Source organism: Microcebus murinus, chromosome 18 (genome assembly GCF_040939455.1).
Source record: "Microcebus murinus isolate Inina chromosome 18, M.murinus_Inina_mat1.0, whole genome shotgun sequence".
NCBI lineage: Eukaryota > Metazoa > Chordata > Mammalia > Primates > Cheirogaleidae > Microcebus > Microcebus murinus.
The window spans coordinates 6,757,912-6,826,279 of record NC_134121.1 but is presented as its reverse complement, the minus strand read 5'-3'; the positions used below and the strand labels follow the sequence as shown (position 1 = coordinate 6,826,279).

General features: G+C 46.0%; 1 protein-coding gene across 3 annotated transcripts; it reads left to right on the top strand.

The window, feature by feature from the left end:
* Positions 1 to 12,014: 12,014 nt before the first annotated feature.
* Positions 12,015 to 40,471, top strand: PMP22 (peripheral myelin protein 22). 3 transcript variants are annotated; one of them, XM_075994040.1, is made up of 5 exons: positions 12,015 to 12,188; positions 16,359 to 16,467; positions 17,643 to 17,742; positions 32,231 to 32,371; positions 39,204 to 40,471. In XM_075994040.1, exons 2-5 carry the CDS (start codon positions 16,390 to 16,392, stop codon positions 39,365 to 39,367), a joined length of 483 nt encoding a protein of 160 aa, XP_075850155.1. In that variant the 5' UTR covers positions 12,015 to 12,188; positions 16,359 to 16,389; the 3' UTR covers positions 39,368 to 40,471. The 3 variants fall into 3 exon arrangements, with proteins under 3 accessions (XP_075850155.1, XP_012603416.1, XP_012603417.1); XM_012747962.2 differs by lacking the exon at positions 12,015 to 12,188 and adding an exon at positions 14,585 to 14,757; XM_012747963.3 differs by lacking the exon at positions 12,015 to 12,188 and adding an exon at positions 15,264 to 15,391.
* Positions 40,472 to 68,368: the final 27,897 nt, after the last annotated feature.

The window sequence follows — 68,368 nt, the reverse complement described above, 5'->3', positions numbered from 1 at the left end:
AGGCATAAACGCAACAATTATGTGAAACAGTGGTGTGGAAAGAAATGTCTCAGCCACTTCAAGCTAATGTGTTCCGAGGCCATAAGCAACAAAGGGTCATCCAAGGTGAAAGTATTTCTCCTTTTCTGTCTTCTTTCTCTGCTCCCCTCCTTGTTCCCTTCCTTTCCCACCACCTTCAAGAAAAGACTAGCCCAGGTGGCCCCAGAACAGACAGTGAGACGAGGATTTCTGAGTGAGTGATTTATGGAGCAGGTGCTCCCAGTGCAGACTGGCAAGGCGGGGAGGAGGAGAGGGTCCAACAAGGCAGGATCCAGGCAAAGCCCTGCAGCGTGGCTGTAGCCTGATCCTGCAGGGAACCCTGGAGGGTAAGTTACGCCTCACAATTGCCCCAACCCACAGCAAGTGCTCTGAAAGTTCATTATCCTCAATCTGACCACCTGGTCAATGCCCAGGAGGGGGCGGGAGGCGACACGAGGGCTCCCAGGCACTTCCAGTTCTTCCCACCTGCGAGGGGAGTGGTCCAGACACCAAGGCAGCCTCCAAAGAAGAGCGGCAGGTGCTGGCCATGGGAAGCCCCGCGATGGGGACAGGCCAGGGAGACGGTACACAGGAAAGATCAGGTGGGATTTGACAGGATGTGGACGGAGCGCCAACATTGTCCACGTTAGGCATTAGGGAAAAAAAAAGATCTAAAGGAAACAAGTTCTCTGCAATTGCATCGCTAGTGAGTATGGTTTTATAGACATATGGTAAATGTGTGACTTTGGGCATCTCGTTGAATTTCTGTGTACTTTAAATCCTCACACAATCACTGAAAATACCTGATACAATGAAATGCTACTTAAATAGTTCTTACACTGTATTTTAAAAATTAGTCTTTTTTACTATTGCATTGGGTTTATTTATTTATCTATTTCAGAATATCTTCGATCCGCAGTTGGCTGCACCTGAGGGTGTGGAGCCCGTAGGCGAGGAGCCGCCCACACGGAGCGCCGCTGCGTGCGGACACCGTGCGGACACCGTGCGGACACCGTGCGGACACCGTGCGGACGGTGAGAATAATGCTGCGCGCGGAGGGCCAGCACGTTTTGGTTCCCACTGAGTGTCCCTAGTGTCTTCCTTCTCCATGTTCCCAGTGTCCCGTAGCCAAGCCCAGCTGCCTCCTGCTCGCCCCGACCTGCCAGAACACACCGGGTAGGAGCCCGCGCTGCCGGGCAATCCCTTCCTGCCTTCTCCGGCACACCGCGTCCCGTCCCAGACCCCGCATGGAACCGAAGCGCGCCTGCTTTAACAGTCCCGACCTAAAAGAATGACTCTCCAGCAATGACATGTGGAAGTGCTAAACGTCCCAGGTGTGCTGGTGAGGCATTTGGGTGTGCAAATAGAGACAGAGGAAGAGAAAGGAGGGCGTTGTAAGAACACGTGAAGTCCAACTGGAATCGCGAAGCCGACTGAGATCCCAGCGCTCCCTCTTGCTCACTTCCAGGCCTCTGGGTCCGCTGTGGCGTGGCCAACAGCCAGCCCGGGCGCCCTCCCCATGCGGTCAGTGACCCCCTCGGGGTGAAGAACAGCCTGGCACAGGCTCTTGGACACAAATCCTTGCTGTGTCAGGTGACACGACTGTGACGTTTGCAGTTTTGTGGGACAAGAACACGTGCAACAAAACGTCATTCAAGGCCTCGTGTTGGTGACACACTGGGCCACTTACTTTCTCTCAGAACTTTAGGGTTAAAATTTACTTTTATGGCTTTACAACCATCCACAGAGCACCTGCTATGCATCAGAAATGGCGCTTTGCCCAAATTAGAGACCAGAGCAGAAGACAGACGCAGAAAAAGGCTATGCCGATTTTGGCAGGGTGAAGGCTCTTTGTGGAGATGTGCAGGGCACTGCAGGGCCACAGGAGATGGGTCACTAATCAGGGAAAGTGGGAACTTTCTGAAAAATAATAAACTGAGACCTGGAGGACGAATGTGCGTCTAAGAGGCTAAGAGCAGACAGAGGCCACAGAGAATTCCCGGGGTCGGAAGAGCCAGTGCGGAGGTCTGATGGATTGAACCCGCGTGGCAGGGAGACCACAGGTAGTGAGCCGCCTGTTACCTGGAAGGGAAAATGTAGGGGGTTCAAAGCACCGTCGTGCTACAGTTTGGGTTACAGGAGAAAAGGATTTTAACTGGCCAGTAAACAGGCCGTAATAGTTTTTTATTTTGTTCTGCTTTGTTTCAATTGCAGGACTTCTCAGATCCTTTAGAATACTTTTATATGTCCATCAGGAAATCCCCAGTGGGCCTTTTCCCCCTGACAAATATCAATACTTTGTGTGTTCCGTGGAGCCCTTGGAGGGCAGTGCGCATTGGTGACTGCTCGGCTGCGGCTCGGGCAGGAGGAGGACTCCGGCCAGCGCGAGGGCCGCGCCCTGGCTCCTTGAGAGACCTCGCCAGCACCCCAGACGCGGCACGCGATCGATGTTGCCATCAAGACTGTGGCTCACAGATGGTGGTGGATCAATGCCTCCTAGTCCAACTTCCTTTTATAGCCGATGAGGAGCTGGATGTGGAGAGCGTTATTATTCAGTACACTTCCTAAGCAAGGGCTCCGTTCTCCATGAAAGTTTTCCTGCTATTTGACTTCCCAGAGGCCTTGCACTGGGGACTGAAGAAATGCCGTTTGATTCAGCGCTCAAAGGACAACGTCAGCAGTCCAGATGAGCGTTGCCGGCTGTGGCCCGGCTGTGGCCCGGCTGTGTGCTGGCAGGGCCGCCTCGGCTCTCCCTGCAGCAGAGCTGTGAAAGCGTGTCCACACATGGACGCGTGCTGCGTCACAAACTGGCACAGGTCGCCCCGAGGTAAGTACAGACAGTGAGAGTAAGAATTTAGAAGCTTTAGTAGCAATTTGATGTTGTCATGACAACCAAGTTCATGGTCAGCGGGCATATGTGTTTCCCATGTCCTGTAGATCATGTTACTGACCGTGGTAATAGAAATATGATCAAACAAACATGTGCCTCCCCACAGTTAGTCTGAGAAGTCCTGCTCCGCGCTGGACCTCGGAGAGCTCCTCAAAGCCACAGGACTCTTTACAGAGCCCGGGGTCTCTGCAGCACCACAGCACTCAGAAGGATGCCCGAGAGCTAACACAGAGTCAAGTGATTCCCACAGAACTCCAGGAATCTTCTCGATCTCTCTGCCTTACCACTGCGCTTCCTCAGACATGTAGCTGAGCCGACTGTTAAAGTCGATTTTCCAGGCCCCGGGAGCAAGCGGAAGTCAATTCGCTACTGCGACGGACAGCCACCTCTGCCCCACTGGCAGAGAGTCCTGTTCTAAATCCAGCATGTTTGGTATCTACTCCAGCTCTAGGATTGTCAATGCATCGGTTAGCTGTTGCTGTGTAACAAATCACCCCAAAACTTAGTATCTTAAAACAGCAAATTATTGCTTTTCACAGTTCTGTGGGATGGCTGGGCTTTTTTAGCATCCCTTCTGGTCCGGGCCCGGTGCAGCTTTCTCTCCTAGGGGGCTTATGTGTCTAGAGCAGGCGTGGCGGGGGCGGTCAGGATCTCTCCTGCTGCCTGTCGGTAGCAGCAGCTTGCCTGGGCTTGTCCAGACACGGTGGAGGGTCCCAGCAGCAACAGAGCAAGCCCCGGGGAGCAAGTCAAGCCCTGTTTGTGTAGCGGTGTTAATGCCACATCAGCGAAAGCAGGTCACATGGCCAGGTGCAAAGAGCGGAGGACTAGACCCGCCTCTGGATGGAGGGAACAGAAAAGCCACTTTGCAGGGAGCAGAGCGTGAGGGGATGGGAAGCAGCTGGGGCTACGTTTGCGTTCTACCGGGCGGAGTGGTGTGGTTACGCCCGGCCTCTCGCTGCCGCTCAGTAAGTAGCCACTGAGCGAACATGGTTTTAAGAGGCCTTCAGTTTTCCTTCTCCTCACACAGTCGAGGTTACAATGCTCAAAACATTCTTCTCCCAGACTCTGGTTCTGCCTGTGGACGACTTTGGATGCCAGAAACGCTTAGTCATCTTCTGTTTACTCCCTCATCCTGGAAGAAGTTGCAAAGGCCAGTGACCTTAGCAAAGGGAACTGTATGGCTTTTGTTTCCTTTACAGAAGAAACCGCGGTGTACACAGGGAACTCATCCTTCAGCGCGCAGTTGTTAAGAAGAGCCCGGGATCTGGGCTGTCCCCAGGCGTTTGCACACACCATTGCGTGCACGGAGCAGGGCTGGTAATCAGATGTTGGAACACTGGATGAAAGATGGCTCCCTCAGTGCCCTGGGTGGGAGCACACCTTGGGGTGCTGTCAGAGGTTGGGGCTTCTGTGGACTGCCACCGGCACAGCGCACAGGTGTATGCACCAGGTTACGATTTGACACCACGCCCTCGTTGAGTAGCCCGTGCATGCAGACCCAGGCCCGGTCTTCTCCCTCAGCGTGGTGTGTGAAGGTTTCTTTCACGAGGCTCCCCCACCCACCCAGAGGGACTGTCCTTGGCCATCCATGCCAACTGCTTTCCCCTGGGTTCTTGGGAAGGAACTCTTCTCGGGGTTATTGGAGGAAGCTGGGATGGCCTGTGTGACGGTCCCACCAGGATGCTCCTGTTTCTCCGGAGGGTTTCCAGCCCTCCTCGTGCCTGAATCTCAGGGGCTATGCCGGGCTGCTGTGCCCGGCTCCCGTGACCCTCCCCACTTCACTGCTCCCCACCCACGTGCAGGGCCTTTGGGAGCTGACCGAGGACAAGAGGCAGCAAGCCACAACAAGCTTTATTAGTGGGGCTGGGCAGGGTTGCGGGGCAGCAGGAGATTTTCCAGAGGCTGCGGTGCAGGGCTCACTGTGCAGAAAGGGAGAGACAGGAGGGAATTCCTGGCAAGGGGATAGGGCTACTAGTCTAGGTGATGCCACTGTCACTCACAGCATGGCGGGGCGTCTCTGGGTCAGAGAACTTGGACGGGCCATAGCAGCTTGGAGTCTTATAACCACAAGGCTCTGTGGTCCCCATGGCCAGCAGATGCGGGCTGAGGTTTCATGAAGTATGCAAAGCAGGCAGGTTCCAAATTGCTAAAATATCTGCTTGTTTGAGTTACTTTAAAAATAACTAGATGTATAAAAATTAGAATTTGAGGCCAGTGGGCTCTTGAGTTAATGGTTCTCAGCCTGCTGAGAAGAAATAAACCACCTTCGGGGGCAATACACAGAAGCCCTCTTGGGCTCATTTTTATAACACCTTATCTCTGGGAGGCCAAGGTGGGAGGATCGCTTGAGCTCAGGAATTTGACACCAGCCTGAGCAAGAGCAAGACCCTGTCTCTACTAAAAAAAAAAAAAAAAAAAAATAGAAAAATTATCCTGGTTCAGTGGGGCGCACCTGTAGTCCCAGCTGCTCGGGAGGCTGAGGCAGGAGGATCACTTGAGCCCAGGAGTTGGAGGTTACAGTGAGCTACAATGACACCACTGCACTCTCCCTGGGGCAACAGAGTAAGATTCTGTCTCAAAAACAAAAAAAATAAAAGGTTATATAACATTTAGCTTGAGTTCTGGAGAGTTCTTCCAAAGACCATGACAGGACAAGGCCACCCCTGAGTTGAAACACTGTGTTCCCTCCCAAAAGGAGAATAAACACGTGACAAGGGAGAGCCCGCATGGCCATTGGGAGCGATGTGGCACTCTGTCCCAGCACAGCGTGACCTCAGACCACATCCACCCAATTACTTGGAACCACAGCAGCAAATCACTTTTGGACTTCTCCGCTATGTTGGCCTCTATGGATGCTTTCTGTTCCCTGCCTGGGACAGGGAGCTGGGCTGGAGTCCTTAGCCTGTGCGTCCTGCCTTCCTGAAACGACTGTAGGCAGTGCCTCCACCGATGGAGGCGCGAGTAGTGCCGCCCCGTGTCTCCAGCAGTGGAATCCAGGGAACCTAAGTCTTGGAGGTGATCTGGGAACAAAAATTCCCTGGTCCAACAAACTTAGACAATGCTTTGTAATCTGGTCCCCTCCTGGGAATTCAAAAGACACGTGTAAAACAATCCAGGGTCACATAAGAGTGATGCACAAGAGCCTGCCACGCAGAACGTGCCCAGGGAAGACTTGTGGGGGTATCTTGCTGGGAGGGGAAATTCAGAAAAGCTCTGAGGTCTCCCAGTCACTGACGAGCTCACCAGGTGGTAGAATTCAGACGTTCATGTTATTTTGGTTTCATTATGGTTGCATGCCGTGAGGCTGGCACATGGGAGAGAGATAGAGAGAGACAGAGGCAGAGAGAAGGGGGGGAAGAGGGAGGCAGGGAGAGAGGGAGAGGGAGGAGAGGATTCTGAGAAGCAGACAGGGTAGTCAGGGACAGACCACTGGCAAACCTGCAGGGCTCCCCCCTCCATCAAACTGACCACAATTTTCTGTGTGCTTCTACTCCTCAGAATCACCTGTCCGGTCCTGCACGTGCTGTGGGGCGCAGGGACTCTCCTATTCAAAGTCACATACCTGAACCACGGTCTGTTGGCGCATTCAGGATCCCTCAAAATCAGGAAGGGTCCAGGCCACTTCCTTTTCTTGTTGTTGTTTTAATTCTCCTGATATATTTAAATAAATATAAAGGCTATCAAACTCATGATCTATATAAATGCCAACATTTTACCATCAGTGTTGTAAGATGCATGACTTATTCCAATACAGTTGTACCACTTCCGTGCCTAGACACAAGGCTCCTTTTGGAAACAGTGCAAAAGATGAAGCAAGTCCTGGCCTGGGGCCCTCCCAGCTCCTCCCTGGGGTGGGTCAGTGCACATTTCCCTCACATAAGTCAGAAAGTCACAGGTTCTTTACGATGGAGGCACAAGACTGAGATGTGGGATTATTCGTCACAATTAGCTCTGTTGTACGTTCAGCTCCATGCAGTCATTCGTCCCGTTTGATGTTAGAACCTGGAAACAGTGCTGAAAGAATTCTGTTGCATTGCATTCTCCAAGCTTTGTAGTCTTGTGGGGCTTTTGCTTTCGTTTTTGCTGCAGTGGAACTCTAAGACTGTACATTTGATGGGAGTTTAGTGGTTAAGAACATGGGGTCTTGACTTCAGATGGTCTAAGTTTACACCTTGGCTCCACCATTTGATGGCTGTGGATCAGAGCAGTTCTCCCCTTGTGGGGCTGTTGTAGGTATTAAATGAGAGGGTTAGCACAGTGCTCTGCACATACTAAGTGCTCAATTGTAGGTAGAGTATTTTGCATACATTATGAGTATCTCCTCATTTCATTAAATATTCTTCCTCTACATTACTTTTAATACTTATATAATATTTCATCTTATGACTGTACCAAAATTTACCCAATCATTCCCCTACTGTTTGAGACTTAGGATGTTCACATTTTTCTTCCTTATAAAAAGCATCACAATATTTCCTGGATAGAGCTTGAGCCCATTCTCCGAAGTGAGGTATCACAAGAATGGAAGAATGGGCTCCACGTGTCCTCGCCACCATCACATTGGCACTGACTGACCAACAATAGGGTGCTCACACGGTAGTAATATTCCTTGGAGGTTGGGGGTTTGGGGGTGAGCGTCGTAGGGGGAAAAGGCACACCTCAAATCATGGTTTGGGTGTGGCAAGGTCATAACATGTAACCAAAATGTTTGTATCCCCATAATATCCTGAAATAAAAAGAAAAAAAAGTATCACAATGAATACCATTATAGCCAAATGTCTGTATGCCCATGGCTATTTTAAGATGCGTTTCTAGAATTTTAATTTCTGAGCCCCAATTTTAAAGTAACTGTCACATGAGACCCAGGCTTACTGCTGAAGTTCTCTTGATTAGATATTTCCTAGTCGTTAAAAATGAAGAGTAAACATTCTTGAAGCTTTACCGCTTTTCCCTTGAGCCTCTCAAAGGGATTTGACCTTTGTCTGTGAACTTCCCTGGTTTAGCTGAGGTTTCACACTTGATAAGTGGTTCAGGAACTTGGACATGACGAAAACCTCTGCCCTCAAGTTCACTGTAAGTGCAACCGCTGCTCCTTAAGCTCAGAGGAGGACACGGCACGGCGCACCGTGGGGCAGCGATGCTCCGAGGAGCTTGCCCTCGCAGGTTGCCATCCAGGGCTGCTTCTGTTCGCCTTGCTCTTCTTGCTGGAGATGAATGCCCCATTTCTTGGTGCGGTCTCGTCTGCCTGATTCAAGCATTTCCTTGGGTCATGGTGGCCTTTCCTGTTCACCTCCCTCAATAAGGACAGCCTCTCACACCAGGCCTGGGCTGCCTTTCTCTGCGTTGCTAAGCCTGGTCTGCAGCCGCCTAGAAAATTAGAAAATCCACTCGTCCCTCCCCTATCCCAGCCCTTCCTAGGCAAGATGGCCTGGCTTCCTCTGCGGGTGAGCCTGTGACCTGCTGGAGCAGAGTCACGTCACTTAGGAGAAAGTCTTAGAACAGTTCCCGAGTGAGTTTGCAATCCCAAGCACACATCTGTTTCTGACCCTGTCTTGCTTAAATTGCCGCTGGGTCCTTGCTGTGCTAGCTCGTGAGATGTCGAGAACAGACTGCCTTCTCCCCCTCCACTTGCATCCGTGGAATCCGGCTTTCCTAAGCAACAATGCAACTGGAAACAGAGAATCCTTTGTACTTTGTATTGTTCCATGGCCACAGCATAATTATTTTGTGCTTTCTCTCTCCCACAGGTGAAGGAACTAAAGATGCAATTTGTCCCAAGATAAATTTGTGAATTTTAAAGATCTTGTTTAGGGAATGGCCCTAGGCCAACTTGCATTTTTTGTGCATCTTTAGGCTGCTTTCTGCCTGCCTCTGTGCTGTCCACAGACAACATCCTCCAGGGACCTGGACATGATATCATGTCAGACTTGTGTATTTATAGAGAGGTCTGTCATGGAAATAAAACTGGCTTTTTCCATTTCTTCCTTTCTCTGTTCTCTTCCCCTTCCCTCTCCTCTGTTTACCCCTCCCTCCCTCCCTCCCTCCCTTCCTTCCTTCCTTCCTACCTTCCTTCCTTCCTTCCTTCCTTCTTCTCTCCCTCCCTTCCCTTCTGCCTTATTTCCCCCCTCTGCTTCCTTTTTTAATAAGTTGCTCTCACCCAAGGTCAGAACAGTCTAGATGAGTCTAGATGAGGCAGTAACCTGAGTTTTCAGGACCCTTTAGGGCCGGCTGTGTCCAGGCCTGGCCAAGGACTCCCACGCAGGCTGCTGGCCACTGGGACACAGGGCAGGCTTTGTTCTAGCGTAAGCCCTGTCCAGATTTTGGCCGAGCACCTGGTGGGACGGACGCTCCAAAGACAGCTCCATCACCTGGACAAGTGCTGGGTTCAGACTCGCCTCTCCTTTTCTCTCCAGGGAGTGTGAACAATGGAAACATGGGAATCGGAGGAGCCGGTTTTAAATTCCAGCCCTGGCGTTCACTAGCTGGCCCCTGGAGGAAACATTGTAAACTCTCCAAGCTTTAATTTCTTCACATAGAAAATGTTTATAATGATTTCTCTTAAATGAGATACTCTATGTGACAACATTTTGTTGGCCATAAAAATGCAAAAAGGGTTTCCTTCCTCTTGCAGAGTCTATGGGGATTCCACTGTCAGGGACAACAGTGATGGTCTTATGAAGTCCAACTGTCACCTGCTGGCAGGATTCTGCCCTAGTACTGGGGCCAAACAGATGTGTGTCTTGCTGTGCCTCAGTTTCCCTCTCTTCTAAAAGAGAACGATAGTGTTGCACATTTCATAGCATTGCTGTCAGGATTTCATGATTTGATTCATATAAAATGTCGAGGATGATGCCTGGCATGTGGTAAGCACCAAGCACATATGAGCTGTTATAATTATTATGAACATCAACGACAGGGAGGATTTATAGCGCTGAGCTGCTGGAACATGATGCAGCAGAGAAGCTCAGGTGTTGGAAACAGCCAGTCCGACGTGACTCAACTGTGTTTCCTCAGTAAAGTGTCCCAGTTTTCATCTTTCCTATCTATACAAGGGCGTGGTGGTTAATAATAATGCAAGACGTTGTTTTGACAGTTTTGTGTGACTCTCATGGCAAGGAGCCCAGTGGGGTATTCTCCAGGGCTCTGCAGATATTCTCCGTCTCTCCACACAGGCGCTGGGGGGCTGAGGACAGGGCTACTCGAGGTGGGGCAGAGGGGACCAGGAAGGCATTTCCTCAGCTGGCTCCATGGGGAGGCAGAGAGCTGAGCGCAGATGGGTGGAGACAAGTGCGTTGGAACCTGGTAGACGGGGCCAGCGGGATGCAGCAGTGACCAGCTCTGGGTCCACAGCCAGCAGGGCTTCCCAGGCTTGTTTGCTGGCGATGGGAGCAGGGGGCAAAAGAGACAGAGGCCAGGAGAGCAGGCCCAGGAACGTGGAGCTCATGGAGGGGATCTGAGCAGATGGGCCCTTTCTAGCTAGAAGAAAATCCACCTCCCCACGCCAATCCCCCCCTTCCTCTGAATCTTTAGCTGTTGGATCAGAAACAATCTTCTCTGACGTCTCCAGGCTGAGTCCTGGCCCGAGAGGCAGCAGCCAGTGTCATGCAGCCTTCAGAGTCTGACGGTGGCAGCCTTCAGAGTCTGACGGTGGCAGCGCCCGGATTGGGGGGGCGTCTGGAGAGGTCGGGAGCCACGCTGTGTGGTCCCGGCCCCTGCACAGACGCGTCAGAAGAGGATGCAGGGAGGCTCCTCTCTCTCACACACACCCCTGTTTTGTCTGGTAAGACTGAGCCACGCTTGCACAGCACTGCAGCCGCCCTGTGTCTCACCCCAGTTTGGTCCCACAGGCCCCGTCTAACCCCAGGGGACAATCCGGCTGGACAGCAAAACATCCAGGGAAGGGCAGCATTGGAAAGCGCCTGTACCTGAGCCCATCGCAGACCACGGCCCGCTGGGCCGTTCGCAGAGCTCTCCGGTGACTCTGGAGAACGGCCGGGAATGAGAGCCGCTGCTGGGCAGACAAAAGTGACCTAAGCAAAGGGAGAGAGGCGGAACTGCTGTCTTCGGACCTGAAAGGCACTGGCGTGAGCAGAACAGGAGAGAGCGCCTTCGAGGCCCCCTGAGACTGGGGAGTCCAGTGAAACACACAGTGTCTGAGGCAGTGGGGGGGACTTCCCCAGACCCTACAGGTCGTGACCCCTGACATAAGAGACGGGGAAATTGCCAGAATTCCAGGACACTCATTCAGTGAAGCCTAGTCCCTTCGTCTGGGAGCGCCCACCAGCAGCAGTCCCAGGGGCAGACGGAGGACTCCGGGGACCGAGGGTGGGCGTGTGCTGGGGACGCCCGATGAGCCCCTGCCTTCCCCGCTCCCTCTCCAAGCCTTTCCAATCGCTCTCCCAGCGCTCCTGCCCAACGGGTTAGCATGTTTGCAACAGAGGTTTGTTTACTCGAATTGAATTATCTCATGAAGGTCGACATTCAGTAAGGACTAATTAAGGGCACATTAAAGACAGAGCCGGAAGAACTCATTTCCCTAAATTTCATTCTAATGTGAGGCCAGCGTGGTAAGTTGGGTGGAGTCTGGGCAAACAGGTCAGTAGCAGAGTCCTTTCCAACCAGGGGTTAGAGCGAGGGGATCTGATTTGGCAATTCTGAACATGAGCTTCTCTGGGGCGACGCTGTGAGAGATTACCATGAGATATTTGAGCTCCTTAAAATGATGGTGATTTGCGATGAAACCTATCGCATTCATGTATGGCTACGCACACAGACCCTTCACACAGTATATTTCGTCTCTGCAGAATTCACTGGAAGGGCAGAGCAGGCACTGAGAGCCTGTGGGACCCCTTTGCTATGACACAGCCTGGCACTTCCAGGAAGAACAGCCTAGGCACAACAGGTTTGAGGATACCCAAAGCACTTCTGCCGATTCCAAGTTCCCCACGCCCTGCAGGGCCTCCTGGGATTACTCTCTCCGCGAAAGTACACAGAGCTGGACACTGTCTCTTTAAATAGTAGAGGCTGAGAACCTCTCAGGCCACCATGACATATCCTAGCATTGGACCAGCCCCTGAATAAACTGCAAAGACGCCTGGTCTGCCTTCAGTCACAGGAGCACCACCAGGGAGCATCTCGGGGAGCCCAGTTGGAAGCAGCAGGCTGAGAGTCTGTCGGCTGCGGGCCTCCTGCTGCCTGTGGGGAGGGCATTGCCGTAGCAGCCCTTGCATCTGACTGCAAAGAAATCTACTTGGAGGAAGGGGTTACGCTGTTTGGCCTGGTGAGTTTTCTTGGCAAACTACACCTCTGGGTGGTGTGGGCTCGTGCTTTACAGAGAGCTGCCTAAGTCCCCACTCCCTGCAAACCGCAAATGGAAAGGATTGCAGTGGAGACAGTGCATTTGTGTTGGAACTGACTGGAGAGTTAGAGGATTTTTTAAATCCTTGCTTAAGAGCTGGATATATACTCTGGCTGCGGAGGAGGGGGGCTGCCTGAGAGCATCCAGAAACCCTAACCCGTCCAGACTGGAAGGAGAAAGGGGGCTAGACGCTTTCCCCTGGTGGGCAATAGCTGTGTGCACACAGCCGGCAAGTGGTCTTGGTGAGCAGGGTAGGGAGAAGCTTCCACCTGTGGCAGAGCCCTGGGTGTGGCCGGGCCCGGTCAGCATGCGCATGCGCTGAGTAGCATTTTGGCTTCCACCGCTGGGTGCCAGGCAGGGAGCCAGAGGCAGTGAGGGATGGATGGGTCCACCTGTCTGGCAGCTTATGGTGCGGCTGTGACCTGGGTGGTTATTGATTAAAAAATTGGGTTCAAAAGAAAGGAGGAAGGGAACTGTGTCTTACAATATGTGCACTTTTTTGGATATATATTTCATTAAAAAGTTTATTTAAAAATGGAAAGGGAAGCAAGTCCTGAGTTAAATATGCTAATATGTAAAGTGCTTACTTAGAACAGTACTGAGTATGTACTGACCACATAAATTTTGGTTAAATACATTTAAGTCCAAAAGGCATAAAACAAGGCAATAATTTCTAGAGCAAATCTGACCTATAAAATGACCCGTGGAGGAGAGAAAACACTTGCATTTCTTTAATCTTTTCTTTCTACCTGCATATGCACTTCCATATAAACACACACGTATACTAGGAGAGTTATAAGCTATTTTGGTGCAGAAGTGGTCAGGGCTTCCTTGAAGGGCTGACGAGCGTGTTAAATGTGATATAATAATAGTAGTGACATTTTAGGCACTGGCCTGCATTATGTCCCAAACACTGTGTTGACTGCTTTGCACACGTTGTTGTTTCCTTTAATCATCAGCAGCAGGCCTTATTAGTGCCTCTTGCATCTGAGAAAGCCAAAGCTTATTGAACTTCAGCAATTGCTCAAATTCACAACAGGAGTAAGATCAGGTTTGTCTGAGCCCAGAGCCAGCGTGCCTAACCATTGCACCATCCTGCCTCTTACAAATCATGTGTATAAAGTCCCCGTTGAGTGCCTGTCATATAATGCACATCGAATTCAATTTTTACAAGTGTGCTTCCTTTTAATCTGATAATAGAGTCTTAAAAGGATCATTGAGGAATTTTCAAATTTATTTTTTAAAGAGTAAGAATATACAATTAGCTAATATAGCTAGTAGACCGCTTTTCAAACAGTAAAATAATATGGAATTATCCAAATCTTTTAGGGTTATGAGGTTTTACGACACAGAGCAGGCAGGGAGGTGTGTGTGTGTGTGTGTGTGTGTGTGTGTGTGTGTGAACTGCTGCGTTTGTAGCCAAAGACACATTCGCGCTCCCTGTCCCATGTCTCAAGGCTGGCCTGCCGAGCGTCTTAGCTGGCGCACCTTCGCCAAGGGTAGAAGCCCTGGCCTTTCTCTCTACAGCGCTGGGCGGACCACATCTAGCCCGCTATGAATCAGCTGATTTCCTTGGCTGCTCCAACCCCACCTCAAATGGCCACCTCTCCCTCACCCCCCTCTGGTCAGGATGCCAGCCAAAGCTGAGGGCCGAGCCAGACGGATGCAGGCAAACTGCCCCTGGAGCCTAGTCCGTAGTGGTCTGGTTTTGCCCAGGCTAGGAGGAGCCAGATCCTAGGGCCTGCTGTCGGGCGACCTCTCCTCCCACTAATTCTTATCCCAGCGGGACCACCTAGATCAATCCCCTTGGCTCCTAGGAAGCCGGCGCCCTTCCTTGGTGCAGACACGTGTGCTGCAGGTGTGTCCAGCTAGGAGACCAGGGCAGGCCAGGTGCGCAGGACCTTAGCGGAGAGGGACGACTGACCCTCAGCGCTTCCTGCTCCCCCAGCCAGCGGGAGAAGCATCCAGCCCCGCGTGGGCGCAGCTGGCGTCGGGGCGCCTCGCAGCCCAGCGCTGGGCACCCGCGGGGCGACCTCTGGCAGCTTGTCCCTTGCGGGCTGAGGGGGCGGAGGGGCCGGTTTATCGGTCAACACCGAGTTTCCACTAGCTCAGTGGAGCCAGGGGAGGTGGGAGGCGAGAAAGCTCAGCCGCCTGTAGTTTCGAGTGAAAGTCGCTGCGGTTTTGCAGAGATCAACTTTTTCCTGAGGCGCATTTAAGGCCAAGTAACTGTCTCCGGCCCTCCCTTTGTCCTGCCCCTCTCCTCTCCGGTCCCGCCCTCCCGCGCACGCTGACCCGGGACACACCCTACTGCAGCGACGCAAACAGGGCGTTGTTCCCGTTAAAGGGAACGCCGGAGCCTCCCACTGCCCCCTTGCTTCCCGCGCGCGCAGCCCGCAGCGCAGCGGTCTTTGCGGACGCCAGCAGCGGAGCCAACGCACCCGGGTTTGTGCCCGAGGCCACTCTGTGCGTCGGGACAGCTATTCCTTGGGCTGTAAGTGATCTGGAGGGGAAAGTGGAGGAGATGGAGGAGATCTGTGGGCATCTTTCATCGATGGGGCCAGAAAGCGCGGAGCAGGCGCGGGCTCTGCCGGCTCCCCGAGGCTTCTGTCAGGAGCGCAGGGTGCCCTGTCTGTCGTTTTGGTTCCTAGCTGGCTAGTAGTGCCTTTACGGTCTGTAGACCTTCACAAGGCGAGGGTGGTGGTGACAGTTTCTGGATAGAGGATACGAGCGGCCCGCCTTTTGCCTTGCTGGAGATGCGTGGATTTGGGGCGCATTGGCAACGCAGTCCCTGCGGTGCACGTCCTCGGAGTCCTGGGGCCCTGTGGCCCCCAATTCCTAGTCGCATGCCAGAGCATCCTCCTTTTGCCGCTCCCGGGCACTAGGAGCCTTCGGATTTAATTTAAACCCTCTGGGAGACATCAGAAAACCTTGTTTATTTCTTCCAGTGCATTCCACAGTTTCTTTGAATCTGTTGCTTGTGGAGAGAAACGGAAGGGCCTGGGATTGGCTACTTTAAAAATTGAGTTGTTGAAACGTTGTCTCCCTGGCTCAAGACTGTCCTGAAGTGGTCCCCAAAGACTCAGCCTTACTTATCTTCTAACAGGCCACCCCAGCCTTTAGTTCCCGTAAGTCTGTAAAAGGAGGGGGTAGGATCGTACTACTGATGGATGTCCCGCGGGCTGGGACCGCCTGGAATTCGGACCCTACCCTTTACTCTCTGTCTCCCTCCCGCCGTACATCTCGCCTCCGTCCAGCTCCTGGGCTCGCGTCCTGCCGCACCCAGACCAGAGCGCAGGCTCCACCGGGTCGCGTCTGGGCTCCGCGTGCCGGAGGCGCAGACGGAGCCCCAGGCGCACGAGCGGGACTAGCCGGGGCAGAATGCCCGCGGCCCCGGGGCTGCCCGGGAAGCGCACGGTGGGCGGGAAGCTCAGGGTCCCGCAACCCTCCCAAGCCGAGCTTTCCTTTCCGCACTTCCCCGGCGCCGCAGCGCCTCTTCGCAGCCGCGGCGAACACGCCGCGCCGAGCGGGGCCAGGCCGGCTCCCCCGCGCTGGCCGAGCTGGGTGGAAACTTGGGGACTAACGGAATGCGGAGCGCACCGGGGCCTGCGAAACCAGCCTCCCGGGCGCGGTCTCCCCGCGGCACGCCGCTGGTGTCCCCAGGCTTCCGAGAGAAATCTGGGCGCCCGCCTCCCTCACCCTGCCTCCACCCCCTAGGGGAATTCGCCATCTGAACCGGGGTCGGAGAACGTGGCCTCCCCCCTCCCCCCTCGGACGGTCCCGGGAGGCGCCGGGGAGGGTGGAAGCGTGCGCGGTCTCTGCTCGTCTTCCTGGAAACCCGTCCTGGGACGATTCAGATGGGCGCCCAGCTTGTTTTGTTCCAAAAGCAAAAGCCGTTCCCCAGCCGGGCGGGCGGCCGCGGGGCGGGATCCTGCGGTCGGCTGCTGCCCCCTCTCGGCGGGCGGCGGGCGCTGGCGCGGGCGAGGGCGGCGGGCGGGGGCGGCGGGCGCGGGGCCAGGCCGGAGTCCCGCCCGCGCGGACCCTCCCCCTGCGCGCTCGCCCCCCGCGCGGCCTCTCACGCAGCGCTCTCCGCAGGCAGAGACTCCGCCGAGCAGAACTCGCCAGAATGCTCCTGCTGTTGCTGGGCATCATCGTCCTCCACGTCGCAGTGCTGGTGCTGCTGTTCGTCGCCACGATCGTCAGCGTGAGTGCCGGGCGCCACCCCTCTCCGTCCCGGGCGCGCCCCCTCTGGTCCCGACTGTGCGTTATTTGCGGGCAGCGAGAAGTCTCAGATGTCCCGGGGGGCAGTTGCTGGCAGTCCCCCCCCTCCCCCCGTCAGTTGTTTTGAGGAAAGCAGAGCAGCTTCAGGCTAGGAAGGGAGCCAGCACCGGACGAGGTTGGTGCGCAGGGCCTGTGTTTAAGCCAAATAATGTGAGCGCAGATCCAGGGCCCCGGACTGTCATTTATTTGTGAGACTGTTCAGCATTTCTTTTTTCTTGATGCAGCTTCGTTGAGGAAGTAAGTGGAGTATCTATGAACTTTGTTTTTCTGCAACCCGTAGGTCAGGTGGGTAGCTGAATGTACAGAACACTCTTTTAGGACTTGGAATTGCAACGTTAAAATTATTTTCTCTGGAAAGAGTTGGCAAGTCCCAGGGCTGTTCTAGGGTGTGACCAGGGCGCCTTGTGAGTCAAGCCTCCGCTGGCACAAGCTGGCCATCAGAGTAACTTCTGTGAACAAAGTATCGGACGCATTAGATTCTAAACTTATTTTCTTGGCTATGAAGACGAACACAAATTCAGGCAGTTATGTGATGGTGGCTCTGACTTAATTTGAAGCAAGTTGTAAGCATGATTTTCTAGTCTCTGTGAGAAGTAATTATGTTGGGGATTTGTGAGTTGGATTTGTGAGTTGGTTTGTCATTTAGTAGCATCTTCACAACATTTTCATTGTGCCTTGTCAAATTGATAGGAATTAGAAGTAAGGAAGTAGGCTCAGAGAGGTGGTGGCTCGGGGCCTGATACCCAGAGGTCGGGGAGGAGAGGAGGCCTGAATACAGGTGTCCTGGGTTGTGTCTATGGTGCCTTCTGCTGTAGCACACATAGCTGTGTGTGAGTGTGTGTGTGTGACACTTTTCCATTACAAAGTGCTTTTAATTCACAAGACATTGACTCTCACCTTGACGTGCTGCCTGTGCCAGCAGACCGCCATCTCTCTTGTTCTTGGGACAGGACTGTGGACTACCCTGGGAGGGCCTCTGGCCTTGCAGCACCAGGCGGGTGAATGGCAGGCTGGGTGGCCAGGTGGATGAGGCCTTCTCCCTCCCCCGCTCCTTGGCCCTCACCAACCCCCTGACTCAGGATGTTTGATTCTTTCTAGCAATGGATCGTGGGCAACGGACACGCGACGGATCTCTGGCAGAACTGTAGCACCTCCTCCTCGGGGAACGTCCACCACTGTTTCTCGTCATCCGCAAACGGTGAGACTGGCTTTGTGCTCCACAAGCTCGTCCTGCAATGGTATAGCACATTTCTCAGTCCAGACCTGGAAACATTTATTCTTGGAAGACACAAGCTGGAATGTCGTTGCTGGGGTGGGATGGAATGTGACGGGGACCACGGATCCCAGATGAGGGGGAGGGCAGGGGCTCACTGTGTAAGCTAAGTTCCTGGGTATCACCGCGATGCCCTTCGCCTAGAGACGTGCCCTTAACCACCTCCGGATCACGCACCGTAAGGCTTTTTGTGAGTAAAAACATGTGGACACAGGTAAACAATCCAAGTGGCGTGATAGCCAAGCTTTGGGGAGACCCCATTGAGACACTGATCCAATGGGCATCTTAGGTTTGGCGGCTGTCTCTCCAGAGATGTCCTGCCTCTTCCTGTTGCAGTGACGGTGGGGCTGTGTCACGGACGGCTGGGCTAGCTTTGGGTTCCCCAGTTACGACACTGCCTTTTCAGATCTTGAGCCTCGGTGGTGCCAGGTAGCATCAAAACCTTCGAGTGTCTCCTTGTTGCAAAATGGAAGCTTGAAGCTATTTGCAAAATCCCTAAGCTTAGACTGGGGGCCCTTCATCCAGAAGACTGTATTCCTCCTCTGTCCTCAGCACCTTTGCTTATGAGATATTGGAAACCAGGCTTTATTAGGGTCAATTTAAGGCATAGTTGGCAGTGGAAACACACACTGGATACCCCAAGCACTCAGAGGGGAGGAGGGCCCAGCAGGAACACTGAGTCTTTGGATGCAGATAGTGGAGGTAAACAGTATGTGTTGTTTTGGTGGCTGGGTAGGCCTGGCTCAGCACGGTCGTGCGTTCCAAAGGATGTGTCCTCAGCCTGGACAGGAAAATAGCTAAAGATATGGCAGAGCTTAAAAGGCCAATAAAGTACACCTTTAAATGTTGCTGCAGCTATTCATAGATCCAATATTTATGTTTGAGATGCTACCCCTGGTAAGGGAGGCCAATTTAGATCCAGCTCAATAAAGCAGGCAGGGCAGCGGCCCTTGGTTCTGGCTTTGCACAGTCAGGTTTTTGTGGACGTTCCCTCCTAGAGGCTCTGCACCCAGCAGTACGCAAGTGTGCCGCTGAAGCATCGCAACCAAACACCTGAGCCACAGTGTAAATAGAAACTGCTAAAGTACGCATTTGGTAATTTTTATGGGGAGGATTGGCAAGGAATAGGAAACCCTGCTTTATGTTTTCACCTTCCCAGGGGGACGGGGAAAGATGACAATCCTGTTGAAGTGAGCAGTGCTTAATCTTTCTCTGAGCGTGTGAAAGACATTGAATTAAAGCCATCTGAGAGGCTACATGGTTAATTTGCATGGTCAGTTGGCAACCAAGTAAATGAAATACTCATGAGTGCCTGACAACGTGACCATAACGCTGCCTGTCCCCAAAGCCACAGCATCCGGTTTCTCCCCCTTCGGTCTGGCTGAAGTTCCGTGAAGCCTTGGGATGGGAGTCTCCCCGCTCGCTACTGACACCTGGTGGCCACAAGTGGTGACTCAGCCCGAAAAGGGAAGGCTTTTGGTGTCCACGGGCGCTGTCGCCAAGTGGCATCGGGCCACGCGGGTTGGCACGGTGTCCCAGCTCTTAGGCCCAGGAGGGGGCAGTTTTGGCAGGCATGTTAAAACCCGGCTGAGTTTCAGCAGAAACGAGGCGGCGGAGGAAATGCTAAATTGTGCTCAAACTGCAGGAAGGAAAGCGATACTGCCTGTAGTCTTGCTCTGACCTGTATTTTGCGCCTCTGAGGCTGGGAATAGCTGTTGCCGGTGCTGTACGCAGATCTCGGAGAGGCACCAGTGTTATTTTAGCCGGGAAGCTTCTTGTCTCTCAACTCGTTCCTGTGTGCCAGGCTCGTCTTCGTGGGTGCATTCGCGAGTGACCGCAGGGTCTGCAGCGTGGGCTCCGCATCGCCCGCTGCTTGGTGTGGGGAGCCCTCCGAGTCCCTCCTCCACGTCTCTCAGCCCTCACAGAGGGCGTCTGGAGGCAATCTGGACACACCACTTAGCAAGCCGGGTTGGTTTCCACCCGGGCTTATTCTGAATCAGAAGTTCCCGCGTGCCCTTGCCCAGTGACAGCTGTCCCCACTGACATCCGCCTGACGCAGTGGCGAATCCTCAGGGGCCTCTCTTGTCTCTTCCATTGACCTGAACAGTTGCTGCAGTGAGCAATAAGGTGAAAAAATGTAGAATTCTTACAAACGTTAGACTGCCTTTACAGGTGACCTGTGTTAGTTGCAAACCATTTATTTACCTCATCTGTATTTGATCTTCGATAATGTTTGAAAAAAAACTTGTTCAGTAACCAGAAGTCACTCGTTATGGATACCGATTTGTGAACAATTTGTTGCAAGCGTGTTGGTTCATGTGACTTGCTGTCTGTTTCCAGAGGAACTTGATTTTCTGTGTGCAGGACGGCGGCACTGCACTCATGTCGTTTTCTGTGTGAGTGGCCCTCCTGCGAGACAGTCTAGCATCCGAGTTATATAGTGTGGAGGAAGCGTGTCAGATATTTTCCCCAAGCTACTTCTTGATATTGGAAGTAGATTTAGATTTCTTACTAGCTGACCTCAACTCCGCCTGCCTACTCATTTTTCTAAATTTGTTTACATACTTTCTGGCCTCCCCCCGATCCTGGCTGCAGGCAGAGGTAGGAGAGGCTCGGTGCAGGCATGTTCATTCTGACCTCGTATCAGATGCCTCTCTGGCCCGGAGAGTAGAAGGACCTGGAAAGCCTGGGCCTTGCCCTTGGTGACCTTGAGCCCCACAGAGGGGCCAGAGGACAAGTATGGAAAGGTGAATCACTCTCTGCGAAGGCAGCAGCGGCCAGATGCCCGAGGAATGGGGGCAGGCAGACAGCGCCAGAGTTCAGGGGAGGAAGTGGAAGGGAATCTCGGGTGGGAGGCGGAATTTGATCCATCCTCCAAAGGATGGGCAGGATTTAAGTAAATACAGGCAAGGGGGAGGATAGTCCCTGTCAGGGCAATGCCCTGACCTAAGACAAGGGGAAAGCAATGAATGGGACATGGTAGACCAGTTGGCTAGTGTTCTGGTTAGGATTAGAATTGACTGTGTATAACAGAATATCTTCAAATGGTGGTGGCTTAAATAAGATTATTCCTCTCTTTTAAAAGAAGTTTAGAAGTAAGCAGGCTGAGAGAGGTGTGGAGGTTCCATGAAATTGTCAGAGACTCTGGCATTTTCTGTCTCATGTCTTTGCCGTCTGTTGGATTTGGCTCTCATCCTCAGGGACCAAATGGCTGCTAGAGTTCCAGCCATTTCATCCATGCTTCAAGCAGTATGGTGGAGAAAGGAGGAGGGGAAGAATTCATCCGTTTCCCTTGTAATGAAATGTCACATGGCCATACCTACACCTGTTTACATAGGAGGCTGAGAAATGTAGTCATTTCACCTCGTGGGAAGCATGGCTTCCCAATTCATAGACATTTGATAGCAAGTGCCTCCCTGTAAGCCTCGCTTGAAATGCTTCTCTCTGAGGCTTTGGCTACACAGAAGGGCCACCAAGTGCAGGATTGCGGGTGGGAAGGAGCTTGGCATAGTTGGGGACACAGGCAGGCCAGAGTGGGGAGGGGGAGTGAGGGTGGGTGAATAACGGGCCATCCTGAAGGTCCTCTGGACACGAGGGAGGGGTTGGTGCATATGGATGTTACTAGCCTTTATGATTTCGTTCAAATCTACCGTGTCTTACATGTGTTGCTCAGCTGTCTGTTTGATTGCAACTTGGAATAACAGTCCAGAAGCGTGTGGGTGGCAGAGTACATAAAGCCTGTGAAGGAGAAACACACAGTGTATTTCCAGCAGTTGTCCTGGCTGATGGGAGGATCATCACTCTTGTTGTTCTCTTTTCCTTTGTTGCCTTCTCTGTGATCTTCATTGAGATCTTTTAGTTTCACAATCACAAAATAACTACTAACACGATTTTATGTTAGAAAACTAGTGCTGAGTGACAAACAGGTTCTCCCTGCCTTAGGTAAGAAAGTGGAGCCCCAGGGCACGGCAGAGAGGGGCAGGGGAGGGTCCACACAGGCAGGCTTGGGGCGGGGTGAGTGAGGCCAGTTCCTGGAGCCTGGTAAGATCTGGGCAGCTCTGGGTCAGGGCGGGGGTGTGCCCCGCCTCCTCCCCAATCCCCATGGGGGACTTTAAAATCTCCTGACCCAGAGGGTCCAGGAAAAACGTTTGCCTTGCTATTGAGTGAACTTGTGCTTTTTGTTTCGAAGTCTCCAAATTATCCAGATATTAAGCCCAGTACTCATAAGCATCCCCCGCTCTTTATTTCATCTCTGTGGGCCTGGGGTGTAGCCGATGGGTCAGGTTACTAGAACCAGCCTTCGCAGCCACTTGGGGGCTGGAAGGGCACGGTCGGGGCCTGGCCTGGCCCCGCCCCTTGGCCTGGCCATCATCGCTGTCAAAGAATCAAACTGGGGCTCGGCCCACGTGGAGCTTGTCTTCAGTAGCACCTGTTTCCCACGCCCTATCCCTCTTACAACGCCGTCTCTTGTCTCAGAAGGAAAAGGAGTTGATACACTTTTTATGCTGAGCTGTGAGGCACATAAAATGTGCACGTTCTTGAATCACTGTCATTTTTAAAAAGGCCTGTGCTCAATGCCAAAGCATAAAGGACATCATTGGGCCCTCCTCCAGTGTGTCCCCAAAGCATCCGTGGCTACCTCCAGAGTCTAAGGCAGTCCCGGCAGCCCCTCATTTCCCGGAGACAGCAGGGGGTCTGCTCTGCCCTGCCGCAGAGTGAGGGCTGGGCCAGGCCCCCACGCTGGGAGGACAACCACTGCACGTCCTTCTCTTCCTTTCCCGGCAGCGGCGGCGGCAGCAAACGCGTGACAATCGATAGGTTGTGGGTAGTGTTAGATCAATGCTTTGGATTGAAAATTGGAAAAAATAAGTCTTGCCCATCTCAGCAGCCCCCAGTTTGAGCCCTTCGTGGTCTCCTATCCTGTCTGTCTTCAAGACGATCCGAGACGTACTTGTCTATCCATGTGTTGACGTTGTCGTCCTGGCAAGGACACCAGGCCGTTTCCTCGTCTGTGGCTCAGCATTTGCTCAGCCTTTAGAAAACACAAGAGGCCCTCTGCATTTATGGGTTCATGTGTTACAATTTGAAGTCTTTGCGGCTCCCTGGGCCAACCCACAATCTCTACCCAAGTAAAGGCTCTGATTTACAGGCCCTTGTGGGATGCCTAGGCCCTGGAGGGGCGAGGGAGGGAGGGGGATGGGATGTGGTGTCAAATGCTGATGCTTCAGTCTTCAAACTTTCTCAGCAGATGCCAGTGCAAGAACTAATATGGAATGCTCATTTGAGCCTGTGTCCGAACCATATAATCCTTGAAGCATTCGCTTTTTAAAAGCTTCAGTTGCATCTCTGGGATTTCACCAGCTTGGAGAAAATATTCCTTATATTTCATAGAGCGTGCACGGCCTGAGATTGTGGCTGTTGATTTCGGTGCCTGCGAGGTCTGGGGTGAAGCCTCTGAGTGTGCAGTCACCGCACACGTGGCCGCCGGCACTGGCAGGGGCCTGGAGTCACCCACGCCATTCCTCCTCCCACCCCGTCTAGCTGCAGATGCCACACGCGTTCATCCTACTAGGTGGGGAACTCACTACCTTTCAAGAGGGCCCTTTCACCTCTGAAGAGAGAACACCGAGATCCATTCACTTGGTCCTGCAGTCTGCGCAGCTCATCCTATGTCCTGGGCACGGTTCCAGGAGCTTGGCACACAGAGAGGAGCAAGAAAGCCCAGGGTCCCCCTCGTGAGGCCGCCAGTTAGCGGGGTACATGGATCATCGCGGATGGTGGAAAGTGCCTGCGGGAAACAAACAGGGCGATGAAACAGACAGCCGCCACTTGGAGGAAGGGGCTGGTCAGGGAAGGCCGCTTCCTTCCCAGTCATGTGGATTGAGCCCTAGAGCCTGGGCGGGGCTAGTCATGGCGGGGCTAGTCATATGAGGGCCACAGGAAGACAATTCCAGGAGACAAGGCTGTGCCAAGGCCCAGAGGCAGGCCGAGGTGGCTGGAGGAAGGCGGATGGGGGCAGGGCGCTGGATGGCTGGGGCCTCGCGAGCTGTAGCCCCGAGAAGGTGATTGGGACACTGCTGAAGGGTGATAAGGGGAAGTGTGGCACGATTGGATTTGTGCTTTCGGAGCTCGTCGTGGCTGTGATGTTGAGAGTGAATTTTGGGGAGAGGCAGGGTGGAAACTGGAGACCAGGGAAGAGGCCGTGGCCACGTCCACACTGGGCAGCAGGGTGCCGTGCAGAGGTGACAGGGGCACAGCCAGCTCTGCAGGGCTCGCGAGGGGTAGGCGGTGGCTTGGCTGGGGAGGGGAGCGGAGGAGGAGCCAGGGCTGACGACAGGATTTGCTGATGGTGGAGGGGTGGGGAAGAATGATTCAAGGTGACCTGGAGGTTCTGGGTGTACAACGGGGCCTTGAGCCGGGCCTGGGAAGACTGGGGAGGAACAGAGGATGCGGGGCGGGAGTGGAGACCGGGATTATGTTTTGGCCAGGAGAGGTGTCAGCCAACACCTGGATTAAGAAGTGTGTAGCTCAGGGGAGAGGTCTGGGCTGGAAATGCAGCCTGGGAGACGACATCTATACGGAGGAGTATTCAGTGTCATGGTGCGGAATAAAGGTACTTGGGGAGAGCTGAGAACTTTGCCCTACCACTCACCCTCCTCCCGCTCCAGCTTCCGTGGGTTCTGAATATGAAGAGTGGCGGTAGGGTCATTTAATTCATCAGATTTCAAACATGTCATTGACCTCCTCAGCACCCCAGTGTGTCGTAGTGAAAAAAACAGTAGATGGGGCGCCAGGAGTCCTCGTTCTCCTGCACTGGGTTTGCCTGTAACAAACTGGGAAGCCCGGGCCAGTCCCTGGTGCCCCAGTAGCAGAGCTGGCTTGGAGGTGTAGGACCTGGATCCGTGCCCGCGCCTCGCTCAGGTCCCGGGGACTCTGCTCACATTGGGGATGTGATTGTGGCATTGGAGGATCCTGAAAGGAACCAGCCTTTGGGCTGGGCCTTGGAGATGGGTGGGATTGCAGCAGGCTCCGGGAGCAGAGTGGGGCTTTATGCTCTGGGAAGGGCATGAGGTTACTGCCACTAGTGGGGGTGGCGGCTGTGTCATTTTATCTCCTAATTCCCTTGATACTTGGCCTTTTTGGATACTGTGGGGGGGGGGGAATGGGACTCTGAATATTCCTGTATGGAGAATCCTTCTAAACCCAAAGATCTTGAAGGGAACCCAATTATGCCTTGCTCATTCTCTGTCGATGCAGCTCATGGCTGTGCAGTGGGAACTGTCTTTCTCCTTTCTAGCCACTTTCTGTGGCCAAACTCAGGATTTTCAAGTGTGCTGTTCTTAAAAAAATAAAAAAAGTTTTCCTGATAAATCAGTTAAAAACAACCCAGTAAACTTTAAAAATTAAGCAGGCTTCTTTTAAAAAAAATGGCAGGACTTCTCATAGCCTTTGATAATTCGTTGTAAGCTGCGAATGTTCCGGGAGGGAGGTTGATATTAACGTCCTTGATCATGCTACCCATGAGCCCCCTCCCCTCTTTTTTCTTTAATATCAGCTGGTGGAGTAAGTCTTCCAAAGACAATTCTTTGAGACACACGTCCTACCCGATCCTCCTGTTTCTAGAGATTTCCAACAAGTGTATAAAAAGCCTCAAACAGCTTACTATTTTCAGGTGACATCAGGTGCCTCAGTGGCTGCATGATGTCCCCTGCTCAGGTCTGAGCACTGGTTAGCAGAGCAAGAATATGGGCATCAAACCACAAAACGAGATTCTGAACTAGTTCCTGTGCCTGCCCAGCGCCTGGTAATCAGGAGTGCAGTGATTGGATGACTGTGTCAGGTGCAGCAGGGACGCCTCGACATGCTTTCCACCTGCTGGGCAGCCTGCTCACTAGCGGCCACCCACAGGGTTTGCTCCAGTTAAAATGCCCCCCACAATGACCTGTTGAAAGTACCTTCCACGTGACCGTCATCGTCTCCGTGAGCCACTGGCCCGCAGGTGGCTTTCCGTCTTCTTTGCCTTCTCCATGGGTCCCTGGCAAAATGAGCCTGCGCCCCTTTCCAAGCTGCCACCTGGGCTGTATGGGGAAGAAGTTGAATTTCTGGGGCTGAACCCACGTGGGCTCCGGACTGGCTCCAGCGGGTGGGCGAAGTGCAGCGGCAAAGGCTGCATTGTTTAGGGTGGGGGCCTCTTGGGAGCTCAGCTATTCCTGGAATGGCATTCACTCTGAGAAACTAGGAAAATGGCGATCTGTGTGATGGGAGTGGGTTGGAGGTGAGGGGTCCTGGTCTTGGGGGTCACGTGCTTTGAAAACAGCCTAGCACTATGCCCATGGGAGGTGTGAACTCTTGCCTCTGTGATTCACCCCTCCGATGGCCTCCTCCTCATGGCTTTCCCTCCTCGGGCTTCCCCAGGGTCTCTTCTGACTCTCCTGCAACTGTCCTTCCTTTTGCTCCCAACACAACCTTTTCTCTTGAGTCAGGAAGCTTTTATGAATTGAGTGCCCAGAGTGAGACCCCAGGTGGGGAAGGGGTGGAGAGGGGTGGGGTGGCTCCGGGCTGGTAATGAGAGATGCAGATGAACCGTTATATTTCAGAGTGCTTTATCCTTTCTGAGCTCTTAACTCACTGGACTGTGGGCCCCAGGCTAAGAATACAGCTGAGGGGGCAGATGCATTTCCTTCATTGCTCAGCTGCTCCTGCAGCTGGAATCTGACCTTCAAGTGAGCTTTGATCCTTTTGCAACCCAAACTTCCCGTTGTCTGCTGGGGGAGCCAGGGCTGTGGGCAGCTGCAGCCCATGTCAGAAGGCTGTCAGCAGCTCTTGTTCCTGACACTTGCAGTAGAACAGTGGGTCTTAAAAGAGCTTTAGAGTTTTTAATTCCAGTACTCAGCATAAAGGTTGGAGATTGGCTTAAAACTCTGCCACTGGGAACTCCACAAATATTTACCAGCCGTCCACTTTGCACCAGGCACTGCGTGAGGCCTGGAGAGTGACAGCAGGGACTGGACATGGGCTCTAATTACTGCAGACTGAAACTCGGGGGAGGGGCAGAGGATCGGTGCACTGGGGCTAGTGTAGAAGTCCACAGGTTTGCCACTGGGATGTTGGCCTTGCATTAGGTTCAACCTACAGAAAACAGGTTTGCACCTTGCAGCCTCTTCCCTTTGCATTGTATTTCTCTCACCTCTAATAATTATTTTCTGTGCACCTGACTTGTTTGCTGGGCAGAGGTTAGCAAAGTATAGCCAGCAAGCCAAATCCAGCCTAATTTGGTAAATAAGATTTTATGAGATAAATAGCCATGCCCATTCACTGACACACTGGCCTTGGCTTTGCCTGATTTTGTGCTACAGAGGAAGAGTTGGGTAGTTGGATACCTGCTGTCTGTCACTGCCCTGGCCATCTGTCTGTTCCAGTTCTGGTGAACAATTTTGGCTGGGAAGCAATGTCATACGAGCTTAGGAATCTCTGCAGGGCACCACAGGCTCACTTTGAACAACAAGTGCTAGCGAGTGCTCTTGAATCTTCATTTGGGGCTGGCATGGAGGCCGCGTCCTCCTGGGCTGGGCCGTTTCTCCCTTGCTGCCCCATGTAGTTTCTGATCCATGGCGTCTGGGGAAAGGAAAAGTCCCCGTTCTCTTTCCTTCCATATGGAAACCCCGTCTTGCCTAGGATTCCAGCAGCTCTCTGAGCTTTGAAATCCTAATTCTTAACTTACCAATATTATTGACTGCTGTGTCTTCTTAACCTTGTAATTTTTTTAATTGGTTTTAATCATTCAAGTAGTACATGGATTACATGAAAATATTCTCCTTATTAAAAATAAATCAAATGATAAAGATGGAGTGAAAGGCCTTCTTAACCAAATATTCCTTCATTCCAACTCCAGTTCCTGGGGGTCCCCATTGATGTCAGCTTGACACATCTTTGGCCCTTTTTTCTATGAACACGTAAATGTGCTTGCATGAGGATGTCTCTGTACACATCACATACATAGTTTTTTGGGGTGTGTTTACAGAATGATGACCTGTTGTGTATGCACCTTACTCTTTTCATTGTCTTGGAGATCTTTCAAAGGCTATTCATTTTCTAACCCATGAGTTCTTTCACTGATGCAAAATATCCCATTGTAGGAATATGCCCCTAATTTATTTTCCCTCATGGGAATGATGCTACAATGAATGTCCATATTCATTTCTCTTTGAGAATATGCTGAAGTATTTATCCAGGATACAGTGATTAAATTGTTGAGTCATTGTGTTACAGGCGTTGAAAAATTTAAATATATTCTGCCAAATTGCTGGTCATAAACGGATTCTATTATTATAATTCCTACGAACAGTGTATATAGTTACCTATCACACATTTAGTCTGCTGATATTATGAATTATTTTTTATTTTTGCCAATTTGATGGATAAAAATAGATACCACGTTCCTCTTGGATTTCATGCAAGGACTAGCGAGGTTGAGCACCTTTGAATATGTTCTTTGGCCATTCATATTCCCCTAGCTAATCACATGGCTTTTTAATTTTATATTTAGCTTTTGGATCACTCTGGAATTTAATTTTGTGAGTGATGTGAGCTAGAGATCTGATTTTATGTTTTACCAAATGAACAGCCAACACCACTTATTGTCTGTTGTATTCTTACCCTCTGATTCATACGCTGTGTTTATCATACACTAAATTTACATGCATACCTCCAAAGTCTTGTTTCTGCCCCATTCTTCTATTTTTCTTTCATGACTAATACTGTAGTGTTAGAATTAGTAAAACTTTATAATATAAATATAAGCTTTGTATGTCTACAAGATATTTTATTAATTAATTATATAATTGTGAAAATGTATAATTATTATGTTTTTAATATATAGCATATCATAATGATCATAGAATAGATATATGTTTGCTATCTGGCAGGTGATATCCTGACTCATTGGTTTTACTTGTTTTTCTGGTTTGCATTTGTTTATTTTTCAGTGGCTGTTGTGTTTGGTTCAAAATTTTTCCTGACTATTACTGTTCATTGTCTTTTAGATGAATTTTTGATTCATTTGTGATATTGATTAGGATAGCATTGAATTGGTAGATTATTTTGGATGCAGTTGGCGTCTTTATAACTGAGTGTTTCCCTCCAGGAGCATAGTATGTTTCTGTTTCTTTAGTGCTTCTTTTATGTACTTGAATAAACTTTTTCTGCCTTATTGATGTTTCCCCTTAAAGAACCAGATATTTTTACTAAATTTATTTTCTATACTTTTGCTGTTTCATTAACCTCTGCTTTTTATCAGTATTAAGTCAATTAATTTTGGATTTATTTCATTCTTTTTTTCCTAGCTTCTTGAGTTGAAAGTTTAGTTGACTCGTTTTCAGTATTTTTCTAGTAAATGCACATAAGGGTATACACTTTCCTCTGAGGACGGCTTTGGCCACAGCCCACAAGTTTGACATGTAGTGCTTTCAATACCATTCCTTGCTGAAGAAATATTTACTTTTCATCTTTACTTCTTTATCCAAGAGATTATCTGGAACACTTTTTGAATTTTCAAATTTATTTTGGCTAGTTTGTTTTTAATTTCTAATTTCTGTTTGTCTTTAGTTGTATGTTGTACCTACATCGTTTCTGCTTTCTTTAAGATTTATGGAGATTTTCTTTGTTGCCTAATGTATAGCCAGTCTGTAAGACCATCCCATGTGTCTCTGAAAATAATATATAGTCTTTGTCATTTGGACACAAATTTTTGTATGTCTGTTAGCTTGAATTTGTTAATCTTGTTATGTATAAATAATCTATATCCTTCCTTATCTTTGATCTATCTGATTTATCTATTCTGAGAGAGGAAGCTAAAGCCTTCCACTGTGATCCCAGCTTTATCAATGTCTTCTCTTATTTTGGGTGATTTTGCTTTATACTTTCCCAGGCCATGTTATTATTTGCAAAAAGGTTTGCAACTGTGACTTCTTCACTCGCATGGATCAGGTAACCTGGGGGTAGAGGTCAAGTGAGCTGAATTTTTCCTTTATGGAACAACCCTCTTTAGACACGTTCATCCTTTTAACATAAATTCTGTTTTGTCTGATGGTATTATTACTTTACCTGGTTTCTTTTTGTTAATATTGACCTGGAGCTTCTTTTCAGAATCTTTTTGTTTTCAACTGTTGTTTGTTTTGGTATATCTGTTGTATCAGAATATAGCTAGGATGATTTAATCTAAGATAAAACTCCACATCTTATGAGTGCCTGGAACCCCTTCACGTATATGGCGGTTGGTGTTATTAGGTGGACTTGCTAATTATAGCAAGTGGACTTGCTTGTTATAAGGTGGACTTGCTGCCTTAATGTATGTGTTCTATCTATCATGGGTATGGTGAAAACCACCTTTCTTCTTTGTGTCGCCAGAACCAACCAGAGGGCTTGGCCCGAAACAGTAGGTATTCAACAACTCTTCACTGAATAAAAATGCCCTTGATCCCCTAATTCTGATCTGATTTGAGAATCAACTTGTGACAAAATGACTCAGCTTTTTTGTAATGCACTTGGAACTAAAACTCAGTAATGGGGTTGGAACTAAAATTCAATTTATTGGTGAAAGAAGTTTCAAGAAGTATTTAGTTCCATTATTAAATCTTAGGGGCATTTCCTACTCATGTAGATTAAACATATAAAGATTTAAAATTTTCTCTGTGTGTGCTGTCTGGTTGTAGTTCCTGCTCACAATGACAGTGGAGGTAAAGCCAGAGGCGAATTCTCAGAACTGGAGCAAGAGGTTTAGGGTGTCATCCTCAACAACCATGTTCCTCATGAGAGTGCACAGCGAAGAACGTTTCCCAGCCCAAGTGAATCCCTTTGTTTTTGCTTCAGATTTAGGCCTCAGATTTCTTTGTGTTTCCAGCTGCATCTAGCAGAGTGCTAGATAATTCGTTTACTTAAAAAAAAAATAATATGATGGCAACAGTATCTTTATTGCAAAGTGCTCCTCCGAAAGAACCTCTTTGCTGGATAAAGACAAACAGATTGAATTAAGGTTATGTCGCAATGGAGTCAGGATGGCTCACAACCCATTAGTCATCATTTTCTTGCCTTAATTGACAAAGACATTGAAAAAATAAAAGAAGCGCCTGTTGTGCTGTAGTGGAAGGAGTGCTAGCGTGGAATCCAGGTTCTCCCGAGTTTGGCTGGGTCACTTGGGCTTGGCCAAACATCTCCGGAAATCTCTCTCAGTGCAAAGAAGCTGGGTTATTTGATCTCTCAGGTTTCTTCCAACTCTAAAATGCTTCCGGTCCGTGTCTTGGAAAAATCTTACCTGAAACTGTAGTAACAGTTAACCTCATCAGCACCCTTAAAATTCTGCCATGAGCTACATGCAACTCAAAACTGGTTTATCTTATTCAGTTAGTTATAGACCATCCAGATTTCATGGCCGTGAGTGCTGGGCTGAGCACTGATGTGTGAGAGGAAGCCCTGTAGCTTCTCCAGTGGCTGCTCCCTGAGAGCAGTGCCCGCCCACTGCCATGCGGCACTTGGAAGAAACGACAAGGGCCAGGTGCAGCTCTTCTAGGTAAACCCCGTGGCCGTCCTGCCAGAGTGTGGAATCCAGGTGGTCCCCTCTTCCTTCCTGAAATGGCATGAGTTTGCAGTAGATGGTGAGCTGGAGGGACCACGGGGGACACTCCCTTCTTTGTCTGAATTTCAGTTGGAGGCTCGGAGATCGCAGCTCCACAGAGATGGGGAAGTGGGGGCCTGACCCTATCTGGTGCTTCCTGAGCACGGGCCGCGCCGTGCAGGGCTAGCGGCCACGGTCAGGACCGACCAGGACAAAAGGCGCGCGTGGCCAGGCAGATGGCCATCCGACCCACACAGAGCATACCTTTCTCTGTCAGCGTTTCCTCCATTCCCCGAAAACAATTGGTTTGGGCTCCAGCAGCCACTCCCTCCACCTTTACGTCTCCTCAGGGGATGCAGATATTTTGAACAGTGGTTTTCAACTATTCTTCCTGGCATGCAGGAGTTCTGATAAGCCCTTAACAGGCCCCTGGGCAAGAGGAGGAAAGGCAGTGGGGAGGCCCAGGCCCTCTGTAACACGCATGTTAATGCACACCCATAAGTAACACATTGGCACAAATGCTGGAAGGAAATTCAGTACATTTTAACTTGAGTTTAACCCCTCATGGTAAGACTGTAGATATTTTCTTACAGCCCTTTCCTAAAATGTCCACAATTAAACATGCATTATATATGTGTGTGTATGTATGTATTTTTTTTCCTCCCAAAGAAACTGTGAAATGAAGAATGTCTTTCTAGAGGCAAAAGTGAATAGTCTGAGCTCTGCCGGGGAGGGGAGGCCTCTGCCGCCGCATGCAGAGCCCCGGCCGTGGCCGGCTTTCCTAACCGTGTGATCTCCCCCCAGAATGGCTGCAGTCTGTCCAGGCCACCATGATCCTGTCCGTCATCTTCAGCGTTCTGTCCCTGTTCCTGTTCTTCTGCCAGCTCTTCACTCTCACCAAAGGGGGCCGGTTCTACATCACTGGAATCTTCCAGATCCTTGCTGGTAAGTTGTGGGTGGGACAGTCCGTGTGGCAGCGCGGCGTGTCACAGCCTGCAGAATGATTAGTTTAGTAGAAGGATGTCGCCCCAGAGAGACTGGTGTTTGTGAGTCTGCCCGTTGGACGCTTTTCATAAAGTGCAGGTGTGTGAGTGTGTGTGTGTGTGTGTGTGTGTGTGTGTGTGAGTGTGTGTGTGTGTGTGTGTGTGTGTGAGTGTGTGAGTGTGTGTGTGTGTGTGAGTGTGTGTGTGTGTGTGTGTGTGTGAGTGTGTGTGAGTGTGTGTGAGTGTGTGTGTGTGAGTGTGTGTGTGTGTGTGTGAGTGTGTGTGTGTGTGAGTGTGTGTGTGTGTGTGAGTGTGTGAGTGTGTGTGTGTGAGTGTGTGAGTGTGTGTGTGTGTGTGTGTGTGTGTGTGTGTGTGAGAGTGTGTGTGAGTGTGTGTGAGTGTGTGTGTGAGTGTGTGTGTGTGTGTGAGTGTGTGAGTGTGTGTGTGTGAGTGTGTGTGTGTGTGAGTGTGTGAGTGTGTGTGTGTGAGTGTGTGTGAGTGTGTGTGAGTGTGTGAGTGTGTGTGTGTGTGTGTGTGAGTGTGTGTGTGTGTGTACAGGTGTCTTAGAATTGGGAGCTCTGCACTTCTCCCTGGGATGAGGCGCGTGTGGAAGAGGCTGAGAGGCTCTGGAGGGAAGGTCCCCACCCAAGCCTGATGTCTCATCAGTAATGAAGCTAAACCTGGACACATAATCAGAGGTAAATACTGAGGATTTCAGTAGAGCAAAGGCCAAGTTTGAGTGCTGTTGCCTGTAGATCAGATGATGCCCAAGAAACCTTCTCTGCCTCAGTGTAGAACATGGCCCTCGTGTGCTGAGAGCTGCCACATGTGTCTTCTGTCTGTGTCTTCTGCCTGTGGGTTGTGACACAGGGACACTGATAAATTCTTGCCCTTGTTTAGTTCTGATGGGCTTTGATTTACTCTTGTCCTCTCTGGTGTCTTCCTTTGCACTCCTGGGTAGCATGCCATCATTTCCAAACATGACAACACACGAAAGGTCTCCTTCATCTCCTCCTAAACTGTCTTCAGGGTCCCTCTTTGGACAGGCTATTCGGACGCTCGCTGTCTCCGGATTCTGGCCAGCGTCCTGCTTCTTTGGCTCTTCCTCTCCTCCCCCGCCACGCCCCGGCCGTGGACTGCCGGCTGAGTCGGCAGGGCACTGGAGAGAAGTAAGAGGCAGCTACTGTGGTGGACTCTGTGGTCCAAGTTCATAAATCACAAGCTCTGGGCACGGGGAGAGGTTCTGGATTCTGGCCCCTGAGGAGGCAGAGGACACAGCGTCTCTTGTTTTAGTTGGCTGTCAGACGCCCGTGGCGCCGTGTCACCACCCTGTGCTCAGGGGCAGGCACTGGAAGCTGAGAGCAGCCGCACGCGCTTGCCGCCCGGATGGGCAGATACGATGCCGTGCACGGGGCTGCCCGGGAGGACACAGCCCCAGGTGAATGTTGGTGACATTTTCTAGAAGCCAGAGAATTACCCTTTCCTGGAAAAAGGAAGTTAAATGGAAGAGCCACTCCTCATTAAACACTTAAACACAACATTTCAATGTTCATGGTTTGGGGATTTTAAAGCCAAATGGAGCTTTGCTACGTGCCCAGGTTTCATTACACCAAGCCCAAGCTCCTGCATTGCTGCCAGCTCTGTCAAGTGACGAGGTATGCGGCGAGATGCCATCTCGAGCCACGTTGAAGTGAAGCGCTGCGCTCCACTTCCAGATGTGATAAAGCTGTGATGCACTCTGGGGTTTCTTGTTTTGCTCACTCATGGTTTGAGGTCAGATCGAATGACGGTCGTGGCCATTGCATCAGTGACTGCGTCCTCTAGATAATATTTTTATGGGCTTACGGACCAGAAGTTTTATAGCATGTTTATAGTTAATCCACACAAGCTTGTTATTTTATTGGTGAATAAACTGAGCCCAGGAGAGGTAAATGAAGGCCCAGGTCACCCAGCTCATGGGGCGACTGAGGGCTTGCACCTCCACACAATGCGCCTTGAATATGGCTGGGCAACTCTCCTCATATTTAGAGACACAGACTCCACCAAAAATTTTAAAGAACACAACATCCAAGGCAGAAGGCTTTTTTTTATGTTGTCTTCATTGGGACTGGCTGCCCTCATCGGAGGGACAGTGCAGATCCGCGCCGGGCATTGTTCTGAAGCCCCGAGGGTCTGCGGCGAGCACAGCCTGGCCCGCCCGGCTCGGCACCCTGACGGCGGGCACCCAGGGGCCTCAGGCGCCGTCGAAGGAGCAATAGGCAGCACCGTCATCTTCATTCTTCCCGCCGAGATATTTCAGCTTTAAATTCTCAAATACTGTCTTCTTAACAACATTTTAGGCCAAAACTCAGCTCAGAGATAACAACTGTCAAGTCACACAAGTAGCTGCAATGGTGTCTGTTAGAATATTTCAGTTCAGCCAAACTCTCTTAGGCATCGAGATTTTCTCATCTTCCAAAATGCATTTACTAATTTATACTCGCTGTATATATGCTGTGATTCCGCTCTGAACTGAGGCAAGTGTTTGGAACTGTGCTGTCTCTGAAGGGAAAGCACATGATCCCTGCTTTCCTATCCCCTTTCACATCTAGCTGCTAATCTCTGGCCAGACCTAGTTTTCAGCTATCAGCTGGTTTGAATAGGAAGTTATCTTGAATTAGACAGGAGCTAAAATAACAGTGTAATTTACAAGTCCCGAAAATGTTCTGTCCTTTGTTGTCAACCCCAGTACAAATGATCTGAAAGGCAGGCCCTAGGAACCCCCGCTCTCTGGAATATTGCATTTGAAATGGCTGCAGGGTCTTTCTGCTAAAGCTCAGAACTGAAAGAGTTAGCAACTCTACTTAGAGATCCTGACTCCTTTAGCATGTGACAGTTCTAAACCAACTGTGTCATGTTGTTTCCCAACTCAGGGACTATTAAGGAGCTAGTAACTAGAAAGCAAATTAGGATAGGGTTGTTGGAGACTAGAAGTAGTGAAAACCTGGGAAGGGACAATTTAACATCAAGGAAGAAGTCAGAAAAGCTAAAACAAAACAAAAGAAATAATAAAGAAAGGCAGGAGGGGAGGAAGGAAAGAAAGAAGAAGAAAGTAGCCCCACCATCACAGGATGTCAGATCTAAGAGTGTGCCTTCCACAGTACCTAGTGTCCATGGAGGACAAGTGCACTTTAAGTGGAAACCCCCAGAATCTCTGCTGAGTCACCCAAGTGGCTGTTACAGGCTGACTTATCTCTGCACTGGCTTCCCTTTGGGCGCCCAGCTGTGGTCTTTACAGGGCATGCACGTGAGCTTTGCAGGAAAGGCAGGTGCAAAGGTGTGCTGGGCTCTGGGGTTGAGGAGCTGTCTCCGGCTCCCTGCCCTACATTGCAGCTCTGTGTGTGGCGAGAGGTCTCCCTGGTTTGCCAGTCGTCCCTTCTCCAGTTAGCACAAGGCTCAGTGAAGAACCGTCTTGCCTTGATTACACGCTTCCCTTGGGTTGGCTGCTGCCCGGATGTGCACGCCTTCCTCCAGTGCCGTGCTTTCCAGCCTGAGCTGCATATCGGAATCATCTGGGATGCTTTTTGGAAAAAATGCCGGTGCTCAGGCCTCACCTCTGGAGGGTCTCGTTGAGCTCTGGGGCCGCTCCCTGGGTGATTCTGATGTGCGTCCAGGGCTGGGAACCACTGGGGTAGCCATTGAGCCGCCCCTAGTCCCACTATGAAGTGTTCCAGGACAACTCCGTCGCAGACAACTCATCCCATCCATTCTAGACCTCCTTCTCAGAGAAGGAACATCCTGGTCCTGTATCTGGATTTCAGAGCTATTCTTACTTTCAGAACCTATGGCCACCTGTTTCCGGACGCAGTTATCCTCGCCTCAACTCTGAGGGCCTGGTTACACCCGATGGGAAAACATCAAGGAATTCGTACAGATGGAGACCTAGAAAGAAAGTTTTGCATGTTTTGATTTATTTCCCTACTAAGATCCAGCAAGAATGCCCCGAATAACTACCTGTTGGATGACTAGATAATTGTGTTTCCGGGGAGGAACCAGACGCAGGTCAAATGTGTAGCTCCATTTGAGCAGAAAAGATAGTAGTGGGGACTTTTGAGTGAGGTTCACTTTTTAAATTTACTTTGTTTCATTTTGGTTTTGTAGACAGATCACTACAGTTACAGGCATTTAGAATAAAAGAATTTGGGGGGATTAATAAAAGCAGTGTCCCTGTGTCCGGAGATTGAACCGTGGCTTGCGTTGGACACCATTCAGCAGCCTTCGTGGGAGGGAGTCACGCTGGATGTGTCAGCGCTGTGCCCAGAGCAGCATCTAGAACAGTGCCTGCATGCAGTAGGCACTCATTACATGCTTACTGAACCGGCGGGAATGGAGATGATAAGGAGGTAGCGGGAATTCCCGGGGCTCCCTTTGCCTTTGGGTGCTCCCTTCCAAGGGTCCGTGCTCTACCCGCTCACTCGGGGTTGCCGTTGCCGTTAGAGGGGCTTGGCCGGAGACCTGCTCTTCGCAAGGGCCCTGGGAGGACGTCCAGGGAGTTGCTGCAAGCCCAGCCATGCAGGAACAGGTAGAGGCTCTTGTGAGCTGCAGGCCCAGCACCTGCTTGCAGTGTGGACAGGGTCAGTGCCCTGCCACTCACGGCGGGCCTCCACGCCCAGACTCGCGCCCCTCCCAGGGGGTCCAGGTCACTGCTGAAGCGCAGATTGCTCATCTGCGGGAGGCAGAGCGTCTGCCTGCGTGTCGGGGCCTCGCTTGCCTCACCAGGGGGACCTTGATGACGCATCTCCACCCACTGGCTGCCGAGAAAGTGAGTCAGGATCCACTTATTGGGAAGGATTTTTGGCTTTGGGAGACAACTATTGCATGACACTAACTGCCCTGGGCTGCAGACAGAGGGTACCCAGCCAAAGAATTTCGTTCTTCCTATATCTCAGGGTGCATCTGTTGCTTTACCTACATGGCCTTGTGCTCCCTCTACGGCACCGGAGTGCTGACAGCAGCAGTGACAGTGCCGGTGCTCTCTCTGGCGTTGTGGGTATCCAAGTGCATTGCGTATGCAGTTAAGCCTAGAGTTGTCCGATCCTCTGCTAGGCGAAAGCCATGTGCGTTAAGCTGCTTGGTCGTCACTGCGCTTGTGTATCCTGCCTCTCTCTGTCCTCTTGGTCAAGGATAGAGCCCGATGTTTCCTCTTTGCCAGTGAGGTCAGGGTCCAGTCAGCTACCGAGGCAGTTTTCACCCCAGGTAGGCATTGTCCTGCCCTGTTGGCGCCCTCGCAACCCCTCGCTCTCTGCCACGCCGTCTCCCCTTCGATAGCCCTGCCCTCGCCAGGGAGGTCAGACAGAACCCGAGAGACAACCTCAGTGTGTCTCAGAGACGAGAATTAGCACGCTGTGGCGGCGAGCCGTGGAGCAGCAGGGCAAGATATCCGAGGGTCCCCAAGCCCGTGGCAAATACGGTGTGTCCCAGCACATCGGCCTGCTGTGCTCGCAAACAGCAGCTCGCCAGCTTGGTTCCCTCCCACGGGGACATCGTTACTGCTGCCTGAGCCCGAGTAGGTGGCGGTCCTGGATCCCATCCCTCTGTAGTCCCAAGACTATTGTGTGGCTTTGTCCACAGGGCCCACCCAGTGGGAGTTTTCTCCTGAGTTGCAGAAGGACAATCTTATCAGGGCGGTTAATGTGACATATTCCCACTTCTGCACTTTGTTCAAACAAAGTTGCAGTGTCCAGTAAAACAGCAGCCCAAATGGCAGTGTGGGTTAGGTGTGGGTGGTCCGGGGGGCATTCGGAGCTTTGGAACCACATGAATCCCACACGGCGCGCTGGGCTTATAATAGGGTCACTCACAGCTTCTCAAAGGCCTTGTTTTCAGAAGGGAACAGACTGGGCTTTGTGCGGCTCCCGGCTGGGGCGCTGACATCACCAGACCCCTCCCTGCGGGACGCTGACTGCCATGTGGGCTTGAGCCGCCACTTCGAGCGTGGCTGCCCCACAAGGCCCGAGGTGGAGCCCTTCCTTCTCTCTCACACCAAAGGACTGCGTTGGTGGGCCAGGAAGGTGGCCTGACCTACCTGTGCATCCGACCCCCGTCGGTCCCCGATTGGTCCTCAGACCTCAGCCTGGGGGCACCCAGTGAAATGGAGTTTGCCCTCCACAGTCTGGCTCCTCTGAAGCCTGCTTCCCCCCATCCTGTCTCCGTCCTCCCGTTTCCTCCTCGCCTCCCTGTCCTCCTCCACACGTTCCTCCGTCTGCCCAGCAGTGCCCACGGGCATGGTGTGCTCCACGTCTTACGGCAGCCCTGCCAGGGGCTCTGGAGCGCCGCGGTCTGCGGGACACCAGTGCTCTGGCTGTGGCCCGACCCTGGTAACTGTGGCGCGTTGCGTGCCCACGGTTTGGGTAAGGCCCCACTCATTCGCAGAGGGGTTCACGGGTTTCCAGGGGCTCCGCACCCAACCACTCTTGGAAGGAGACAGCTGTCTTGTCTAGCAACCTGAACGCTTGCTGGTCACCTCATGTGGCCTGGGGAGTGGCGATGGTTCAGGAAGGAAGAGTGGAGCAGAAAATGTGAAAAGCCCCCCAGAGATCATGGCCCGGACGGCCACGGTTGGAGGTGGAGAGCAAGTTGCAGTCCTTGCTGCTACACTTCCCAGCCGCCTCCTCTCAATTCGGGATCTGGAAGCAGATTCCTTCCAGAGTTGGAAACATGCTTCCTGCACGTGCTGTCAGCGCGGGGTGGCGGGGCGGGGTTGGGGGCGCCCGCCGGGAACTCTCCCTCACCCAGCTGTCCCTCTCCTTCCCCAGGTCTGTGCGTGATGAGCGCAGCGGCCATCTACACCGTGCGGCACCCGGAGTGGCACCTCAACTCCGACTACTCCTACGGCTTTGCCTACATCCTGGCCTGGGTGGCCTTCCCCCTGGCCCTGCTCAGCGGCGTCGTCTACGTGATCTTGCGGAAACGCGAATGAGGCGCCCGGACGGTCGGTCTGAGGCTCTGAGCGTACACAGGGGAGGGAGGAAGGAAACCAGAAAACAGAAAAAAGAGCTAGCCAAAAATCCCAAACTCAAACCAAACCAAATAGAAGCAGTTGTGGGGGGTGCTGTTGACTGAAGATGTATATAATACCTACGGTTTATAAAACCTATTTATAACACTTTTTACATATGTGTACATAGTATCGTTTGCTTTTCATGTTGACCATCAGCCTCGGGTTGAACCTTAAAGACGTAGCTAAGGGACTTTACATCCTAACAGTATAATCACGCTCAGTATTTTTGTTTTTGTTCTTGTTGCCCACAAACAAAAGAACTCCGTCTCGCCCCTCCCCTTTCATCTGAAAGAAGATGCCTCCCTCCCAGTCCACCTCACGTAGGAAACCAAAGTGGGGGTGCGCCCGCCTGGCCAGCAGCCCTGCCACTGCGGGCGACCCGTGCACTCAACAGAAACACCCGCTGCCTAGAGCTCCGTGTGAGCCTTGCACACGCACAGACCAAGTGCCCAAACTGGAGCCCTCGGCAAAAACACGGCTGTGGCTTTAGGGTACTCGCCCTCGCAGGTGGGGTGTCTCGGTCACGCGTCTAAATGAGAAATCAGTGACAACAAATCTGTGAAATGGTGCTATGGAATTGCCATTCCTTATTATCACTAATCATCTAAACGACTCACTGGAAATTCAATTAACGATTTTACAACGTAAAATAGAATGGAGACCTGAATAATTCCGTGTAATATAAATGGTTTATAACTGCTTTTGTACCTAGCTAGGCTGCTATTATTGCCATAATGAGTAAATCATAAAGCCTTCTTCACGCCTGCATTTTTTTCTTACGGTCAGAGCATCAGGACAAGTGTCTAGACGCCTTGGGACTGTGAGTTCCCAGAGCTCGGCTAGATCTAGGCTGTTCTGTGCCTCCAAGGACTGTCTGGCAATGACTCGTATTGGCCACCAACTGTAGATGTATATACGGTGCCCTTCTGATGCTAAGACTCCAGACCTTTGTTTTTGCTTTGCTTTTTCTGATTTTATACCAACTGTGTGGACTAAGATGCATTAAAATAAACGTCAGAGTAACTTACTGATCTCTCTTGGGTTTTTGTGGGGACCTGCGCACGGGTACAGGTGCGTGTCAGGGTCGGGTGAAGAGTGGAAAGCAAAGCTGAGCTGGTGGTCTGGACTGCAGGATGGTCTAAGGGACTGAAATCATAGCTGCTTTGCAGGCCACAGGGAGCATGTGACACCTTCCGACATCTGCAAATGTCTGCTAACTGGAGAGAGTTGGGGATGGTAGCCGAAACAGAAGCTGGGGGTGGACTGGAAGGGACTGAAATGTTCATTCTGCTCAGCCCTCTCTCTCGGGCTCTGTCCTCTGACGCCCCGCATGGGAGCACGGATGCATGCCATGAGCTGCCCTGGTATGCCGGGAATGTTGGCATGAGCAGCACCGAGCCCTGACCTTGAGGTATGACGTGGTGAAAGGTCTGAACGCTGGGGGCCTGAGGCCACACTTTCAGATAAAACGTAGTTGACACCAAGTGAGGCCCTAACACCATCCCAAGGGAGGGGAAGGGCCGACCTTGCCACGTGGCTCGAGGATTCTGGGCTGTGTCTCAGGCACACATATTTTCACTCATCGACTTTTTATTGTGCCTCTGCAATATATCAAGCTAATGATGCACTTGATACTCTTCAGTATTTATTGTGTAGCTATTTTGAACTTGGCACCAGAGATCAAGAAAGAATGACATAATTCTTAACATTGAAAGGTCACATTATAGTGAAAGATACAAGCAAATCAGTTACTATATTATAATAGAGTTAAGAGCATAGAAGTTAAGCAGCCTGAGTTTGAACCTACCCTCTGCTACTTACCAGCTATAGGGAGCTGGAAGGGTTACTTAAACTCTAAGATTCAGTTTTCTCATTTGTAAGACAGGGATGCCAACCCCAAAGTTACAGGGTTGCAGGGAATAAAAGGAAGTGATGCAGGTAAAGTGCTTAGCGTACTGACTGCTACCTAGAAAGCACTCTATGAATTAGAGTGGTTTTCACAAATGTTATGACAGGGGTGTATTTGAAGGAGCACGGAAGAAGGAGATATTAATTATTATGGGGTGTTCTCAGTATCAAGCTGCACATTGGAATCTCACATGCAGGGGCCCAAGCTGGAGATTCAGATGCTGTGAGTCCATGTTGAGAGGTTTAAAGAACACTTCTGGTGACTGTAGCATGTACCTAAGGATGAAACCTCTGAGATAGTCCAGGAGTTCTCAGACTTTAATGTGCTAAAAATCACCTGAGGCCGGGTGTGGTGGCTCATGTCTGTAATCCAAGCACTCTGGGAGGCCGAGGCTGGTAGAGCGTTTGAGCTCAGGAGTTTGAGACCAGCCTGAGCAAAAGCAAGACGCTGTCTCTAAAAAAAAAAAAAGAAAAAAAAATTTAAAAAAATCACCTAGACAAATCACTCAGGAGCCCTGTAGGATGCAGATTCTGATTCAGGGGGTCTGGGGAGGGGGGTGAGGTTCTGCATTTCCAGTTAGGGCCTGGGTGGCACTGGGGCTGCTGGTCTGTGGACCGTGCGTTGAGTATCAGGAGCCCAGAGGGAAGCCAGCTTCAGGCACCTCATGTTCTTCTGTCTTTGGGCATCTGTGACAGAAGAGTTTCTCCTTTCCAAGGTTTTCAGTAGTGACCCACTATTCTGCTTTTGACTAAGACAGTTTTAAGGTGGCACAGGTGGCCATATGAGACTAAGTGATTAAGAAAATGAAGAATTTTATTTCACAAGATTGTACTTTGAAAGCATCTGTTTTAATTTCATAGGTTGTCTTTTATAACATTTCATCAAAAATCAATATGGATAAGAACAGAGAAGAAAACCAAAAATTGTCCCCAGATCTTCCGACCCAGGTAACCCTGTTAGGATTTTTAAAAAAGTAAAATACATCCAAGATTATAAGATCTAACCATTTCTACAGGGAAAAATAAAACTTGAAAGTTTCTTCCCCACCTACCCATAATCTCTTGCCAAAGGTAACTACAAGACATATTTTTTTATAATTTCTTCCAGGAAAAATGCCCACATATATACATCTATTTATGTGTTTCAAAAATTTATACCACAGTGTTTGTACTACTCACTTGGTTCTATACATTTTTTTTACTCAATGATTAAAAACTGGAGATAATTCCATATTAGCATATACTCCATTCTTTTTAATGAGCACTGTTTCTTTCTTTCAAAATTTTGCGTAGTATTTGAGTGTGTTGTGGTACAAACCTTTATGTACCAGCCTCCTATTGATAGGCATTTGATTGTGTCCCTGTTTTTATTATAACTCAAAATTCTTCAGTGGACATCCTTACACATGAATATTAATGAATTTTTAAAGTGTATCCAAGTGTTAAATTCCTGGTAAGGATGTTGCCAAGACAAAGGGGCAGGCATATTTTTAAAAATCTGATAGGTATGGCCAGCTTAGTCTCCAGAAAAATCATGCCAACTCCAGTTGACAGTTGAGCCTTACTTTCAACATGTAACTCATGGATTGCACCAAGAACAGAGAAGTGTTAAAATAAAACACTTGAGTATAAACAGCTTGTCTGCTACCAGTTTCTGTGGACATGGTTGTTACTAATCTCCCACCCACGGCCCAGTTTCAATGTCTTGGGAAACTGTCTGCCTTAGAGACCTGCAATGATAGAGGGGACAGTACACTGACCCTACAGAAACAACAAGAGTTATAAGGAATACTATAAATAATTGTATGCCAACACATTAGATACCGTAGTTAAAATGGACAAATTCTTTAGAAAGACACAATTACTTAAACTGACTCAAGAATAAATAGACAATTTAAATAGATTCATAATGAGAGAAGAGATTGAAGTAGTAATGAAAATAAATTACCTACAAATAAAAAAAGCCCAGGCCCAGATGGCTTCACTGATGAACTCTACGGAATATTTAAAAAAGAATTAATACCAATTCCTAACAAACTCCTCCAAAAAATAGAAAAGGAAGGACTGCTTCCCATCTCTTTCTATGAGGCTGATATTACCCTGATATCAAAACCAAACAAAGATATCACAAGAAATAAAACTATAGACCAATATCTCTTATGAATATGGACTCAAAAATCCTTAACCAAATACTAGGAAACCAATTCCAGCTTAATATGAGAAGCATTATACACCATGAACAAGTGGGATTTACCCTAGGAATACAAGTTTGGTTCAACATCTGAAAATCAACTAATGTAAAACATCATGTCAACAAAATAAAAGACAAAAATAACACAATCATCTCAAAAGACTCAGAAAAAGCATTTGACAAAACCCAACATCCTTTCACGATAGAAACACTGAACAAACTAGTAATAAAAGGAAACTTCCTCAAGCTGGTAAAAGGCAACTATGAAAAATCCACACCTAATATCATACTTATTAGTGAAATTCTAAAGGCCTCCTCTCTAAGATCAGGAATAAGATAAGGATGTCTGCTCTCACCACCTCTATTTAATATTATACAGGGGGATCTAGCCAGTGTATTTAGGCAATAAAAAAATATACGAGGCATTCATATTAGAAAAGAACTTTTGAACTATTCCTGTTCACAGATAACATGATCTTGTATATAGAAAATCCTAAGGAATACACTAAAAAAACTATTAGAACTAATAAATTTAGCAAGGTAGCAGGATACAGTGTTAATATAAAAATCAATTGTATTTCTATATTTGTAATGAAAAATTTAAAAATGAAATAAAGAAAACAAATCTACTTAGCATCCAAAAGGATAAAATATTTAAGAATAAATTTAACTAAAGAAACATAAAACTTATACTGTGAGAATCATAAAATATTGTTGAAAGATGTTAAAGAAGATCTAAATACTCAAAAAGCATCCCATGTTCATGGATCAGGAGGTTTAACATTGTTAAGATGTCAGTGCTTCCAAAGTGTTCTACAGATTCAATGCAATTCCTGTCAGAATCCCAGCTGACTTCTTTACAGAAATTGGCAAGCTGAATCTAAGATTCCAATGGAATCACAAGGGACCTAGAATAATTTTAAAAATCTTAAAAAAGAAGAAGAAAGTAGCAACACTCAAATGCCTTGATTTTAAAACTTTCTACACAACAATGGTAATCAGGACAGTGTGGTACTGTCACAGCAATATATTTATGAGTGAAATGGGCTTGGGAATGCAGAAATAAACTCACACCACTTGACCAGCTGATTTTTGACAAGATTGCCAAGACCATCCAATGGGAAAGAATAGTCTTTTCAACAACTGGTGCTGGGACAACTGAATATTCATATGCAAAAGAATGTAGTTTGACTCTTATCTAACACCATGTACAAAAAGTGACTCAAAATGGAACAAAGACTTAAATATAAATGCCAAAACTATAAGAATCTGGGATAAAAACTTGTACGTAAATCTTTATGACCTTGCATTTGGCAAAGAATTCTTAGACATAATACCAAAAGGATGAGCCACAAAAGAAGTAGATAAACTGAATTTCAACAAAATTAAAAATTTTGTTTCAAAGGACACTATCAAGAAAGTGAAGGCCGGGCGTGGTGGCTCACGCCTGTAATGCTAGCACTCTGGGAGGATCCCTTGAGGTCAGGAGTTCAAGACCAGCCTGCGCAAGAGTGAGACCCCATCTCCACTAAAAATAGAAAAAATTAGCCAGGCAACTAGAAATAGAAACAAAAATATTAGCCTGGCTTGGTGGCGCATGCCTGTGGTCCCAGCTACTCAGGAGGCTGAGGCAGGAGGATTGCTTGAGCCCAGGAGTTTGAGGTTGCTGTGAGCGAGGCTGATACCACGGCACTCTAGCCCAGGCAACAGAGTGAGACTCTGTCTCAAAAAAAAGAAAGAAAAAAAAAAAAAAGACAACCTACTACACATGAGAAAATATTTGCAAATCATATATCTGATAAGGGCCTTGTGTCCAGAATATATGAAAACCCTTACACTTTAACAAAAAGACAAGAATCCAATAAAAAATGGGCAAAAGACCTGAAAAGACATTTGTCCAAAGAAGATATACAAATGACTGGTAAGCCTATGAAAAGCTGCTTCATGTAACTAGTCATCAGGGAAATACAAATCAAAACCATGAGCTACCACTTCACCCCCACTAGGTTAGCTAGAATCAGCAAGTCTGATGATAACACGTGTTGGTGAGGATATGGAGAAATTGGAACCCTCCTACACTGTTGCTGGGAATGTGAATGGTGCAACTGCTTTAGAAGACTTTCTGACAACTCCTCAAAGGATTAAACATGGAGTTACCATGTGACCCAGCAATTTCTCTCCTAGATATACACCCAAGAGAAATGAACACATATGTCCACACAGAGACTTGTACACAGATGTTTATAGCAGCATTACTCATAATAGCCAAAAGGTGGAAGCAACCTTTGGGCATGGCATTGCTTTGGGCATTGCTGCAGCATGACCTTCCTGAATCAGGAAGTCTCAAAACAAAGTTTCTAATTGCCCTGACAAAAACAAGATAAAGGCAGGGCAAGTTCCAACTGGTCAGAACCAAGATGTTGGAGGAACACCGCCCCACCATGAATATTCCTCCCCTTGTTTAGCCTGTTGCTTAACCAGAAAGACAATAGGAAACAGGGGGCTGGTTCTCTTCTGCAGGGAGAGCTTGCCTCTGCTCTTCTGTGGAGTAGACTTTCTGACTTTCTATAAGTTTCTGAATAAATCTTGCTTTCACTTATTTTGTTGGCTCACTCCTGAATTCTTTCTCACGGGAAGCCAAGGACCCACTTGAAGTGCAAGTGGCTCCCAGCGTTGGGAGTCACTTTCCTGCATCATCTTGAGCCCATTAACTGATGAACGGAAAAACACTATTTGATGCCTGGAATGATGCTAGGACATTACAATAATGTATAATTTGTCCATAAAAAAGAATGAAGTACTGATTCATGCTACGACGTGGATGTACCTTGAAAACTTTATGCTAAGTGAAAGAAGCCAGTCGCAAAAGACCACAATTGATTCCATTTATATGAAATACTCAGAGCACAGAAATCTATAGAGACAGAAAGTAGGTTAGCATCATTTAGGAGTGGTGAGTGAGGATGGGAGTGTAAGGTTGTAATAGCTAAATGGTATGATGTTTCCTTTGGAGATGGTGAAAATGTTCTAAAATTGGCTGTGGTTGCACATCTTTTCACAAATGTGAATATACTAAAAACCAATGCATTGTACACTTTAAATGAGTCAATTGTATGGTATGAGATTATATCTCAATAAAGCTGTTAAGGAAGAGACAGCTGTCTGCTCTAGATGTTCCTAATTCTCTTATTAAGACTTTTCTTTCAGTTTAAAAAGTAATACACCTTTTATTTTTGTGGTTTGGGTTATTTTCTTTAAAGGGATGAGATTTTTATTCCTTCTGAGCAGTATAAAGCGAAACAGGATATTGGAGATGAACAGTTAACATATTTCTTCACTAACAGAATCTTGGGTTTTCCCAGGGATTATCTCGATGACATTTATTTTCCACCCTTGAGCACTTCTGAGAAATATTTCAATCTTAGGAATTTACAGAAATGGAGTTTTGATTAGAAACTGCCCTCTTAGCAGCTGCTTTCTGCTCTGCTTCCAGACTCTGGGAGTGTCTTGTTTACAAAATGGCAAATGCATCGAGGGAAATAGTTGCTCACTCAAGGTGCCAGGCTTGCATCCGTCTCTTCCTTCCAGAATCGTGTACTCCAGTTATGCAGCCCCCAACTACAGTTTTGTCTCCCTAACTCTCTTAGGTGCTGAAAACTGTGCTTGGCTTTTCTGCCTCAGCATCTTCTTTCTGGGCAACTTCTCAAGCTCCAGTCTGTTGTTTATCAGTTGGCAAATTCTTTAAGGGGGAATTCAGGAAAGAGTGTTGGGCTCACTTCAGTGGGTTTTCTTCTCTCTGATCTACCGGCTTCTCAGGTCCTGGTGGCTTTGGTATCTCTTGATACTTTCAAACAGAATTTTTTTTTAATTTCATCCAGATTTTCCAGTAATTGTCAGCCAGAAGAATTTATCTGCTGCAAGCTATTATACAGAAGCCCCTTCCATTTTGGAAATGAAAATTCAGTTTCTATTTTGAAAGAGTTATGGGGTAAACTTATAAATTAATTGGAGTAAAACTGATAGCTTCTCAAGCAGATATAGAGTACGAATAACTCTATTCAGTTCTTGTTTTGTACTCTGATGACCTTTTTTAGTCTTCATCATAAAAATAACTATATATTAATGAATTTCATTAATAAATGTAATATCTCATTATATGTTAACTTTATTTCTAGGCAGTTACATGTTTATGGCTTTTGTGAATTGATTTTATTCCACTGTATTTTATCATTGGTTATTGTGGGGATGTCAGAAAACAATTGATTTTTATAAAACCGTTTTATGCTTGGTTCCCTTTTTCCCCGAATATTTCTTCTATCTTGGCTTTTCATGTAAATAGTCACAGCATGAGCAAAAACAGAAAAAAAGAGATAATGTATCTGTGTTTTCTTTCATTTCCAAATTGATAGTTCTTAATTTTTTAATTGCCTTATTGATTACCTAGAATTTCCAGAACATGCCAAATAATAGCTTGGATACTGAACATTATTTTCTTTTTTCCCCCTGAATTTAACGGGAATACTAGTGTTTATAATTTAGTTATTTAGAAATTTTTTTTTCAGTAAGTACATATTTCTTGATTCACAGCAGGAATTTTAATCATAATTTATATTAAATGTTATCAATTTTTTTAGTCTTTATCAAGAACACTGCTTTATTTTTCTACCTTTAACCAATTACTGTGGCAAATCTTATCAACAGTTTTCTTAATATTGAATCGTTTTTTTTAAACAAAATAAAAGTGACTTCTTAATAGTGCATTATTCTTTTGACCATATTGTGGGAAATTTTTTGCTAGCATTTTATTATGGCTTTTCTTAGTGTTTATGTTTATAAATGAGATTTATTTTTAATTTTTTTGGTATGCTGTGTTTAACAAGTTTTAATTTTAGGGTTATATTAGGGCTGTCACATGAATGGAAACCATTCTGTCTTTTAGATGTGTGCTTAAAGGGCTTGTGTAATATAAGTGGTGTTGGTTTTCTTGACTTTTCGTCAAGAAGAGTGGCTCTCTGTGGCTCTTGGATAGTTATACTACCAACTAAAGAAGAGGACTCTGACACCTTTCTCAAACTTTTGTTCCATGAGTTGTGTCCTATTTAAGCACTTGAACTCCTGATTTACTTTAATAATTCCTATATTATAGGAAATTGTATATTTTATTCATATTTTCTATTTTATTTTCATAAAGTCATGCAGGATTTTCTAATAGTTATTCTGAATCTCCTGTATCCATTTTCTTGTTCCTAATTTTACATATTTGTGTTTTCTCTTTCTTTTGATTCTTCTTGAGCAATGGTTTCTCTCTCTTATTTTATTGAAAAATGTTATACGTATCGATTTCACTTATTTCTTTCTAAATCACTAGCATGCTTATGTTTCTTGCTTTTCCTTTCCTGCTTTCATTCAATTTATTATTTTTCTTCACCAGTTCTTCCTTGGATCGCTAATAATTTCCTGCATCTTTAGTACTGATGCTATGATAGTTATTGTATAAGGAATAATTATGACTATATCTTTGTCTGAATTACACCCTTTAGAATGTAACATGGCCCTGTTCTAATGTTTTTTGCCTGGTATTTTGTTTTCTATGAATATAACATTGTTATTTCATTTCTTTTGGACTGCATTTCTTCAATACGCCTTTGCTCATACCTTTGCTTTGCTTTTAATATCTTTTTAATGCCCCCCCCTTTGGCATAACCTATGTGTTCTTTACTATGATCTCTTCTTCAGTGTTTTGGAGGACATATGTCTTGTTTATTATTTTACATCAGTCATTACAGTCGGATTTCTAAGCTCTCAGACCTATATTTACTTGATTTTCAGACTTCTGTGAAATAGAAAAGTGTCATATAACACTTTTCCTCTCATCTCATTCTCACCTCCTTCCTCCATTCACCATTTCTCAGTTTTAGTTACAGAGAAAATGCCAGGTTTTTTGGCCATTCTATGGAAAGAGTCATTTTCTGTACATTTGGCAGATTTCACATGTGTGTACTTTTTTGCCAGTGAATGCTGTGACTTGCAAGACAAGTCACAATTGATTGATCTATTGATTTGAAATAGCTGATAATGCCTTTTAGACTGCATCACTCACAATCTAGTCTGTGCTTTCCAAAACTTAAATCTACATGTTTAGAATTTCAAATTATATTATTTGGAATTTATATTGTTCCTTTTTTAAAAAAAATTCAAATGGAGCCAAGGTAATATAAGATTTTTAAATGCCCAAGCTTTATTACTGCATCAGAGATTTAGGATATAAAATCTTCCATGTTGATTTGTCTCATTCAAGCAAGCAGGTATAGGAGTTGGAGAGGTATGGGAATCACCTTGAAGCACCTACATGATTAGTCAGGCACTAAATCTCTAAGGAATATACGGTGAGTCCACATCTCAGAGAGATTGCAGCCAAGAAACATTTCCTAATCGTCCATCAGGGTGTTGAGTACAAAGCGATTCCTTTCACTTTCTTTGCTCTTTTGGGTTCTGTTAGGTATTTCCCAAGAGAATTTTATTGCTCTGCCAAATTAAGAATAACAACAACAACAAAAGCAGTGTCTAGTAGCATTTTCCTAAGATTTATAGTACCATTCTATATTTGTGCAATTCATACTAAAGCAAATTGAAGTTCATTCATGTATTTTAGCCACAGAAGTATTGGAAAAGCTCTCATTACCTATGTAGATAGATGATATCAGTCTTAAAAGTTTAAATTATGGGTGCTTTTCTTATTCTACTACCAAATAGGTAATTCAAGAAGGTGACATTTACAATTTATTGATTTCAAAATAGATTTCCAGCAGGGGGAGCCCCTGCTTGGGTAATAGAATGGAAGGGCCATTAGCTTCCTTGTTCCTCTTACCTTACTGCAAACTCACACACTAAAAATTTTGGTTAGAATTCATTTTCATAATTTTTCCACCTGTACTTGTGCACTAAGCACAAAATACTTATTCTGGTGGACAGGAACCACATGGCCATTTCTACATCTAGACCCTGGGGCAGGAGGCCCGCCGGGTCCAGCTCCAGGCTTTGGTGGCTGGTAGTTGGCCTTGAAGGCCTGGGAGTGTGTGGATTCCTTCCTCCTGTCTTGGGGGCTCGTTCATCCCACTGCACTTACTCTGAGGTTAGGAGACATGCTTATAAACAGGCCGAGGAGCTTCAAATGGGTGTCTGGGATGCAATTTTGGAAGGCTTTTGCCCAAAGCCTTCTTAACCATCGTGCTGCTTCAGAGGAAGCCACAAATGAGGAAATTGAGCAGTGGGATGGATCCCTGCAGGGATCGTGCTAAAGCCCATGCTGAGCCTCACCTATCCTCTCGGGGGTGGCGCATTCTGAGACCCGTCTAGGGGAAGACATGAAAGTGGCTTTGAGGGGGAGGGCCGAGCGGCAGACTAGACACAGCCCTCGCACGCACTCTCTAGGAGAGGATCAACACTGCCAGGCGATGCCCACCTACGGATGGGCCCTCATGGAGAGCGAGCACTGCAAATCATCAGAGAACCACCGGGACACTCAGAGCGAAGGAGGCAGGGACAGGGAGTTCCACCTGCCAAGATCAGAGGCATCTGGGGGAGGACTACACGTGGGGAAGGGATAAAGGAGATGGTCCCAGGGCCCCATGCTCCCCACCCAGACACTGCCACATGAGCGGCGAGGCCTCTCCCCCCATCCCACCCCCACACCGCGGGCCTCCGTGCTGCTCGAACCGCTTGGAGACGCCACGAGAACACTGCGCCGGAGAGCAGGTGCAGGGACCCGCTGGCCTCGGCTCCCAGGTTGCCGCAGCTCACGCTCCTCTCAGCTCTCGGGTCCAGAGCTCCCGGTCTACACAGGGGGCAGCTTTGTTTTAGCTGCTGCGACATCATCCCGTGCCAGGTTGGGAAGGGACAAGAGAGAGCAGATGCTTCACACACCTGTGACTAGGGGCAAAGTGCCCCCGGCCCCACACCAGGGAACTGGAACAGAGTCGAGAGGCCCCACAGAGGCAGCCTCAGCAAGACTTTGGTGAGGAGGGGCCCCAGCCATCCCACAAGCAGAACAAGGCCCGCCCCGTGCACCGCGGACACAGGCACCGGCCAACAGGCCACGCCCCTGCGGTCCCTCACTGACTGGAAGAACAAGCCCTCCGGGCCCTGCGCTCCGTGACTCTGTGGCCCCACTTTCTGTGCAGCGGGCCACGCTACCCAGCCCTGCGTGCCAACTGGCGGGCCACACTCAACGTCTTGTTCTGAATACCCCAATTAAAAGACATAAACTTGCTGAATGGATGAAAAAACACAACCTAAGAAACACATCTAAACCACAAGGACTCACACAGACTCAAAGAAAAAGGATGGGAAAAAATATTACATGCAAATAGAAACCAAAAGCAAGCAATTGTAGCCATTCTCATAACAGATAAATTAGACTTTAAATCAATGATGGTAAAAAAAGACAAAAATGGCTATTATATAATCGTAAAGGGAGCAATTAAACAAGAAGGCATAACAATCTTAAATATATATGTGCCCAACACAGGAGCTCCTAGTTTCATAAGACAAATTCTTCTACATTTAAGAAAAGAAATAAACAGTCGCATCTTAATTGTCAAAGACTTCAACATTCCATTGACAGACTTGGACAGATCATCAAAGCAGAAAATGAATAAATAAACACTGGACTTTAACAGGACTGTAGAACTAATGGACCTAACAGACATTTACCGAAAAACATTCTCCCCCAAAACTACTGAATATACATTCTTTTCATCAGCAGATGGGACATTTTCCAAGATTGATGGTATCTTAGGCCACAAATTAAGTCTCAGCAAATTCAAAAAAATTAAAATAAGTACACAAAGTATCTCCCAACAACAACAACAGCAACAACAACACAAAGCCCAGGACTAGACAGATTCACAGCTGGTTTACCAGACCTACAAAGAAGAAATGGTACCTATTCTGCTGAAACTATTCTGTAACATCAAGAAGGACAGAATCCTCCCTAATTCATTCTACAATGCCAGTACCGCCTTGATACCAAAGCCAGGAAAGGACACAACAATAGAAGAATTCTATATCCCTTATGAACATAAATGAAAAAATGCTCAAGAAAATACTAGCAGACTGAATTAAAAAGCAAATCAAAAAGATAATCTGCCATGATCAAGTGGGCTTCATCCCATGGATTCAAAGATGGTTCGACATATGCAAATCAATAAATGTGATTCACCACATAAACAGAAAGAAACAAAAACCATATGATTATCTGGTCATCTTTGCCCACTTCTATTCAATATAGTGCTGGAGTCCTAGCCAGAGGAACCAGGCAAGAGAAAGAAATAAAGGGCATCCAAATTGGAAAAGAAGAGGTCAAACTATCCTTGTTTGCTGATGATATACTCTTATGTAGAAAATCCTAGAGACTTCGCCAAAAGACTACTGGAATTGATAAAAAATTCAGCAAAGTCTTAGGTTACAAAATCAATGTACAAAAATCAATAGCATTTCTATATACTAATGACTGTAAAGCTAGATTCAAACCAGGGACTCGATACTATTCGCAATAGCCACAAAGAAAATAAATTACCTAGGAATATACTTAACCAAGGAGGTGAAAGAGTCTAGCAAGAGAATTACAAAACACTGATGAAAGAAATCGTAGATGACACAGCAAATGGAAAGACATCCATTGCTCATGGATTGGTAGAATTAGCATCATTAAAATGTCCACACTGCCCAAGGTGATTTACAGATTCAATGCAATTCCCACCAAATTACCATCATTGGTATTTTGGTGGGAATTGAGATTTAGAAAAAAATAATCCTATGCTTCATTTGGAACCAAAAATTAGCCCAAATAGCCAGAGCAATCTTAAGCAAAAAGAACAAATCTGGAGACATCACATTACCTGACTTCAAATTATACTATAAAGCTACAGTAACCAAAACAGTATAGTACTGGTATAAAAGTAAAGACATAGGAAAATGGAACAGAATAGAGAACCCAGAAATAAAACCGTCTAACTACAACCAAATGATCTTTGACAAAGCAGACAACATACACTGGGGAAAGGAAGCCCTATTCAATAAATAGTGCTGGGAAAATTGGATAGCCACATGCAGAAGAATGAAACAGGACCACTGTCTCTTGCCATATACAAAAATTAATTCAAGATGGATAAAATATTTAAATATAAGGCATGAAACCATAAAAATTCTAGAAGAAAATATAGGAAAAACTCTTCTAGATACCAGCCTAGGCAAAGAATTTGTGACTAAGACCCCAAAGGCAAATACAGCAACAACAATAAGTAATAAGTAAATAAATAGAACTTGATTAAATTAATAAGCTTCTACACAGCAAAGGAAACATCAACAAATAACAACCTACAGAATGGGAGAAAATATTCACAAACTATATATCTGAGAAACGACTAATATCCAGAAAGTACAAAAAACTCAAACAAATCAGCAAGAAAAAAAATTGACCACCCCATTAAAAGTTGGCAAAAGAAATGAACAGAAGTTTTTTGAAATAAGATAGACAAATGGCCAAGAAACATGAAAAATGGTCAAGGTCTCTAATCATCAGGGAAATGCAAATTAAAACTACAATGAGATATCACCTTATCCCTATAAGAATGGCCATTGTTAAAAAGTCAAAAAGCAATAAATGCTGGCATAGATGCAGAGAGAAAGGAATGCTAATACACTGCTGGTGGGACTGCAAATTAGTACAACCTCTATGGAAAACAGTATGGAAATTCTTCAAAGAAATAAATGTTGACCTACTGTTCAATCCAGCAATCCTATTGCTTGGTATCTACCCAAAGGAAAAGAAGTCATTTTACCAAAAAGACACACGCACCTGAATGTATATTGTAGCACAATTCACAATCACAAAGATGTGGAATCAACCCAAGTGCCCATCAGTTCATGAGTAGATAAAGAAAATGTGGTATAAATATATACCATGGAGACTACTCAGCCATAGAAAGAAATGAAATAATGTCATTTTCAGCAACTTGGATGGAGTTGGAGATCATTATTTTAAGTGAAGTATCTCAGGAATGGAAAAGCAAACAACATATGTTCTCACCAATAAGTGGGAGTTAAATGATGGGTACATAGGTGCAAAGTGATATAAAGGACATGAGAAACCAAGAAGAGGGGTGTTGGGAGGGAGAGGGGTGAGGGATACAATGAACACTCTTCTGGTGATGGGCGCACCAAAAACCCTGACTTAAGCATTGTGCAGGGCATCCACGTGACAAACACATTTGTATTCCCTTAATATTTTCAAATTAAAAATAAATAAAGAAAACATTACAAACCTTACTGAAAAAAAAAATAAAGAAGCTTTTTAGTGATTTCTCTGGATTAGTGGAAGAAGAATGCCTAGTGTTCACAAATTCAATCCCATCATTGTCTCCACAATACTAAACAATGGTGTGTATTTATTTATTTATATTTTACTTTTGAATTGACTAATTTTAGGAACTGCTCTAACTTGCCAGTAAAAGCCATGCAGACCCAAGAGGCAGCCCTGCGTGAGGGGGCTGTGGAGAGCCTGGTGTTCAGGCATCCTGCATTCACATCCCAGCTCTTTCACGTACTAGCCTTGTGACTCGGGTGTGCTGTTCGACCTTTCCAAGGTAATAACAGCATCTGCTTATAGAGTTGAGTATTAAGTGACATACTGCTGGCCAATGAATGCCTAATATATGTTAGGTGTCATTTTTATTGTTTTTATTTGGCTCCATTTGTCTTTGGGGACTTAGATTCATTCATTTTAAGTCCTTTAATTCTCTTCCTCATTCCTGCCAGATCTGCCTCTCCCTGGCAGCTTGCTGACAAAGGTAGGACACATAATTAGGCAACTATTATACTCCACATACTATCCACATGTCATAAAATCATTTCAAGCAGGTTAGAAAATGTAGCATCACTAAAACATAATTGACTAGGGTTAGGCAGAATAAACAGCTAAATTGATTACAAACTAATGTTAACTTATTTGCTTATTTATTAACTGTGCAAAATAAAGACCCTCTGGGAAAAGTACCAAAAATGATAGACCCAACTCTTCCTTAAGAAGTTTATAAACTTTTTGGAGATACTGCTTTAGATTGCTGGGAATGTATTGGTGTAATTAAAGGGTCATGTGATCACGGTTTTGATCAGGGAAGCAGCAGTACTTAAATTTTGCCCACAGACACAATACCAAGAAACATTTTCTGCTATAATAAAAGTTCATCTACAGGCCAGGTGTGGTGGCCCACGCCTGTAATCCTAACACTCTGGGAGGCCAAGGCGGTCAGATTGCTCAAGGTCAGGAGTTCGAAACTAGTCTTAGCAAGAACAAGACCCCGTCTCTACTAAAAATAGAAATTAATTGGCCAACTAAAAATACATTTTAAAAAAATGAGCTGGACATGGTGGCTCATGCCTGTAGTCCCAGCTACTTGGGAGGCTGAAGCAGGAGGATCACCTGAGCCCAGAAGTTTGAGATTGCTGTGAGCTAGGCTGATGCCACAGCACTCTAGCCTGGGCAACACACTGAGAGTCTGTCTCAAAGAAAAAAAAAAAGCTCATCTACAGAGAGTGTCTTGCATAAGACCTGTTCTGATTTAATGATATTCCTGGAATTTAGCTACCTTATCTCCAAAAATGTGCATTTTTTGTTGCCCTTTTATGAAGTGCCAACATCTACTGGGTGCAGTTTGTTTGTTTTCTGATCCATTAAGTGGATCAAGAAACAGGATATAAAATATATATTTGAATAATTATCATTCTGTGCTTTACAACATTACCCACTTAAACATATAAATGATTGAGAATTTTCAAACTTTTGTGTTATCACTGAGGCCACCATGGCATTGCCATCTCCTTCCTGCACAGCCCACATCATCATCACATCACCAGCTTTTAGCTGTTACCATATGCCCTCCATTGCAGCATGGTCATACTCATACCCTAGAGCCCAGCAGAGTGCTCTGTGTATGTGCTGCATGTATATAAATAACTGGGTTACATTTTGTGCATCAGCAGTTTCATGTTATCATTGAGTGAAATTTCTGCTAGCACAAAGCTAATAATTGCTCCTCCACACTGCATTCCAGGCAGTCCATTTCAGAAGCTATAGGTCTGGGTCATGGAAAGCTCAGATGACACTTTCAGACATTTCCCATGCAGTCACCCCTCTGCAATCAGAGCAGCTAGCCAGCCACAGCATCCTGCCTTTTACCTTCCCAGATGTGATTCAGGAACCTGTTCTTTTGCCCACAAATTGCAGGGAGCACTTATCAGGTTGTCTCAGTGGTTCTTATGAAGCAGAATGTTAATTATGTTGGCAGCAATCACCCGTGGTAGGACTTAGAGGCTCCTGCAGGAAAGAGTGGTGTTCAGACCTTTAAAATGAGAAGAGACTAAGCATTGACTCCATTCATAACACGTGAATCATTAGGGTTCTATATATGTATTCTGACAATCACAAACTGGAAAGGAATAGGGAACCTCAGGGGGAGTGTGTAGGTTTGGTTGTTTGGAAGTTTGTTTCAGTTAAATAGGTAATATAGGTCCCAGGTTTCAATCATTCCTCCCTCCCCTTTTATTCTACCCATTTCACATCCTGTACATGTTTCCATCAGCTGGGACAGATGGGAACTGAGGAGTGCACACACTATTCTTCTCTTTGCAAAGCCCTGGGGGTGGAGTGGCGAGGGACATGGTAGAGACAGAGATGACAGAAGATGGACATAAAATCTCATTTTAGTTGAAGAAGATCTTTTGGAAAACAAAGCCCACAAAGACAGCCCCCATGACTAAGACTACAAATCAGGCTCCCGTGACAATGATTTTTTTCCACATTGAGGCACCAGAAACTTTTTTTCTTAATTAGAGAAAAAGAAGAGGGAAAGATCCCCTGTAAGTGTGGCACAACAATGTTAATCTTATAACTACTTGTCAAACACAAACTAAAGAAATTAGCATATGTCTCCATATCAAATTTCAGATTTTAACTCACCTGTTCTGGGCTGAATCAGTTATTGTAAATCTGCCTCTACTTATTGGACTTCTTCAGAGAGTCACTCTCACTTCTGACTCACCAAAGTTTGATGTTGTAAAACTTTTTTTCCCACTGACCTGGCAATTTTCTCCCATAATCTCTTACATAATCTGCCTTTTGGGTGGGAGGAAGTTCTAGAAGTCAGTAGTGGAGAGAATAAAACAGGGTTTGCAGGAGGAAGAGTTGTTGAGGTAAGGGGTATTTTAGCTGATGATTTTCCTGGAATGGGAAATAGGAAGGCCACTCTAGGAATACAAGGTACCCTCCCTCACCCGCAATGAAGCACAAGAAACACACTGCAGAGTGAGTTGGGTGAACATGAAATTATAAAAGTAAATGACTATTCTAAGGGAGCTTTAGAGATTGCTAGTGGTGAGGGAGGATGGGTCCAAAAAACTAGGACCATTGAATACACCCAGCTGTTTCCAAAATGCCACTTGCAATCTCTTTCTAAAAATGAAGTGTTAAGACACAGAGAGGAGAAGAGATGACTGCCTCCCTTTTTACAGCTATTTATGGAGGCTTCAGTCATTTGTTGTAGGTGGGTTGCAAGTATTTGAAGGAATTAGTTGATCTTTGTGTTTTGCATAAATGCTGATAACATCTTATATCTGTAGAAACCTGAAGATTCCACACACACACACACACACACACACACACACACACACACACACACAAATATTAGAACTGAAAAACAAATTCAGTAAAGTTTCAGGATACAAAATCAACATACAAAAATCAGTAGCATTTCTATATGCCAAAAGTAAACAATCTGAAAAAGAAACCAAGAAAGTAATCCTACTTACAATACTACAAATAAAAGAAAATACTTAGGAATAAACTTAACCAAAGAAGTGAATAATATCTACAATGAAAACTATAAAATACTGATGAATGAAATTGAAGAGGACACAAAAAAATGGAAAGATATTCCATGCTCATGGATTGGAAGAATTAATATTGTTAAAATCCCCATACTACCCAAAGCAATCTACAGATTCAGTGCAATCCCCATTGAAATACCAATGGCATTCTTTATAGAAATAGAAAAAAAAATCCTAAAATTTATGTGAAACCACAAAAGACCCAAAATAGTCAAAGCCATTCTGAATAAACAAACAAGCAAACAAAAACTGGAAGAATCACATTACCTGACTTCAAATTATACTTTAGAGCTGTAGTAACTAAAGCAGCATAGTACAGGCATAAAAATAAACATTTACCACAATGGAACAGAATAGAGAACTCAGAAATAAATCCACACATTTATAGTGAAGTTATCTTCAATAAGAGTGCCAAGAACGTACAGTGGGGAAAGGACAGTCTCTTCAATAAATGGTTCTAGGAAAAGGGGATATCCATATGCAGAAAAATGAAACTAGACCCTTATCTCTTACCATATACAAAAATCAAATCAAAATGGATTAAACACTTAAATCTAATGCCTGAAACTATGAAACTACTAAAAGAAAACATTGAGGAAATGCTTTAGGACATTGGTCTAGGCAAGGACTTCTTGAATAATACCCCCAAAGCACAGGAGACAAAAGCAAAATTGGACAAATGGGATCACATCAGGCTAAAAGGCTTCTGCACAGTAAAGGAAACAATCAACATAGGGAAGAGACAACCCACAGAATGGGAGAAAATATTTGCAAACTACCTATCTGATAAGGGATTAATAACTAAAATACATAAGGAGCTCTAACAACTCAACAGGAAAATATCAAAGAATCCAATTAAAAAAAAAAGGCAGAGGATCTGAATAGACATTTCTCAGAAGAAGACATACAAATGGCCAACAAGTATATGAAAAAGTGTTCAACATCATTAGTCATCAGAGAAATGCAAATCAAAACTACCATGAGATATCATCTCACCCCAGTTAAAATGACTTTTATCAAAAAAGACAGGCAATGAATGCTGGCAAGGATGTGGAGAAAGGAGAACATTTGTAGACTTTGTGGGAATGTAAATTAGTGCAACCACCATGGAGAACAGTAGGGAGGATCCTCAAAAAACTGAAAATAGAACTACCATATGACCCAGCAATTCCACTGCTGGGTATATATCTGAATGAGGGGAATTCAGTATATCAAAAAGATATCTGCACTTCTATGCAGCACTATTTACAATAGCCAAGATTTGGAATCAACCCTAAGTGTCCATCAACAAAGGAATGGATAAAGAAGTGGTACATACACACAATGGAATATTTTATAGCCATAAAAAGAATGAAATTCTGCCATTTGCAACAACATGGATGTAACTGGAGAATATTATATTAAGTGAAATAAACCAAGCACAGGAAGACAAATCTCGCATGTTCTCACTCATATGTGGGAGCTAAATATTAAAAGCAACTGATCTTATGGAGACAGAGAGTGAAATAATGGTTACCAGAGGCTGGGAAGAGTAGCAGGGAGGCAAGGATAAAGTAGGGATAGTTAATGGGTGCAAAAATGTAGTCAGATAATTAGATGGAATGAACAATATTTGATAGCACAACAAAGTGACTATAATCAACAATAAGTTAGGGTATACTTTACAATACCTAAAAGTATGGAATTAAAATGTTCCTAACACAGAGAAATGATAAATGCCTGAGGAGATGGATACCCCAATTACCCTGATTTGATTAATTCACATTGTATACCTATATCAAAACATCACAGGTACCGTATGGATATATATAACTATTAGGTACCCATAATAATAAAAAATTAAAAAAATTTAAATGTGAATCACTGAGGAACTTTCTCCTCCAGCGGCCTAGATCTCTACTCTCCCGCACAGCAGCCGCTAGCCTCGTGTGGCCATTGTGGAATGTGGCTGGTGTGGTTGAGGTACTGAATATTTAACTTTATTTTATTTACTTATAATTAATTTACATTCAATTTAAATACAGTATTTTTATTTATTATATGTTGAAGTGAAAGTACGTTTTATATGTTTCACTAAATAAAACATTTTTTTTTTTTTTTTTTTTGAGACAGAGTCTCACTCTGTTGCCTGGGCTGGAGTGCCGTGGTGTCAGCCCAGCTCACAGCAACCTCAAACTCCTGGGCTCAAGCCATCCTTCTGCCTCAGCTTCCTGAGTAGCTGGGACTACAGGCATGTGCCACCATGCCCAACTAATTTTTTCTGTATATATTTTTAGTTGGCCAATTAATTTCTTTCTATTTTTAGTAGAGATGGGGTCTCGCTCTTGCTCAGGCTGGTTTCGAACTCCTGACCTTGAGTGATCTGCCCCCCTCAGCCTCCCAGAGTGCTAGGATTACAGGCATGAGCCACGTCAGATCTCTTCTATTATCATTTCCTTTCTGTTTGCAGAATTCCTTTTAGCCATTTTATAGGTGTAGGTCTGATAGTGACAAATTCTTTTAGTTTTCCTTTTTTTTGGAGAATATTTTTATTTCCCCTTTATCACTGATAGTTTTGTCAGGTATAGAATTTGTGGTTGAATTTTTTTCTTTCAGCACTTAAAAAATGTTGCTACTTCTTTCTGCTCACCACGGTTTCAGGTGAGAAGTCAGCTTAATTTGAATTGGTGTAATCATATAGGTAATGCAATTTTCTCTCTGGCTGCTTTCAAGATTTTTTTAGCTGTCAGAAGTTTAATTATAATGTGTCTTGGCATGATTTCTTTGTTTTATCCTATTTGTGGTTTCCTTAGCTTCTTGAATCTGTGGGCTTATGTCTTCTGAGAAATTGGGGACTCTTCTCCCATTATTTCTTCAAATTGTTTTCCAGGCTCCTCTCTTTCTTCTCTCCAGACAGAAACACCACAAGAAAGGAAAGCAATAGGCCAATATCTCTGATAAACACTATGCAGAAATCCTCAATAAAATATTAGCAAACCAACAATACATCAAAAAGATTATACATTATGTCTACATGGGATTTATCTATTACATAAAAGCCTGGTTTAATAAATGCAAAGTAATCAGTGTCATATATTACATGAACACGATGAAAGTTAAAAACCACATGGTTGACTGAATACAGAAAAAGCATTTGACAAAGTTAAACATCCTTTCTTGATAGAAACTCTCAATAGTTTAGGACCAGGAGCAGTGACTCACTCCTATAATCCTAACACTCTGAGAGGCCAAGGTAGGAGGACCTGTTGAGGTCAGGAGTTAGAGACCAGCCTATGCAAGCAAGAACCTGTTTCTACTAAAAATAGGAAAATTAGCCGGGAGTCATGGTGTATGCCTATAGTCCCAGCTACTCAGGAGGCTAAGGCAGGAGGATAACTTGAGCCCAGGAGTTTGAGGTTACAGTGAGCTACAGTAACACCTCTGCAATGACCCAGAGCAACAGAGTGAGACTCTGGTTAAAAAAAAAAAAGTTTAAATATGGAAGGAAAGTTCCTCAACATAATACAGTCCATTTGCAAAAAATCCACAATTAACATTATAACCAATGGGGAAAAACTGAAAGCTTTTGCACTAGGAACTGGTACAAGGCAAGGATGCCCACTCTTGCTACTTTTATTTAACATGGTACTGAAGGTCAGTGCTATTCAAAGGCAGTCAGATCAGTAAAAGTAATAAAAGATATTCAAAGAAAAGAAATAAGGTATCCCTATTTACAGATTACATGATCCTATATGTAGAAAACCCCAGAGATTACACAAAAAAATATTAGAATTAATAAATAAATTCAGTAAAGTAGCAGAATATAAAATCAACATACACAAATCAATAGCATTTCTATACATAAATATACTCTAGGGAAAAAGAAATCAAGAAATCAATTCTATCTACAATAGCATAAAAAAAAATGCTCAGAAATAAATTTAACCAAGCAAGTGAAAGATCTGTACACTGAAAACTATAAAACATTGATAAAAGAAATTGAAGAAGGTAAATATGGAAAATGGAAATATTATAATACCATATACCATATACCAAATACCATATACCATATAAATATGGTAAATGGAAAATATTATATACTCATGGATTGGAAAAGTCAATATATTTAAAATGTCCATAGTACACAAAGCAATGTATAAATTCAGTGTAATCCCTATCGAAATCCCCATAGCATTCTCCACAGAAATAGAAAAAACAATCCTAAAATTTATATGGAATCACAAAAGACCCTGAATAGCCAAAGCAATTTTGAGGAGAAAAACAAAAAAACAAATAAACAAGCAAACAAAAAAATTGAGGCATCATACTTTCTGATTTAAAATTTTATCACAAAACTATGGTAATTAAAACAATATGGTACTGGCATAAAAATAGACATATAGACCAGTAGATCAGAATAAAGAGCCCAGAATAAAACCAAGGCATGCATGGTCAACTGATATTCAACAAGGGTGCCAAGAATATACAATGGAGGAAAGATAATCTCTTCAAAAGATGGTGCTGGGAAAACTGATTTCCACATGCAAAAGAATGAAATTATCTTACACCATACAAAATAATCAACTCAAAATGGGTAAAATATCCAACCACAGGACCTAAACCATAAAACACCTAGAAGAGAATGCAGGGAAAAGCTCCTAGACATTGTCCTTGACAATGTTTTTTGGGTATCACACCAAAATCTTAGGCTACAAAAGCAAAAATAAATAAATGGAAGTACATCAAACTAAAAAGCTTCTGCACAGCAAAGAAAATAATCAACAAAATAAAGCAACAACCTAAGGATTGGGCAAAAATATTTGCAAACCATATATCTGAGGGTTAATTTCCAAAACGTATAAAGAACTCATACAACTCAATAACAGAAAGACAAATAACTCAATTTAAAAATGGGCAAAGGAATGGACATTTCCTGAATAGACATTTCTCCAAAGAAGACATAAAAATGGCCAACAAATATATGAAAAGATGCTCAATATCACTAATCAACAGGGAAATGCAAATTAAAACTACTGTGAAGTATCACCTGACACAATTAGGATGGCTATTACCAAAATGTCAAGAGATAACAACTGTTGGCTAGAGTGTGGAGAAAAGATAACCCTTGTACTGTTGGTGGGAATGTAGATTGGTGAAGCCGTTATACAAAACAGAAAGTACTAAAGAAATTAAAAATAGAACTACCATATGACTCAACAATCCCTCTTCTGGTACATATCCAAAGGAAATGAGGTCATCACTTCGTAAAGATATCTGCACTGCCATGTTCATTGTAACATTATTCGTAATAGCCAAGAGATGGAATCCAAGTGTCTGTCAATGGATGAATGGATAAACTGTGGCACGTGCATGTACACACACACACACACACACACACACACACACACACACACACACACACACACAGAGGAATATTATTCAGTCATAAAAAAGGAGATCCTGCCATTTGCCACAACATGACAACATGGATGTACCTGGAAGACATTACGTTAAGTGAAATAAGCCAAACACAGAATGATCAACACTGCATGATCTCAGTTGTATGTGGAATCTTTAAAAAACAAGTCTGATATTCCAAGATAGATAGAGAATGAAACAGTGGTTACCAGTGATGGAGATGAGGGGAGGAGATGAGATCAGAGGACACACAGTAGTGAATATGTAGGATGAACAAGTCTAGAGATCTAGTGCATGACATGAGGACTGTGGTTAATAAAATTGTACTTTATTTGGGATTTCTGCTAAATGAATAGATTGTAGCTGCTCTTATCACACACAAAAATGCATTCTGTGTAATATGATGGATATGTCAATTTTCTTCACTATTTTAGCCATTTTACTGTCTATATGTATTCTATAACATCATTTGTATACCTTTAATAGATATAATAATATTTATCTTGAAAAAACAAAAAAATTCCATTTGCTTTTTAAAAATGTTTCCAATTATTTGATGAAATTTTTGTCTTTTTTGTTCAAAAGAATTTGTAATTGCTTATTGAAATATTTTTATGATGGCTGCATTAAAATCCTTGTTAGATAAATCGAGTCTCTGATTCATGTTAATTGTCTTTTCTCATTTAAATTGTGATTTCCTGGTTCTTGGTGTGACAGGAGATTTTCTGTTGTTATCCTGGACATGTGGCTATTAAGTTAGGAGACTCTGAATTTTTAAATTTTGGCAGGAAGTCGCACAGTTTAGGTTGAGCCTAAACTGGCCTAGTTCTGTGGGCCGAGGTTCCCATGGCAGTGGTGGCACCCGCGTGCCACAGTTTAGCCATTCATCCATGGACAGACACTTTGATTCCATCTCTTGGCTATTACGAATAATGTTACAATGAACATGGGAGTGCAGATATCTTTACGAAGTGATGACTTCATTTCCACAGGCGGTGTGACGCTGTTTGGGCCTGTTCTGCGTGCGACGCTGCCATGGCTCCCACCGGTCCCCGCTGGTGCAGCGTGGGGCGTGGCTGGAGCTTCCCGGGCTGGACCTCCTGGCGCCTCCACGTGAGAGTCTGACCCACAGGGACAAAGAACACTTCTGGGCCAGACGCTTTCGGTGGTGAAATCCCTTTTGCTGCAGCCCCTGGCAATTCAGGGGTCTCTTGGTGTGGGCGGGGAGTTTCAAGTCTGGTGTGGAAACAGGGTGCTTCTTGAACGGGGCAATTTCGTGTGCAGTTTCCCTTTGCCAGCGGGTCTGGCTGAGCAGTGTCTCTGGGCGGAGGAGGAGCGTCCCAGGCCAGCGGGGAGAATGCCACTCCCCGGGCTGCTTCTTGCTGGAGGGGCTGTAGAGTGGGCTCCCATCAGCTCCCCCCACGCATCTGCAGGGCTTGCCTGGCATTGCCCCGGGTATTGTCCCGGGTATTGTCCCGGGTATTGCCCCGGGTATTGTCCCGGGTATTGGTACTGTCCTTTTGATTTGAGGAAGGAATGAGGCCACCTGAGCCGTCTTCTGCTGCTGGGTTGGGACTGGGAAACGTGGGCCTGGATAGTCTGTCTAGTGAGGCCTGCGGGGAGGAGGGGTCGCAGGACACCCTGCCACGAGGTTGTCCCTCCAGTCCTGAGGTTCTAAACCAACCTGCCTTTCTCTTTCTACCTGCCACTATTCTCCTTTGGTTGTCTCGTGTTACTTGCTGGGTTTATAGTTGTACTTAGTGAGGAGGAACAGGGAGAGAAGCTTCTATGCCATTTTGTCCAACAAAGGCATCAGTTTTCTTCTGCAGAGATTTAAATAATAAGAAAAATGTCATATGTTTATGTATTATTTACATAGCTACTATTTCCAGTGCTTCTCATCCTTTCATAGATCTATCTTCCATATGGCATCGTTTTTTCTGACTGAAGGACTTTCTTTCACATTTCTTATAGTGGAGGTCACAGATAATTTCAGTCTTCAAAAGTCTTCATCTTGCTTTATTTTCGAAAGTTGATTCTCCTGTGTATAGAATTCTAGTTAACAGTTTATTTCTTTCAGTACTCTAAAGATGTTGCTCCATAGTCTTTTCATTTGTATTGTGTCTGACAAAAATTCAGCCGTTCAGCCTTATCTTTGTTTTTTTATTTCAGCATATTATGGGGGTACAAATGTTTAGGTTACATGTATTGCCTTTGCTCCACCCAAGTCAGAGCTTCAAGTGTGCCCATCCCCCAGACGGTGTGCACTGCACCCATTAGGTGTGAATATACCCATCCCCCCACCTGCCCGCCACCTGATGAGCGTTACTACCATATGTGAACATAAGTGTTGGTCAGTTAATACCAATTCATGGTGAGTACATGTGGGGCTTGTTTTTCCATCCTCGTGATACTTCACTCAGTAGAATGGGCTCCAGCTCTATCCAGGATAATACAAGGGGTGCTAGGTCACCATCGCTTTTTGTGGCTGAGTAGAACTCCATGGTATACCTATACCACATTTTATTAACCCACTCATGTATTGATGGTCACTTGGGTTGATTCCACATCTTTGCAGTTGTGAATTGTGTACTACAAATATTCTAGTGCAAATTTTGTTTTTATAGAATGTCTTTTTATGCTGTGGGTAGATGCTCAGTAATGGGATTGCTGCATCAAATGGCAGTTGTACTTGTAGCTCTTTGTGGTATCTCCACATTACTTTCCACAGAGGTTGCACTAGTTTTCAGTCCCACCAGCAGTGTAGGAGTGTTCCTATATCTCCACATTCCTGCCAACATTTGTTGTTTTGGGACTTTTTGATAAAAACCATTCTCACTGGAGTTCAGTGATATCCCATTGTGGTTTTGATTTGGATTTCTCTGATGATTAGAGATGTTGAACATTTTTTCATGTTTATTGGCCATTATTCTGTCTTCTTTTGAAAAGTTTCTGCTCATGTCCTTTGCCCACTTTTTAATGGGATTGTTTGATTTTTTTCTTGCTGATTTTCCTGAGTTCTATATAGATTCTAGTTATTAGCCCTTTATCAGATACGTAACAAGTGAATATTTTCTCCCATTCTGTTGGTTGTCTGTTTGCTACCATGATAGTTTTCTTGGCTGTGCAGAAGCTTTTTAATTTGATCAGGTCCCATTTATTTATCTTTGTTGTTGCTGTGATTGCCTTTGGGGTCTTCTTCATAAATTCTTTCCCTGGGCCAATGTCTATAAGAGTTTTTACAACATTTTCTTCTAAAATTCTTATAGTTTCATGCCTTAGGCTTAAGTCTATTATCCATCATGAGTTGATTTTTATGACAGGTGAAAGGTGTGGATCCTGTTTCAGAATTCTACATGTGGCTATCCAGTTTTCCCAGCACCATTTATTGAATAAGGATTCTTTTCCCCAGTGTACCTTTTTGTCTGCTTTGTGAAAGATTAGATTTCAGCCTTATCTTTGTTCCTCTGTAGGTAACATGTCTTTCCCCAGAACCACCCCAGCCCAGCTGATTTTTAAAATTTTCTCTTTATCATTGTTTTCAATCAATTTGACTATATTATGCCTTATAGTTTTGTTCATGTTTCTTGTGCTTGAATTTGTTGAGAGTCTTAGATTTGTGATTTTATAGTTTTCATCAAAACTGAAAAATTTCAGTCCTGTTTATGTTAGTGATAAGATGATATTTAGTAACATCATTTGTTCATGTCTGTCATCCCTTAAAAACCCAGAATTAAAGAATACCTTAAAAAGTAGATAGTACATCTGTCACTTTCTCCATAAATATGTTTTATAAAATAAAGTACAATTTTTTATGTTTATTCTTAGTTGATTAGCCAAAATAATTAGCTCTCTTTCAGGCTTAAAGTGAAATTGATTTGTCTCCTTTAACTGTGGTTAAGAAGACAATTCAGTGTTTTAGTGTAAAAATATTTAATTCAGGATAAAAATGTTGTTACTTGCCTGTAGTTCACTGATTGCAGTGTAAATTGGTACAGTCCTTGTGGAGGCCAATTTAACAATATTAATTAAAATTAAAAATGATGAACGCAGCCAGACACAGTGGTTTGTGCTTATATTCCCAGCACTCTGGGAGGCCAAGGCAGGAGGATTTCTTGGGGCCAGCAGTTCGAGACCAGCTTGGGCGACATGGCAAGATCCCATCTCTACAAAATTACAGAAAATTAGCCGGGCATGGTGGCATGTGCCTGTAGTCCCAGCTACTAAGGAGGCTGAGGCAGGAGGATCACTTGAGCCCAGGAGTTTGAGGTTACATTCCAGCTTAGACAACATAGTGAAACCCTGTCTCTTACAAAAGAAAAAGAAAAAAGAGAAAAAGAAAATGCTATCTCCCTGATGTAGTAATTCCAAGTTGGGTAGAATTACTTGATATATGCTAGGTATAGTTGCATACGTGAGAAATGACATGAAATTAAATGTGGCAATTGGATATACGATAGTAAAGAAGTCAAAGCAACATA

Bases quoted from the DNA above. Each gene is read 5' to 3' on its own strand.
- PMP22 (XM_075994040.1), top strand. From the start codon at position 16,390: ATGCTCCTGCTGTTGCTGGGCATCATCGTCCTCCACGTCGCAGTGCTG. The intron at 17,743-32,230 runs GTGAGACTGGCT...ATCTCCCCCCAG, and splicing joins TTTCTCGTCATCCGCAAACG to AATGGCTGCAGTCTGTCCAG. The intron at 32,372-39,203 runs GTAAGTTGTGGG...CTCCTTCCCCAG, and splicing joins AATCTTCCAGATCCTTGCTG to GTCTGTGCGTGATGAGCGCA.